General features: G+C 43.4%; 1 protein-coding gene and 1 pseudogene across 1 annotated transcript; one reads left to right on the forward strand and one right to left on the reverse strand.

Annotated features, from left to right (window-relative positions):
• Positions 1 to 19,616: 19,616 nt before the first annotated feature.
• On the reverse strand, positions 19,617 to 34,450 carry LOC110490027 (annotated as a pseudogene).
• Positions 34,451 to 47,754: 13,304 nt separating this feature from the next.
• LOC110490026 (mitogen-activated protein kinase kinase kinase 8) lies at positions 47,755 to 60,031 on the forward strand. Its single transcript, XM_021563113.2, has 8 exons — positions 47,755 to 49,022; positions 49,388 to 49,771; positions 49,995 to 50,168; positions 50,742 to 51,003; positions 51,636 to 51,742; positions 54,936 to 55,088; positions 58,579 to 58,825; positions 59,056 to 60,031. The coding sequence occupies exons 2-8, from the start codon at positions 49,418 to 49,420 to the stop codon at positions 59,184 to 59,186; spliced, it is 1,428 nt and encodes a 475-aa protein (XP_021418788.1). The 5' UTR covers positions 47,755 to 49,022; positions 49,388 to 49,417; the 3' UTR covers positions 59,187 to 60,031.
• The last annotated feature ends 12,058 nt before the right edge of the window (positions 60,032 to 72,089 follow it).

Below are 72,089 nucleotides of genomic sequence, written 5' to 3' on the forward strand. Positions count from 1 at the left end.
TTTTTTGTTTTACTGTACATTCATGTCATGAAAAGGTCTGTCATTAGAGATATTAGTTAGCGCTTTCAAATCTCACCCCGTTTCTGAACACAAACAAAATGAAAAGAAAAGCCTCCTTTAAATCCATCCACTTTCTGTCTGTTACGGTAATTTGAATTGGAAAGATGGAAATCTATCTCAAAGATCAGTGTGGTTATTAGAGAGGAACAGGAAATTCTCTGTCTACGTGCACTAATAAGGGAATAGGGTGCCATTTGGGACACAACTTCTATTACCGCAGTGTGAATAGTAGGGTTTACCCTACCGACTTGTGTGCCTCCAGTATCCAAAATATCAAAGCGTTTTTTGCAATTACTATTTCAAGTATTTCAAGGGACTCAACCATTTCCCCAATCTCCTCCACACAAGTTATTCTCTAGAACATCAAAGTCGGTAATATTCTTTAACCCAGCTTTTCTTCTCCGTTAAACAAAAGGGGAGCAGAAAGAAATCAAACCAAGGACAAGAAGACAGAGTATGCATCCAAAATGGCACCATATTCTCTATATGGGCCCTGGTCAAAAGTAGTGCACTATAGAGCTAATAGGGTACCATTATAGATGAGGCCAGCGTGCAAGAGTAGCAGATTATGTGGTGCAGTGGTGGAAAAAGTACCGAATTGTCATACTTAGATACCTTAACAGAAAATGGGTCAGCTGAAAGGAAAGGTCACCCAGTAAAATCTTACCTGATTAAAGGTCTAAAAGTATTTGGTTTTAAATATACTTAAGTATCAAAACTAAATGTAATTGCAAAAATATACTTAAGTATCAAAATTTCAATATTTGTTTCGTGAGGCAACTCGAAACAACGAATTTCAAATTCCTTATATTAAGCAAACCAGATGGCACAATTATTATTATTATTATTTTTTTTTACATTTACGGATATCCAGGGGCACACTCCAACACTCAGACATTATTTATAAAAGAAGCATGGGTTTGGTGAGTCCGCCAGATCAGACACAATGACCAGGGATGTTCTCTTGATAAATGTGTGAATTACACTATTTTCCTGTCCTGCTAAGCATTCAAAATGTAACGAGTGCTTTTGGGTGTCAGGAAAAAATGTATGGAGTAAAAAGTACATCATTTTCTTTAGGAACGTAGTGAAGTAAAAGTTGTCAATAATATAAATAGTAAAGTACAGATACCCCCCAAAACGACTTAATTAGTACTGTCAAGTATTTTTTACTTAAGTACTTTATACCACTGATGTGGTGGAACACTGAGCTAACTGATCTAACAGATCTGTCAGACGCATCACTAAAAGATGCATTTACCCTCTGGTCAAAAGTAGTGCACTATGTAGGAAATAGGAGGTCATTTGGGACTCACTAAGGTGATAATGTGACATATGATGCAGTAATCAGGTTCACAAACAAACAAACAAAAGAAGAAGAGAGAGATGGATGATGGGTAAAATAACGACATTGTGGGATTGAAGAATAGAATAGGAGGAAATAATGTCAGACTTATTCACTGACTGAAACATCACCATCAGAACTCATTTGAGCAGGGTCTATTACCCAGGACTCATTGTGGATTCCGTTCAAAGCACAGTGGCAAGAAATAGAGAGAGAGAGAGAGAGAGAGAGAGAGAGAGTATCCTACCCCAGTCATAGCCGAAGGAGAAACATCTAACGAGGCAAGGAGAAGAATGTCAATCAACTCCAGCAAACATTCTTCATCAGAATTAACCAAGGACTCCCTGGAAAACAGTGGCAATTGTTACCGAGTGGACGATCCTGGCAAAAAAAAGAAAGATCCAAACTGTAGTACTGATTTCCTCCTCTTACTCTTCTGCAGTGCTCTGTGTCTGTCTTGTGTGTCTGCTGAGTTGTGTACTGTACAGATGGGGAGGATCTGGAATTCTGGATACAGTAAAGGCGCCCACATAGTAGGTTCAATTTGCTCCTCACAGAACTCGGCTAGGCGAAGCAAACGTCTGTGCCTCGCATAATCCCTTAAAAGACCTTCACTTGAAGATTATATGTTTGTCCCTCTTTAGACGCCGTAGCAACAACATATAGTGCCTTGCGAAAGTACTCACCGACCTTGGCATTTTTTCCCTATTTTGTTGCCTTACAACCTGGAATTAAAATATTTTGGGGGGGATTTGTATCATTTGATTTACACAACACGTCTATCACTTTGAAGATGCAAAATATTTTAAATTGTGAAACAAACAAGAGATAAAACAAAAAAACATAACTTGAGCATGCATAACTATTCACCCCCTCCCCAAGTCAATACTTTGTAGAGCCACCTTTTGCAACAACTATAGCTGTAAGTCTCTTGGGGTATGTCGCTATAAGCTTGGCACATCTAGCCACTGGGATTTCTGCCCATTCTTCAAGGCAAAACAGTTCCAGCTCCTTCAAGTTGGATGGGTTCCGCCGGTGTACAGCAATCTATCTTTAAATCATACCACAGATTCTCAATTGGATTGAGGTCTGGTCTTTGACTAGGCCATTCCAAGACATTTAAATGTTCCCCTTAAACCACTCGAGTGTTGCTTTAGCAGTATGCTTAGGGTCATTGTCTTACTGGAAGGCGAACCTCCGTCCCAGTCTCAAATCTCTGGAAGACTGAAACAGGTTTCCCCTCAAGAATTTTCCTGTATTTAGCACCCTCCATCATTCCTTCAATTCTGACCAGTTTCCCAGTCCCTGCCGATGAAAAACATCCCCACAGCATGATGCTGCCACCACCATGCTTCACTGTGAGGATGGTGTTCTCGGGGTGATGGGAGGTTTTGGGTTTGCACAAGACATAGCGTTTTCCTTTGGCTAACACCAAACGTGTTTGCTTATTTTTTCTTTAAACCTCTCAGGGATCCCTTATACCCCACTCACGTTCGAATCCCATTAACGGATTGATTTGACAACATTCAGTGAAATTGCAGTGCACCAAATTCAAAAACAGAAATACTAATTCAAAAAATTCATAAAACATACAAGTGTTATACATCAAAATAAAGCTTAACTTCCTGTTAATCCAGCCGCTGTGTCAGATTTCAAAAAGGCTTTACGGCGAAAGCAGACCATGCGATTATCTGAGGACAGCACCCTACATACAAACACATGAAAATCAGATTTCAACCAGGCAGGTGCGCGACAAAAGACATAAATAGCTGTATAATTAATGCCTTACCTTTGAAGATCTTCTGTTGGCACTCCAAAATGTCCAGAAACATCACAAATGGTCATTTTGTTCGATAATGTCCTTCTTTTTGTCCCCAAAATATCAATTTATTTGGCGCATTTGATTCAGAAATACAACTCACCCAACATGCCTACAAAGTATCTAATAAATTACCTGTAAACTTGGTCCAAACATTTCAAACAACGTTCCTAATCCAACCTTAGATTATTTACGTTTTAGGGTACCTATCAAATTTAAGACGGAATTAACTGTTTCTAATACCGGATAAAAACAATGTGAAGCGTGATCCAGGCCACGCGCACCAAAAGACTTGAGTCCATCTCAGGGACACATGGAAAGAATAGGACTACTTCTTAATTTCTCAAAAGAAAAACATCAACCAATTTCTAAAGATTGTTGACATCTAGTGGAAGCCATAGGAACTGCAACCAGTTTCCTAAAAAAAGGGATTCCCATAGAAAACTAATGGAAAACACATTGACCTCAAAAACATTTTTCCCTGGATGGATTGTGCTCGGGGTTTCGCCTGCCAAATCAGTTCTGTTATACTCACAGACATTATTCAAACAGTTTTAGAAACTTCAGAGTGTTTTCTATCCAAATCAACTAGTAAGATGCATATCCTAGCTTCTGGGCCTGAGAAGCAGGCAGTTTACTTTGGGCCCGCTTTTCATCCGGACGTGAAAATACTTTTTTTCTGGCCACTCTTCCGTAAAGCCCAGCTCTGTGGAGTGTACCGGCTTAAAGTGCTCCTATGGACAGATACTCCACTCTCCACTGTGGAGCTTTGCAGCTCCTTCAGGGTTATCTTTGGTCTCTTTGTTGCCTCTCTGATTAATGCCCTCCTTGCCTGGTCCATGAGTTTTGGTGGGCGGCCCTCTCTTGGCAGGTTTGCTGTGGTCATAATTAAAATTCATAAAACATACAAATGTTATACATCAAAATAAAGCTCAACTTTCTGTTAATCCAGCCGCTGCCATATTCATTCAATTTTTTAAATAATTGATTTAATGGTGCTCTGTGGGATGTTCAAAGTTTCGGATATTCTTTTATAACCCAACCCTGATTTGTACTTCTCAACAACTTTGTCTCTGACCTGTTTGGAGAGCTCCTTGGTCTTCATGGTGCCGCTTGCTTGGTGGTGCCCCTTGCTTAGTGGTGTTGCAGACTCTGGGGCCTTTCAGAACAGGTGTGTGTATATATACTGAGATCATGTAACAGATCATGTGACACTTATATTGCACACAGGTGGACTTTATTTAACAAATTATGTGACTTTCGAAGGTAATCTGGTTGCACCAGATCTTATTTAGGGGCTTTATAGCAAAGGGGGTGAATACACATGCATGCACCACTTTTCCTTTTTTAAATTTATTTTTTAAACAAGTAATTTTTTTCATGTCACTTCACCAATTTGGACTATTTTGTGTATGTCCGTTACATGAAATCCAAATAAAAATATTTTTAAGTTACAGTTTGCAATGCAACAAAATAGGACAAACACCAAGGGGAATTAATACTTTTGCAAGGCACTGTAGCCAGTATACACTTCCTCAAAATAATCAGAATTAATCTACAAGAAATCTGTAAATAACTGACGTTTTTGCCAAGCACGTCTTAGTCGCACAATTTTACATCTAACTACGTTGTATAATATGTTCTGTGCAGTATTTCTCAAGTGAACTCGTTGAATGACAACAAACACTTAATTGAAGAATCTTGTCCATTGTTCCCACTAGGAGTAGTACCAAAGATTTGTATAACTTACCCATGATAGACCACAGCTTGTCATTTCCAATGGAAGCAAATTAATCATAGTGCGCAGAACAAGCAAGGAGGTGGGCAGGCCAAGCACGAGCTAGCAAGATCCTATTGGTGCGTTCTAGCATGTATTTGCATATGTCCGTTAGTCTGTGTAGTGCACTTGCGCAATAACTAAATTCGCCCTTGCACTCATTCTAAAGAGCGCAATGTCTTAAAACTTTGGCAAAGGGTAACGTCTACCAAACTTAGTCCACTCTGTTCGTAAAAGATTCTCGTTTTGGAAACAGAAAACTGTATTGAGGTCAATTGTTTCATAGTTGACAAAATTAGCAAAGTGTAGGCCAAAATCCATTTTTGGTCCATCTTCTCCCACTGCCGGCCACTGGGCTCCTCTCATCACCAAATTTGGTTGTGAGTGGATACGCCAACGGGATGCTGAGCATTTATACATCCGGTGAAATATCTGGCTCCTTGTTCTATCTGTGGTAGTACTGTTGATCAATGACCAACGAATGGGCGTAAATTTCAGCTACCGAACTTCGAGTTGCCTCACGAAACAAAACGTGTGTGTACGAACTTGTTATAATAACCTTTCCAATGTTATCTGCCCATCCGTTCACTCTCACACCATTCAATTCGGACGGGCTAGAACAAATAGACAGAGTGACAGACAAAACGAATGGGACAGATTTTTGAAAGAGGTCCATTTATTTCACACACAATCGTTAGTTAGGCACCCCTCTTCCAATATCCCCACCCCATCTACCTCCCTTCACTCTAATTGCATCTGAGTTAACAGTGGAGGTAGGCGAGGGGTGAAACATTCCAGAGCAGTAAGATAACTTCACTCTAGGGCTCCTTTCTCTCCAAATGAAAGGCGTGTGGAATGTTGTGCCAGAGCTCTGACAGGTAGAGAGGAAGAGGAGCAGAAAGAGTAAAGAGAACGGGGAGAGGGAAGAGAAGTGGGGTGCTGTTACACTACCACGATACAAAACACATGTGCTCCTCCTCCCCCACCTCCTTCTCAACCCACCTCATCCCCTGCTCCACTTCCTTCTCAACCCCCCCCCCCCCCTTCTCCACCATCCTCCTCCTACACCACCCCACCCTCCTACCCCTCATCCTCGCCCTCTCCTCATCCCCCCCTCAGCTCCCGGCTCCCCTGTTAGGGTCTAGGAGCTGAATAAAGGCATTAAAGAGTTTGTCTAAAGCCTGACTGCACCAAATGCCCCAAATGCCTATTTAATCAAAAGAAAATAAACCTGGCCACATTCAAATATTGGGTAAATCAACCTGCCCATATTGGCTAAGCCGCAGAATTATAACCTGCTGTCTGAGGTTTAGGTATGGAGACTCAGGCTGCTTCTGAAACGGCACCCTCTTACCTATATAGTGGACTACTTTTGACCAGAGCTCACATAAAAGTAGTGTACTAAATATGGAATAGGGTGCCATTTGGGATGCAACCATGGAGTCATGCTTCTGGCCTGGTCTGTGTCTTCAGGCCCCCGCTCCTGTTACCTAAACACACTGAGGAAGGAAGAGACACACCCAGACCCAGCACTGGGGATGAATGGCTTACCATAGATACACATATCACCTGGAAGGAAATTAACTAAAAAAAGAAAAGGTTATACTGTTTTATCAAGTTACATGTTTGAAACAACAAATTCTGATAAGTTGCGTCAGATTTAGGCAGAGTAAGAACTTCAAGAGCTTAAATTGTTAGGTGTAAGGACAGGCCCATTACTCTGTAGTAGTACAACACTAAGGCTACCTCTTTGGAAAGTTGTGCAAAGAAAGCCCTACTAAGTTATGTTGCTGAAAGCTATGTTGTTGTGTTGTCAGGTATAAGAATAAGGACGTCTCCCGACAAGGTTAATTGAATAAACATGGTATAATGGCCAACCTTCCCCAGAGTCACAAGGTCAGCCAGGTCATGGGGTCAGCATCCTCAAGGTCGCGTGACATGCAGTAACCCATGGTTACACACACACAGCCTGTTGTTTATTATGGACCACATCACTAATGCCATTTAAATTAGCCTGTCTATCACCCCCCAGCCCGAAGCAGACCGTCCCGCGTCACTGTCCTTCTTCCCATCTTGAGGGCCCCTTAAAACAGGCCATCATTGTCTGGCGCTCTAGAGAAAGACGGTCTGCGTCTGTGTTTTCACTCCTCTGGGGTGGGGTTCATTAGGCTGTCAGACAAACAGACGGACAGTAATGTGACCCAGCAACCCAGCCAGCCAATGGAGCTATGGGAGCATGGGACAGCTCAGATGGAGGGATGAGGGGAGGGGATGGGGGAAGGATGGAGAGCACAGAGCAGCTCCACCGGAGGACCAACAGAGATTACTCTTCCTAATAGGGTTCATTAAGGTAACACGATAGCTCTGTCTACGTAGAGTAGTAGAGGAAGAGGAGAGTAGGCTATGCAAAGAATCAGCATGATGTTGATGTTGTTTTCCTGGCTCAGCCCTGGGCCACGTTGCGAATTCCAGAATCCAAATACTTGGTAACAGGAGCTGCATTGTGAGCAGCTGAAGCCCTGCAGCTGATGGTTGGGATAGGATGGACTGTTTGTATGGGTCTCCAAAATCTTCTGTCTGGCCACATAAAGTCTTAGCACAACTTTTCAAAGCAGTAGCTGTGGGCTACCACAGTAGCTAGCTCCACCTGGGACATCACAGGATCACAGACCTGATTCTCCAGCACAGCCTGTCACGCTTGAAGCCCAATCAGTCTTGTCACTGGGACTGGGCTGCTGCCACAGATGCCCATTTAATGAGCCACTAACATCTTTAAGGAGTGCTGATCTACAATCAGTTTCACCTTTCAGATCATAATAAATAAGATTACACTGAGTATACTATAACATTAAGAACACCTGCTCTTTCCATGACATAGACTGACCAGGTGAATCCAGGTGAAGGCTATGATCCCTTATTGATGTCACTTGTTAAATCCACTTCAATCCGTGTAGATGAATGGGGAGGGGATAGGTCAAAGAAGGATGTTTAAGCCTTGAGACATAGATTGTGTATGTGGGCCATTCAGAGTGTAAATGGGCAAGACAAAAGTATCAGCGTGTCGCTGATCTAGAGGATATTAGACGTGGAGGTGAAGAAGAAGAACAAGGATGTATCTGGGGAAAGAGGAGAATGACTTGTGAACATCATTTAACAGTCATTTACTTTGTCTTTTCTTACTCTCGGTTCTGTCAGCCAATCAGGTCTTGTAGAGTGGACACAAAACACATTACACTGTGGGGGAGTGACCAATGATCAATTACTGTATCTACACCACTGATTGCTCACTGAGACAATGCACAGCTGACAATAGTTATGTCTCCCAGACAGAAAAGCCACCCTACTACTGACAAAGGCTGTGAAAACAGCTTTCAGACAGGGCCTCTTTCGTACCACACCCACCCTTACTGCTCTGTTCTGTCTGAGCTAAGCTGACCAAGATAAGAAGTGCATGTCTACACACACAGACGTACCCACACACAGATGTACAGTGCCCCTTAAACTTTGCGACCTTTTGCCACATTTCAGGCTTCAAACATAAAGATATAAAACTGTATTTTTTTGTGAAGAATCAACAACAAGTGGGACACAATCATGAAGTGGAACGACATTTATTGGATATTTCAAACTTTTTTAACAAATCAAAAACTGAAAAATTGGGTGTGCAAAATTATTCAGCCCCCTTAAGTTAATACTTTGTAGCGCCACCTTTTGCTGCGATTACAGCTATAAGTCGCTTGGGGTATGTCTCTATCAGTTTTGCACATCGAGAGACAGAATTTTTTTCCCATTCCTCCTTGCAAAACAGCTCGAGCTCAGTGAGGTTGGATGGAGAGCATTTGTGAACAGCAGTTTTCAGTTCTTTCCACAGATTCTCGATTGGATTCAGGTCTGGACTTTGACTTGGCCATTCTAACACCTGGATATGTTTATTTTTGAACCATTCCATTGTAGATTTTGCTTTATGTTTTGGATCATTGTCTTGTTGGAAGACAAATCTCCGTCCCAGTCTCAGGTCTTTTGCAGACTCCATCAGGTTTTCTTCCAGAATGGTCCTGTATTTGGCTCCATCCATCTTCCCATCAATTTTAACCATCTTCCCTTTCCCTGCTGAAGAAAAGCAGGCCCAAACCATGATGCTGCCACCACCATGTTTGACAGTGGGGATGGTGTGTTCAGCTGTGTTGCTTTTACGCCAAACATAACGTTTTGCATTGTTGCCAAAAAGTTCAATTTTGGTTTCATCTGACCAGAGCACCTTCACACCACATGTTTGGTGTGTCTCCCAGGTGGCTTGTGGCAAACTTAAAACGACACTTTTTATGGATATCTTTAAGAAATCGCTTTCTTCTTGCCACTCTTCCATAAAGGCCAGATTTGTGCAATATAAGACTGATTGTTGTCCTATGGACAGAGTCTCCCACCTCAGCTGTAGATCTCTGCAGTTCATCCAGAGTGATCATGGGCCTCTTGCCTGCATCTCTGATCAGTCTTCTCCTTGTATGAGCTGAAAGTTTAGAGGGACGGCCAGGTCTTGGTAGATTTGCAGTGGTCTGATACTCCTTCCATTTCAATATTATCGCTTGCACAGTGCTCCTTGGGATGTTTAAAGCTTGGGAAATATTTTTGTATCCAAATCCGGCTTTAAACTTCTTCACAACAGTATCTCGGACCTGCCTGGTGTGTTCCTTGTTCTTCATGATGCTCTCTACGCTTTTAACGGACCTCTGAGACTATCACAGTGCAGGTGCATTTATACGGAGACTTGATTACACACAGGTGGATTGTATTTATCATCATTAGTCATTTAGGTCAACATTGGATCATTCAGAGATCCTCACTGAACTTCTGGAGAGAGTTTGCTGCACTGAAAGTAAAGGGGCTGAATAATTTTGCACGCCCAATTTTTCAGTTTTTTGTTAAAAAAGTTTGAAATATCCAATAAATGTCGTTCCACTTCATGATTGTGTCCCACTTGTTGTTGATTCTTCACAAAAAAATACAGTTTTATATCTTTATGTTTGAAGCCTGAAATGTGGCAAAAGGTCGCAAAGTTCAAGGGGGCCGAATACTTTCGCAAGGCACTGTACGTACGCATACACACGCACAAACCTGCTGATGCACACACAGACAGACACACACACACACTCACAGCTCTTAATGCACACAGCCAGAAGAACTAGACATGGGACAATTTTGTCTTGAGCGGATGGTCGGGGGGCCGGAACAACATTCCATATCCTTTGTAGACTGCAAATTGACCGATAGAAGCTCAAACAGACGTTTGACTAAAACATCATTTCAAACCTTGCTTATATCATGTGTCTCTCTACTAAGTGTGGGAAAACTTGGGAATACATTTCTGAAATTAAAATCACTTGGAGCTGATTTCCTGGTGTTTTTACAGTCTTTTATGTGCAACAATGAAAATGCTACAATATATATATTTTTGTAATTTGTTTTGCTCAGAAAACTTTGTGGGTCAAATCAAATCCAGCCAGTTAGGGAATCCTGGCCTATAGCCTAGGCCTACTCTATGCTATACACGCTCAGCCATGCATTGAACAGACTTTTTTTTATTTTGAGTTATATTACTAGCCTAAATTATGACTATCCAATCTACTTATCACATTATGAATGTAGTATTCACCCACCTTGGCATTTTTCCTATTTTATTGCCTTACAACCTGGAATTAACATGGATTTTTTTTGGGGGGGGGGTTGAATTATTTAATTTACACAACACATCTACCACTTTGAAGATGCAAAATATTTTTTATTGCGAAACAAACAAGAAATAATACAAAAAAACAGAAAACTTGAGTGTGCATAACTATTCAACCCCCAAAAGTCAATACTTTGTAGAGCCACCTTTTGCAGCAATTACAGCTGCAAGTCTCTTGGGGTGTGTCTATAAGCTTGGCACATCTAGCCACTGGGATTTTTGCCCATTTTTCAAGGCAAAACTGGTCCAGCTCCTTCAAGTTGGATGGGTTCTGCTGGTGTACAGCAACCTTTAAGCCATACCGCAGATTCTCAATTGGATTGAGGTCTGGGCTTTGACTAGGCCATTCCAAGACATTTAAATGTTTCCCCTAAAACCACTCAAGTGTTGCTTTAGCAGTATGCTTAGGGTCATTGTCTTGCTGAAAGGCGAACCTCGTCCCAGTCCTCAAGAATTTCCCTGTATTTAGCGCCATCCATCATTCCTTCAATTCTGACCAGTTTCCCAGTCCCTGCCGACGAAAAACATCCCCACAGCATGATGCTGCCACCCATTCTTCACTGTGGGGATGGTATTCTCGGGGTGATGAGAGGTGTTGGGTTTGCACCAGACATAGTATTTTCCTTGATGGCCAAAAAGCTACATTTTAGTCTCATCTGACCAGATTACCTTCTTCCATATGTTTGGGGATTCTCCCACATGCCTTTTGGCGAACACCAAATGTGTTTGCTTATTTTTTTCTTTAAGCAATGGCTTTTTTCTGGCCACCCTTCCGTAAAAGCTCAGCTCTGTGAAGTGTACAGCTTAAAGTTGTCCTATGGACAGATACTCCAATTTCCACAGTTGAGTTTTGCAACTCCTTCAGGGTTATCTTTGGTCTCTTTGTTGCCTCTCTGATTAATGCCCTCCTTGTCTGGTCCGTGAGTTTTGGTGGGCAGGTTTGTTGTGGTGCCATATTAATAATGGATTTAATGGTGCTCTGTGGGATGTTCAAAGTTTCGGATATTTTTTAGAACCCAACCCTGATCTATACTTCTCCACAACTTTGTCCCTGACCTGTTTGGAGAGCTCCTTGGTCTTCATGGTGCCGCTTGTTTGGTGGTTCCCCTTGCTTAGTGGTGTTGCAGACTCTAGGGCCTTTCAAAACAGGTATATATATACTGAGATCGTGTGACAGATCATGTGACACTTAGATCCACACAGGTGGACTTTATTTAACTAATTATGTGACTTTCGAAGGTAATTGGTTGCACCAGATCTTATTTAGGGGCATCATAGCAAAGGAGGTGAATACATATGCACGTACCACTTTTCTATTTTTTTTGTTGTTGAATTTTTTTTCCATTTCACATCACCAATTTGGACTATTTTGTGTATGTACATTACATGAAATTCAAATAAAAATCCATTTAAATTACAGGTTGTAATGCAACAAAATAGGAAAAACGCCAAGGGGGATGAATACTTTTGCAAGGCACTGTAGGTTTTGCAAGGCACTGTAGGCAAATGCAATGATGCATGGAATGCCTTATTATAATGGTGAATTTTTATGGGGAGAGTTTAGCTTCCTTAAACTAGAAACTCATGTGCCGCCAATGCACTCTACCACATGGTATTGCAGAGCAGCTAGTTAACAGCCCCTTGTTATTCAAAGTACTATAACTCTCTACCCTCATTCTGCTGGTCTAAAGAGTTGAGAAAAAGGCTGTGTTTGGCTAATTGAAGTGATATGGTACAACAGAAATTAGATTAACAGGATGAATAGTTCCCAGAAAGGCTATATTTGGTGTGGTGGTAATTATGACCCCTGATTGTGGCAGTCAGATGGTAGGGCAATGGGAGGTGGAAATGGGGTATGTGTGTAGGGGAGCTAGGAGTTAGGCTCTCTCACAGCTGATATGGCTAGTTCTGGCTGCTAACGAAAGAGAGGGAGGATTTTGGGGGGTGCTGATCATCTCTTTGGCATAGAGCCATACTCCATCGGTCTCCATCTACCTTCCCTCAGCCCAGGGACAGACTGCTCCAGCCCCCCTGGATGCATCATGGATCCTGACAGTGTCCAGCGCCAACCACATAAAGGCCCACACTGGACATACAGAGCTTTGCTTTGAGACCATCCAGGGGGGACCAAACAGTTGGCCTTAAAAGGGCATCCACACGGACAGTGCAGTAGCCTACCAGTCCCAGTCCTCATCCCAAACAGTGCTGGATTTAACCAGACAGGATGTACAGTAACAACGTTGTACAAACGTTGCCATCTCATCCTTTTCAAGTGAGCAGCTGACCCCTACAGTATAAGAAGCCCATCACCCAGGCCAGCCTCCCAGCCATGGAAAAGAGACGACTGGAGGGAGGAATGGACATTGAGGATGCGTCCCAAATGGCACCCTATCCCCTTTATAGTGCATTACATTTGATCAAGATCCTTGCAAAAAGAAGTGGACTATATAGGCATTTGTGATGCAAACCAAGTTTTCTGAAAGGTGTTACCATGGGAAGGACTCACCCCTTGTCCTTCATTCCGGTGGGGTTGGAGGGTATATAGTACAATGGAACTGGGTATGTCTGTGCCTGGCGTAGGACCGCATTTCAGTTGTTTTATTAATTAAAGCCATACAGATATTATATCAATAGAGGCTTGCATCCATGGCCCATAGCCTACTGAAATGGGGGCATTCTCACTCATCCATCCTAGGTGTGCTATAATGGATATAAAGGATGTGCCAACCACCATAGTGCCAACATTCAATTGAATCACCAACCCTGTGCCAGGCACCAATTAGGCAGCAGAGCACCCTGAACCCTGACCTGAAACAATGGATATTCTGGTACAGTACAGTGACACTGAGGCTTCCCCTTACTCCACACACTGTTTACGTTATTGGGCCAGTTGCTTCCCCATTCTGCTTTCTTTGGGGGTTTCCGATATGTAAACTGTGATAGCTTGTTTTTGTCAGACCTGGCAGATTTCAGTGACTGAAAGTGGAAGCCTGACGTGCCACTGTAACTACAGTGAATGTAGGATAACTCTAGAGGAGAGAGATACACACACTGATAATCTCAAGGGACCTGAGCGTGTGTCAGGATCATTCCTGCTCCAACTACACTACTCCCACGTGAAAGGTGAAAGAGTGAGAAAAATAGAGGGGAGAGAGAGAGGCACATATAGAAAGAGGGGAAAAGGGAGAGGGAGAGAAAGAGAGGGTGTTGGGAGTGGGTCAACTCTGCTTATGTTGACGGGTAAAGGGTTGTAGTGAGATTGGGGGAACTACACTGATACACTGCCTGGGATAGTTGTCTCTAAACCTACGGAAGCTGCATGGTGTTATAACCTCTCACAATGTTGTCAGGACAATTCATGGAACTGGGAGGGGAAGTGATTGGAGATTACTTTCCCCACTTATGCACTGGTCCTAAATGGCGCCCTATTCCGACTTTTAACCAGAGACCTATGGGCCCTGGTCAAAAGTAGTGCACTATATTGGGGATAGGGTGTCATTTGGAACATACCATGTGTGTGGAGCCTGGGGAGGGACGTGCTAGTAGCATGGATCAGATGGTTTGCTAAAAGAGCATGTTAAAGTGGTCTTAGAGATAAGGCCCCCTGGAAAGACCGCACTCAACGAGCTGTATAAGGCCATAAGCAAACAAGAAATTGCTCATCCAGAAGCGTCGCTCCTAGTGGCCGGGGACTTAACTGCAGAAAAACTTAAATCCGTTTTACCTCATTTCTACCAGCATGTCATATGTGCAACCAGAGGAAAAACAACTCTAGGCCATCTTTACTCCACACACCGAGGCAAATGCAAAGCTCTCCCTCCCCTCCCTTTGTCAAATCTGACCATAATTCTATCCTCCTCATTCCTGCTTACAAGTAAAAACTAAAGCAGGAAGTACCAGTGACTCGCTCAATACGGAAATGGTCAGATGAACACGGATGCTACGCAACAAAACTGTTTTGCTAGCATAGACTGGAATGTGTTCCGCGATTCATTCAATGGCATTGAGGAGTATACCACCTCAGTCACCACAGATGACGTAATCTCAATCGCACTCCACACTGCCCTTTCCCACCTGGACAAAAGGAACACCTATGTGAGAATGCTGTACATTGACTACAGCTCAGCGTTCAACACCATAGTGTCCACAAAGCTCATCGCTAAGCTAAGGACACTGGAACACCTCCCTCTGCAACTGGATCCTGGGCTTCCTGATGAGCTGCCCCCAGGTGGTAACGGTAGGCAACAACACATCTGCCACACTGATCCTCAAAACTCAGGGGTGCGTGCTTAGTCCCCTCCTGTACTCCATGTTCACTGTTCAACAAACTATCATGGTCCAAAAACACCAAGACAGTCATGAAGAGGGCAGGACAACACCTTTTCCCCCTCAGGAGAAAATATTTGGCAGGGGTCCGCAGATCCTCAAAAGATTCTACAGCTGCACCATTGAGAGCATCCTGACCAGTTGCATCACCGCCTGGTATGGTAACTGCTCGGCATCCGACCGTAAAGGCGCTACAGAGGGTAGTGCCTACGGCCCAGTACATCACTGGGGCCAAGCTTCCTGCCATCCAGGACCTATATACTAGGCGGTGTCAAAAATTGTCAAGGACTCCAGCCACCCAAGTCATAGACTGTTCTCTCTGCTACCGTACGGCAAGTGGTACCGGAGCGCCAAGTCTAGGTTCAAAAGGCTCCTTAACAACTTCTTCCCCCAAGCCATAAGACTGCTGAACAATTAAACAAGTGGCCCCCGAACGATTTACATTGACCCCCCCCCCCCTGCTACCTGCTGTTTATTAACTATGCGTAGTCACTTTACCCCTACCTATATGTACAAATGACCTTGACTGACATTGACTCGGTACCGGCACCCCCTGTATATAGCCTCATTATTGTTTTGTGTTTTATTTTATTTTTTACTTTAGTTTAATTAGTAAATATTTTCTTAATCAACAATGCAGTTCAATAAATAGAGTTAAGGGCTTATAAGTAAGCATTTCACGCTAAGGTCCTCCTGTTGTATTCAGCGCATGTGACAAATAAAATTTGATTTGAAATATAGGTATGTAACCTAAATGGCACCCTATTCCCTATATAGTGCACTGCTTTTGAAAGGTAGTGCTGGTGCACTATATTGGGGATAGGATTACATTTGGCGGACACGACTTGGAACGCTGGAATGTTTTCTTCTAGCAAAATAGAATTACAACAAAAATGGCCTTCCTCGGTCCACTACAGTGCCTTGCGAAAGTATTCGGCCCCTTTGAACTTTGCGACCTTTTGCCACATTTCAGGCTTCAAACATAAAGATATAAAACTGTATTTTTTTGTGAAGAATCAACAACAAGTGGGACACAATCATGAAGTGGAACGACTTTTTTAACAAATCAAAAACTGAAAAATTGGGCGTGCAAAATTATTCAGCCCCCTTAAGTTAATATTTTGTAGCGCCACCTTTTCCTGCGATTACAGCTGCAAGTCGCTTGGGGTATGTCTCTATCAGTTTTGCACATCGAGAGACTGACATTCCTCCTTGCCAAACAGCTCGAGCTCAGTGAGGTTGGATGGAGAGCATTTGTGAACAGCAGTTTTCAGTTCTTTCCACAGATTCTCGATTGGATTCAGGTCTGGACTTTGACTTGGCCATTCTAACACCTGGATATGTTTATTTTTGAACCATTCCATTGTAGATTTTGCTTTATGTTTTGGATCATTGTCTTGTTGGAAGACAAATCTCCGTCCCAGTCTCGGGGTCTTTTGCAGACTCCATCAGGTTTTCTTCCAGAATGGTCCTGTATTTGGCTCCATCCATCTTCCCATCAATTTTAACCATCTTCCCTGTCCCTGCTGAAGAAAAGCAGGCCCAAACCATGATGCTGCCACCACCATGTTTGACAGTGGGGATGGTGTGTTCAGGGTTATGAGCTGTGTTGCTTTTACGCCAAACATAACGTTTTGCATTGTTGCCAAAAAGTTCAATTTTGGTTTCATCTGACCAGAGCACCTTCTTCCACATGTTTGGTGTGTCTCCCAGGTGGCTTGTGGCAAACTTTAAATGACACTTTTTATGGATATCTTTAAGAAATGGCTTTCTTCTTGCCACTCTTCCATAAAGGCCAGATTTGTGCAATATACGACTGATTGTTGTCCTATGGACAGAGTCTCCCACCTCAGCTGTAGATCTCTGCAGTTCATCCAGAGTGATCATGGGCCTCTTGCCTGCATCTCTGATCAGTCTTCTCCTTGTATGAGCTGAAAGTTTAGAGGGACGGCCAGGTCTTGGTAGATTTGCAGTGGTCTGATACTCCTTCCATTTCAATATTAGCGCTTGCACAGTGCTCCTTGGGATGTTTAAAGCTTGGGAAATATTTTTGTATCCAAATCCGTCTTTAAACTTCTTCACAACAGTATCTCGGACCTGCCTGGTGTGTTCCTTGTTCTTCATGATGCCCTCTGCGCTTTTAACGGACCTCTGAGACTATCACAGTGCAGGTGCATTTATACGGAGACTTGATTACACACAGGTGGATTGTATTTATCATCATTAGTCATTTAGGTCAACATTGGATCATTCAGAGATCCTCACTGAACTTCTGGAGAGAGTTTGCTGCCCTGAAAGTAAAGGGGCTGAATAATTTTGCACGCCCAATTTTTCAGTTTTTGATTTGTTAAAAAAGTTTGAAAAATCCAATAAATGTCGTTCCACTTCATGATTGTGTCCCACTTGTTGTTGATTCTTCACAAAAAAATACAGTTTTATATCTTTATGTTTGAAGCCTGAAATGTGGCAAAAGGTCGCAAAGTTCAAGGGGGCCGAATACTTTCGCAAGGCACTGTATTTCACGGCAGGTTTTAAAACGCTAAAGTGCAGAGGTGTAAAAGTAGAATTCCAAATCCAAGACCATTTTTATATCTTCTTTATCCTTAGTTTCTTTTTTATATAATCCCTCCCATTTTATAAACCCCTCAAGCCACCTTTGTAAATTATTTCAAGGCTCGGAAGGGGGAGAGGCTTGGAGCCAAGGAAAAGCCCCAGCAACATAAACTATGATCAGACCTTGGTTCAACTATATGAAATCAATCCAAATACGCTAGCTGGGCTTGATTGAGCTTGCCTGGCGCAATAGAACCAAAATAATAGTCGCAAAACTGAAACCCCCTCCTAGCTGTCACTTCAGGCATGCTAAAGCAAATGCTGAAAGCACTTGAAAGAGTTCAACTTTATTTGAACCCAGGTCTGACAAGGTCCACAGCGCCTTTGTCTCTAAAACCGCCAGAATTCCTCTGAGTGTTGGCTCATAAATCAGAACCTATGGTTTGCTGCCCGGAGACACTGAGGATGGGGGTCAACGCAAGCAGGTTAGCCAAACACACCCCTGGAGAGGTGCTAGACCGACTTCAGAAGGAGTACCCCTCAGCAGAGAGCGAGGGTGTGTCCCAAATGGCCCATAGGGCGCTGGTCAAAAGCAGCGCACTGTAAAGGGAATAGGGTGCCATTTGAGACAGAAACACTCGGGTGGGCTAGATACTCATCTCTGGTACGGAAGAACTAGTCAGTTACATAACATAGGTAGACATTTAGAGAAGGTATAACATTACTTTGACCCTGACCTTGCCACCTCTCTGTACAGGAAGTCTTGGTTCATATCCACAAACGGTCAAAACCTAGGATTGTATTACACATGAATACCTACAGTACCTACCTAGTGATAAATACAAGAGTAGAGTTTGTCATGTTAAATCATTGTTCCCTTGTATGAATAAATGTCTAATAGTAAACCATAGCCATATTTAGGTACAGGATAGAATCAGATCAGTTCTGTTCTACCTTATTCACTTATTTTAGAGTGTTTGGTACAGTTGCACCCTCCTGAACAAACCTCTGACACACAATGGCTCTCTTAACCAAGTCACTCAGAGGGAAGGGGTAGAGAAGAAAAATTCAAAGCCATCCTATAATGTAATGTATGTTTTTGAGGCGGCAGCAGGCGCTCCTCTCCTTCCCGTCGCTGTGCCCCCGTGGCAGAGGAGGAACTTTTCAAACTGGATCCCTTCACCCCCTGACCTCATGCTGCACAGAGTGGAATAACAGCTGTGGGGCCACCACACACTCCTGCTCCTGAACCACCTTCTCCTGGGACGCTCGCTGCTAAAGCCACTCACACACGCATATTCTGTCACTCTCTCAAACACAAACACTCGCTCACTCTCTCAAATATACCCAAACTCTTGCTCCCTCAAACATACAAGCACAAATGGAAAGACCTACAGTAGTACCTTTATGGTTTGAAGAACTGCAAAGGAGGCAGAAACTTACCGTAAGTGGAAAAGGCACTCATTGCTTCTCCCTAACGGCAAACTATTCAGTGGTAGGGTTCATTCACAGAGAGTGCTTAGGTGGCAAGAAGTTTTGATTAAAAAAATAACTTACATTATCTTGGCCTTGTGTACTCCGTTTACTGAACTTATCATTAAGGTTTGGGTTGGAAATGCCTACTTCCAAATTGGCAATAAAGGATTATGAGCAGATCTGGAAACAAAGTTAAGGCCCTGTCTCTTTCTTTCAGTCTCCACCGAGAAAACTAAAGACTTGTGTTTCAAATGGAATGTGCCTACTCTCTATCCAAATATTTGACATGTTAGCTCAACGAGTAGCCGGGAAGAGGTCCATCCATTTTACAGACTAACCACGCCGCTGGCTCCTCTCTCCTCCAGACAACTGACTTGATGAACAACGGTATGGGCTGTTTAAATATGGACTGACTAGCAAGGATGCATCGTTGTTTTTGGACAGTTGACGGTAAAAGTTGAATCTTGAAATAACAAATGTCAGACTGTTCATTATCCACCACACATTTCAAAATACTGTTTTCATTTTGGTATAAAAGTCAATTTTGTGGCACTGATTTAATAAAAAACATCTGAAAACATTGGATGTAACGTAAACAAACAAAAAGATGTATAGTCAGATGCTAGAAGTTAATATCTTCTTTAAGTACATTATTTGCAAAGGTTGGTATGGAGAGTAAATAAGTCCTTTCTTATCAAGAGCATCTGGTCACGGAAACATTTATACCCCATTTCACACACTAATGCCAATCCAAACCATACTGCGCCAGCTTCTATATTTTCGTCAGGACAGTTCCAGCTACCATAGCGGATGTCTAAACAGGCCAGCTCAGTACAGCTTGGCTCGGCTCACAAGTCCACTAATGTGGTGTCTTTAAGGGTAGGTCTTTAAGTGCGTGTTGCCCTTGGACTTATACCTCACCAGTGCCATCTAGTGGTGATGGTCTGCAAAACTGTGTGCAGAGTGCACAGTATGAGTGATCTACAAATCATTTTGCATCCCAAATGACTACTGATCGAGATAAGTGATTCTGCATCTCGCCTGGGCTCAGACTGATCCCCACAAACACAATGAATCTTCTCCTCTAGCTCTTCTTCCTCGTGGTGTTGATACTGTTGCCTGTCTTCTTCTCCTCCCTGTTCTTTAGAGACTCCAGCAGGCTCTTGATCCTCTTGCTGGCCGGTTCCCTCTTCCCCTTCTTACGATCCTTAACCTCGGCCGCCTGGGAGACGGAGTGCATGAGGAGCACAGCCAAGCCCCAGGGAGCATTGTTCCCGGTACCGGTCCCGTTACTGCCGCTGCTGTGCGGTACTTTGAACTCCCGCTGCTGCATCATCCAGGCGCTCTCCCGACTCAACGCCACGAAGTGCTCCGGCTGTCTTCTGTTAACGTGCTTACTGACGTTCAGCGCTGGCTTGAAGGGGTTCTGGATGTGAAGGGAGAGACCTCAGGTTTGTTCTGCTCTCTGCCCTGTGAGAGAGCGAGCAAAGAGAAGAGTGAGGGAGAACGTAAGAGATTAAAAGAGGGTGGGAGTGAGAAAGAGAGGGGTGACAAAACATAAAAACACACTGGCTTTATAAATGGTCCATCTATCTTAGGCATTGTTGCTGTTATGTAGGCCACCTGGACCCAGTTATAAAGGGTCTGGCTGTTACATCTCATCTCTTCATTCGCTAGCAGGCTCTGTCCCAAATGGCACCCTATTCCCTACTACTTTTAAATCAGGCTCCATAGGGCTCTGGTCAAAAGTAGTGCAGTGTGTAGGGAATAGGGTGCCATTTGGGACGCAAATAGTGTCAGCCTAGCTGTGATGAACGGGCCTGGGGGCAGCACCAACAGGGTAGACACAGGTTCAATCATCAATCATACCACAACATCACTAACCTGGTACAAGATCTGTTTCTGCCATCTTGCTAACTCTTTGGCGATCCCAGTGTCCTAGGCTAGACCATTGCTGCTTTGGAAAAGTAGTGCACTATATTGAATTGGGTTCCATTTGTGACTCTGTACTATTCTGTAACTGTCACACAGACAATAAAAACCTCGGTAAAAGATATATCTCCAGAGCCCTCCAAGGTTCCATGCAAACAACAGATGCACCTGGGTTCAAATAGCATTTGTTTTCTTTTAAACGCTTTAGCTGCGCCTGATTGACCTTGCCTGACGCAATGGAAACAATGGAATAGTCCCAAAGGTGTAAACGCCTCAAATCTAACACCCCAGGCAAGCTCAAGTGTACCCCTCAAAGTATTTGAAATAAATCAAACACTATTTGAACCCAGGGCATGCATGGCATGCAATACCTAAATACATTATCCCCTAAGCCGGGGGTTGTAAAAAGGCTGAATGGATGGAGAAACAGAGATGGAGCCTCCAGCTCCATGGGATGGAGAGATGACCATGGACCATAAAGCCATCAGTCAGGGCAGAGGGAGAGTGCCAGGAGCGAGAGAGGGAAAGGGGTAGAGAGAGGAGAGAGGGCCAGGGAGAGGGAGGGAGAAAGGGTAGGAGAGGGAAAGAGAGAGGGTAAGAGGGCAGGAGAGCGAGAGGGCCAGGGAGAGAGAGGTAGAGAGGGAGGGAGAGGGGCAGGAGAAGGAAAGAGAGAGGGAAAGGGTAAGGGTGCAGGAGAGCGAGAGGAGAGCGAGAGGGTAAGACTGCCAGGGAGAGGGAGGTAGAGAGGGAGGAGGACAGGAGAGGGCCAGCTCTGACTGCTGATAGCTACTTTGAGGAAAAATTGACTTACTATGACATGTGGTTGTCCCACCTAGCTATCTTAAGATGAATGCACTAACTAAGACGTTCTGGATAAGAGCAACCTGCTAAATGACTACAATGTAAAATGGTAGGACACAGAAGACAGGGAATAGGAGAGTGTGGGAGAGGAGGGAGACAGGAGAGACGCAGTACACAGTAAAGATGATTAATGGTGGTTTCTCTACTGGTGAAAGATTATATGCAGAGGCCATGACCACAAGTCTTCCACAGGCCTTCCTTTAATACTTCAGTCCTGACCCTGGGTTCACACACACACACACACACACACACACACACACACACACACACACACACACACACACACACACACTACACACACTACACACACACACACACCGTTAACGTCCTTACAATATTTTTACTCTCAGGGGCCATGAGGAGATGATGTACAACAGAGGCCTGCATCCTAAATGGCACCCGATTCCCTATGGGCCCTGGTCAAAAGTGAGAAAGTGAGACAACACCTAATCCTTTGTGATAACTGATGCGTCTTATCCTTCAGTGTCAAACTAAACTGTGTTGACAGTCATTGATTTATACTGAACAAAAATATAAACGCAACATGTAAAGTGTTGGTCCCATATTTCATCAGCTGAAATAAAAAATACCGGAAATGTTTTATACAAACAAAAAGCTTATTTCTCTAAAATGTTTACCTCCCTGTTAGAGAGCATTTCTCCTTTTGCCAAAATAATCCATCACTTTGACAGGTGTGGCATATCAAGAAGCTGATTAAACAGCGTGCTCATTACACAGGTGCTCCTTGTGCTGGGGACAATAGAAGGCCACTCTAAAATGTGCAGTTTTGTCACACAATGCCACAGATGTCTCAAGTGCAATTGGCATGCTGACAGCAGGAATGTCCACTAGAGCTGTTGCAAGAGAATTGAGAATCGTTTAAGAGAATTTGGCAGTGCCTCACAACTGCAGACCACGTGTAACCACGCCAGCCCAGGACCTCCACAGCTGGCTTCTTCACCGGCGGGATCATCTGGGACCAGAAGCCCGGACAGCTGGCGAAACTGTGGGTTTGCACAAACAAATAATTTCTGCACAAACTGTCAGGAACCGTCTTGGGAAAGTTCATCTTTGTGCTTGTCATCCTCACCAGGGTCTTGACCTGACTGCAGTTCATCGTCGTAACCGACTTTAGTGGGCAAATGTTCACCTTCTCCAGCGTGCCAGTGGCCATCGAAGTGTGCTCTTTATGGATGAATCTCGTTTCATCTGGACCAGGCAGATGGCAGACAGAGTGTATGACGTCGTGTGGGCGAGTGGTTTGCTGATGTTAACGTTGTGAACCCATGGTGGTGGGGTTATGTTATGGGCAGGCATAAAATACGGACAACGAACACAATTGCATTTTATCGATGGCAATTTTAATGCACAAAGATGCCATGAGATCCTGTGGCCCATTGTTGTGCCATTCATCCGCCGCCATAACCTCATAATTCACAGCCCCATGTTGCAAGGATCTGTACACAATTCCTGGACACTGAAACTATCCCAGCTCTTCCATGGCCTGCATACTCTCTTCCATGGCCTGCATACTCTCTTCCATGGCCTGCATACTCTCTTCCATGGCCTGCATACTCTCTTCCATGGCCTGCATACTCTCTTCCATGGCCTGCATACTCAGACATGTCACCCATTGAGCATGTTTGGGATGCTCTGGATCGACGTGTACGACACCGTGTTCCAGTTCCCACCAATATCCAGTAACTTCGCACAGCCCTTGAAGAGGAATGGGACAACATTCCAAGGACCACAATCAACAGCCTGATTAACTCTATGCGAGGGAGATTTGTCGCACTGCATGAGGCAAATGGTGGTCACACTAGATACTGACTGGTTTCTGATCCCCGCCCTTACAATATTTATATTTTTTAAGGCATCTGTGACTAACACCGCACGGCTAAAATGTGGAGAAAAAAAGTTCACCAAAATCTTCCAAAACGGTCAAAACCCTTCGATTTTGAGATGGGGGTGAAATCCAAAATTGTGCTATATATTAATTGGTTATGTCATAGTTCATTTGTAAATGATGAATATTGATACATTGCTAGCTCAAACACTATCTGCTAAATGTACAAGTTAATTAGTGGGTGATGGTGATTTCAGAACCAAAGGCTACATAGTCCCCCTTAATCTGATAGTGGGGTGGTAGATGCCTTGTCTCCCCCTATGGGACAGATCAGGTGCATACATAGTATACACCATAGACAAACATAATTTACACACACAAGTCAGCTCAGACCGATCCAGCTCAGAGGCTTAGCTCATGAGCTCCATCAGCATCAGACTTATATTTAGAATGGAAAATGAGTGTGTTTATGCAACAAATGTTAGTGCATCGAATCATATCGTATCGATTCGTTCTCTAATCAAAGAGAATCGCACAGAAAAATGCATCGTTCCTGTATCATATCGGAGCCCATCTATCTAGATACGTATTGAATCGTCTTGAAAGGGAAAGATGCACATCCCTACTATACAGAGAATAGGGTGCCATTTGGGACAACCTTGGCCTGCAAAGGAATTAAATGAAAAACAAACTGGGTGAACTGTAACTAAATGAACACGTACGTGTCTAAGATTGAATAAACGTGTTGATTATGTTTTCTTATCGAGTGTGATGAACTGCCGATTGTGTTCATTGGAGATGGGTAGAGGGGAGGAGCAACTATCAATCACACAGTCCTCTGACAGCTGTAGTCTTAGCTGGCACGGAGAGACATTCGTGCGATGCTGGTGTGTGTGTGTGTGTGTGTGTTTTATCCACCAAAAACCCACTTTATTACCAACAGCTTCCCCTCTTGGCACTCAGCCCTGCGACTAGGGAGAGCTAGCCAATGAAAGATCTCAAACGCCGTTAGCTAACTCTCCAATCTGGTTCTGATAGTATCTGCAGTCCTTTTTCCCCCGCCAATTATAAACTACGACCATGAAACAATGGCAATTATGGACAGGGGTGAAAGTGCTGCTGGAATCCCTTCTGAAAGGATTGGCAGTTTACAGTTTACAGCTAAAAGGGTTCCAGAGAAGGCTATTGTTTAAAGCTCTCAGCGCAGCACCCTCATCTTGTGTCCAATCAACATAGAATGACTTGGTACTAATTAAATCAGAATGGGCTGTGTGTGCCTGTTACCTTTCTGTTGTGCATGGACATGCGGCCGAATGTGAAGGTTCCGTAGAACTCAAAGAACTCCTGCAGCAGTTTCTCTGAAAGGAATCCCAAAGAGTATGATAACAAATACCACATTTATAATGATCAATAAACCTGTTTTAATGTGGAAATAAAACGTATACAAAATATTAGTATGTATGCTCTGGTTAAGGGACAGGGGCTTAGGTAGTTCTCACCCCCCCCCCCCCCCCCCCCCCCCCTCCCCCCACACACACATTTCAATCATCAGACCTCAAGAGGCCGATATAGCACCTTCTTGCTCCATGTGTGAATGAATTGTAGTGTCTGCATACCATGGTCATCAATGGCAGTGGTTCCCAACCTTTTTATAGGCCCGTACCCCTTCAAACATTCAACCTCCAGCTGGTACCCCCTCTAGCACCAGGGTCAGCGCAATCTCAAATGTTGTTTTTTGCCATCGTTGTAATCCTGCCACACACACACATACAATATATTTATTAAACATAAGAATGAGTGTGAGTTGTGGTCACGACCCGGCTCGTGGGAAGTGACAAAGAGCTCTTATAGGAACAGGGAACAAATAATAATATATTCATAATTAATACTTTTTCTCTTTATTTAGCCATCTTACATATAAAACCTTATTTGTTCATCAAAAATTGTGAATAACTCACCAAAGGTTAATGAGAAGGGTGTGCTTGAAATTATGCACATAACTCTGCCATGTTGGGTTGTGTTGGAGAGTCTCAGTCTTAAATCATTTTCCACACACAGTCTGTGCCTGTATTTAGTTTTAGTGAGGACAGAGAGTCCACTCTCACATAGGTACATGGTTGCAAAGGGCATCAGTGTCTTAACAGTGCGATTTGCCAAGGCAACTCTGAGCGCAGCCCTATTCAGAAATCTGACAGTGGCTTCTGATTAAATGACATTTTCACAGAACTGCTTGTAGCAATTTCGATGAAGTTCTCTTGTTCAGATATTGGTAAGTGTATTGGAGGCAGGGCATGACGAATCTAGTTGTTTGTGTCGTCCGTTTCGGGAAAGTAGCTCACTCAGATGCATCGCTATATCACATTTGACATTGTTCGTAAGCTGGAGTTCATTTGCACACAAAAAAATCATACAATGACGGAAAGACCTGTGTGTTGTCCTTGTTAATGCAGACAGAAAATAGCTCCAACTTCTTAATCATAGCCTCAATTTTGTCCCGCACATTGAATATAGTTGGGGAGAGTCCCTGTAATCCTAGATTCAGATCATTCAGGTGATCATTCAGATAGGCCAGTCGTGTGGGAAACTAGTCATCATGCAAGCGGTCAGACAAGTGAAAATGATGGTCAGTAAAGACGACTTTAAGCTTGTCTCAATTTTTTCTTAAACTTGCCAATACCTTGCCCCTTGATAACCAGTGCACTTCTGTATGTTGTAAAAGTGTTACATGGTCGCTGCCCATATCATTGCATAATGCAGAAAATACACAAGACTTCAGGCACCTTGCTTAACTAAGTTAACCATTTTCACTGTAGTGTCCAAAACGTCTTTAAAGATGTCTGGAATTCCCTTGGCAGCAAGAGCCTCTCGGTGGATGCTGCAGTCTACCCAAGTGGCGTCGGGAGCAACTACTTGCATGCGCGTTACCACTCCACTATGTCTCCCTGTCATGGCTTTTGCGCCATCAGTACAGATACCAACACATCTTGACCACCAAAGTCCATTTGATGTCACAAAGCTGTACAGTATTTAAAAAATATCCTCTCATGTTGTCCTGGTTTCCAGAAGAGAATGTCTTCCTTAATTGACACCGCATAAATGTAACGGACATATGCCAGGAGCTGTGCCAGGCCCGCCACGTCTGTTGACTCATCCAGCTGTCACGCATATAAACTCAATGGCTTGTAAGCGAAGCAGTAATTGTTTCAAAACATCTCCTGCCATGTCACTGATGCATTGTGAAACAGTGTTGTTTGATGAAGGCATTGTCTGTATAGTTTTGGTGGCCTTTTCTCCAAGCATTGTCCCAGCCATATCCATGGCAGCAAGAAGAATAAAGTCCTCCACAATAGTATGGGGCTTGCCTGTCCGAGCCACTCGGTACCTTACCATATAAGATGTTCTAGACTCTTCTGTTGCTTTTATACGTTTTACTACTCGAAAGTCGTCTTTATTCTCGCACAAACTCTCCTGGCTTATTTTTCAAATTGTCATGTTTTGTTTCTAAATGTTTGCACAAGAGTAAAGGTTTCCCGTGAGAGAGTAACGGTTAATGTGATTGGATGTTCATTATTTGACAAGGCTACCTGTATGTGACATTGTGTTGTTACTTCGCTGAACACAAGATGGTTTCATTTTATTTTTGGCAGTGAAACGAAGCTACTCAGGCGCGAGAAAAAAAAGTCACCCAAATGTATGGAAAATATAAATGTACTGTTTGAAAATGTGAAGAATTAAAAATATATATTATTATGATTGTTTTTTTTATGGGAATCACATTTTAATTTGGTGTACCACCGATGGCATTGTGCGTACACCAGTTTGGGAATACCTGATCTAAGGTAATTTATTCAATTAGTCCAAAATAGATTCCCAACCATGTGGAGACCAACAATTATTTTCATCAGCAGCCTACACTTTAGCCTAATGCACCAAATTGATTTGCCTATCTTAAGGACATTATCAACAAATATTTAACTTATTGTCTTTTATCAACATTATATGGGGAATAATAAGAAAACATAGCCTATTTGCGAACAAAGTAGCAATTTTCATTCGCTATAGCAATACATGCAACAAAGTCAATTCTGAGGATATGGCTTTTGCAAGCTCCAACATCTCTCTCGAAAAAGTTGACAATCCCAAAATGCGTGCATTCATTAACACATGTAAAGAACAGAGGAGCAGTCTGGTAATTAAAAAAAAAAACGGACGAATATGCTGACACACAAGACCAATCTGTTCTGAACATATTGTAGGTGCTGAGTGAAGACGTTAAAGTTGTTCTGGCTGATATATGATTTTTCAGATGGCTGTCTATCCTGTCTTTCCGTTTATAATGTAATGGTAAATTGCAGAATATATTGTTGTCTGCAAAGAGCGTCCCAGTGGGGTATTGGCACTGTTTTTTCAAGCATAATTTCAATATTGTGTATTTGACCCATTTTTATAACCTCAGGGATTGAGAGGATTGAGAAAAGTGAAGAATCACTGATCTACAAATACTATTCCCTGCCAAATAATAGGCTTTGTGCAATAAAGATTCATATGCTACACCTCCTCTCGTTTAGGCGATCCCCCCCCCCACAAAACACTCATGCACAACCAGACATTGAAAGATTAGAGACCGCTTATGTCAATTAAAGAGCATTTCCTAAGATGTACTGCCTGCAGCAAACCCAGTGGATAATGCTGGAAATACCAGACAAAGACTAAACCCACAAAAAAGGGGAGAGGGGGAACATAATGTTAATGACATGGTACACACATACACTACACACAAGGTAAATGACATTGGGAAAGTATTCAGACCCCTTCCCCTTTTCCACATTTTGTTACGTTACAGCCTTATTCTAAAATGGATTAAATAAAATAAAAAATCCTCATCAATCTACACACAATACCCCATAACGACAAAGTGAAAACAGGTTTTGAGACATTTTTGCAAATGTAAAAAAACAGAACGTAAATACCACATTTTCATAAGTATTCAGACCCTTTCCTCAGTACTTTGTTGAAGCACCTTTGGCAGTGACTACAGCCGAGTCTTCTTGGGTATGACGCTACAAGCTTATGTAACGTAACATAACGTGGTAAAAGTCATGGGGCCTGAATACTTCCCAAATGCACTGTAGCTCGGGCCTTGTAGGGGAAAGAGGGGAGCACAAGGTAAATGACATACAACATGTGTTTATGTACACAGTGACGATGTCCATAAACAAAAGAAAGATGGATGGTGTCACAAAAAACAGACAAGCAAAGAGAGAGAGAGGGAGAAGATAGAGAGATTTCAAACAAAACTGGGATGGATAGAGCAAAAAAAAGAGGAAGAGGTCAAATAAGAGAGTGAGGGCGATTACAAACTGGAAAAGGTGAGCGAGAGGTAGAGGGAGGGAACATAAAGGAGGAAGAGACAATAAACAGAGTAGAGCTGGGGGATATGGACAAAATCCATATTGTAATAAATTGCCTGAATTGATGTGATAACGATAAATAGAACGATACGTTTATAACATTAATGTGCACGTCAGTCTAAAAAAAGTATCCTTTAATCTTCCCATCGTGTCCAATTTTTACATTTTTACAGAGGAAACACAACATATATTTATGTTAGATCACCACCAAATCAACAAAAAAAAACAGCCATTTTTCCCAGACAAAGATAGTCACAAAAGCAGAATTAGAGCTATAATTAATCACTAACCTTTGATAATCTTCATCTCATATACACTCATATGACATCCTGTTACACAATGCATTTATGTTTTGTTCGATAATATGGATATTTATATCCACAAATCTCGGTTTACATTGACGCCATGTTCAGAAATGCCTCCAAAATATCAGGAGTAATTACAGAGAGCTACGCCAGATAACAGAAATACTCATCATAAACTTTGACGAAGATTCATGTTTTACATATAATTAAAGATACACTGTTTCTTAATGCAATTGCTGTGTCAGATTTTTTAAAAACGTTATGAAAAAAGCATACCATGCAATAATCTAAAACGGCGCTAAGACGTAAATATATTTCTCCGCCATGTTGGAGTCAACAGAAATACGAAATTACATCATAAATATTCCCTTACCTTTGATGATCTTTCATCAGAATGCAGTGCAAGGAGTCCTAGTTCCACAATAAATCGTTGTTTTGTTCCATAACGTCCATTACTAGTGTCCAATTAGCTGCTTTTGCTAGCACTGTTAGTTCACATTTCCAAAAGCTGGTGCTGGTCCAGGCAAACTCTGACGAAAACTTTAAAAAGTTATATTCCAGGTCGAATAAACTGGTCAAACTAAGTAGAGAATCAATCTTCAGGATGTTATTTTCATATATATGCAATAACGTTCCAACCGGTGCATTCCTTTTTGTCTACAGAGTCATGGAACGCAGGCGATATCAACAGTAATGTGCGCAACCAGGAACTGCCATTCTGACAGACCACTGACTCAATCCCCTCCCATCCGGTCATACATCACACTAGAGGCTTCATTCCACATTCTACTGACTGTTGACATCTAGTGGAAGGCGTAGGAAATGCGAACATATCCATATCTTGTTTGGATGTGAATAGGCGATGACTTGAATTCGACCAGCCCCAGAATTTCCACTTCCTGTTTGGAAATTTGCCTGCCCTATGAGTTCTGTTATACTCACAGACATAATTCAAACAGTTTTAGAAACTTCAGAGTGTTTTCTATCCAATAGTAATAATAATATGCATATATTAGCATCTAGGACAGAGTAGGATGCAGTTCACTATGGGCACGCAATTCATCCAAAGTGAAAATGCTGCCCCCTATCCCTAATTAAACTGCTACTACAACGTCCTCTCGCTGTCAACTGCGTTTATTTTCAGCAAACTTAACGTGTAAATATTTGAATGAACATAAGATTCAACAACTGAGACATAAACTGAACAAGTTCCACAGACATGTGACTAACAGAAATTGAATAATGTGTCCCTGAACAAAGGTGGGGGTCAAAATCAAAAGTAACAGTCAGTATCTGGTGTGGCCACCAGCTGCATTAAGTACTGCAGTGCAGCTCCTCCTCATGGACTGCACCAGATTTGCCAGTCCTTGCTGTGAGATGTTACCCAACTCTTCCACCAAGGCACCCGCAAGTTCCCGGACATTTCTGGGGGGAATGGCCCTAGCCCTCCCCATTCCGATCCAACAGGTCCCAGACGTACTCAATGGGATTGAGATCCGGGCTCTTCGCTGGCCATGGCAGAAAACTGACATTCCTGTTTTGCAGGAAATCACGCACAGAACTAGCAGTATGGCTGGTGGCAATGTCATGCTGGAGGGCCATGTCAGGATTAGCCTGCAGGAAGGGTACCTCAATGCTGTGTAACGCACAGCATTGAGATTGCCTGCAATGACAACAAGCTCAGTCCGATGATGCTGCGACATACCGCCCCAGACCATGACAGACCCTCCACCTCCAAATTGATCCCGCTCCAGAGTACAGGCCTCAGTGTAACGCTCATTCCTTCGACGATAAATGCGAATCCGCCCATCACCCCTGGTGAGAAAAACCGAGACTCTTCAGTGAAGAGCACTTTTTGCCAGTCCTGTCTGGTCCAGACGGTGGGTTTGTGCCCATAGGCGACGTTGTTGCCGGTGATGTCTGGTGAGGACCTGCCTTACAACAGGCCTACAAGCCCCCAGTACAGCCTCTCTCAGCCTATTGCGGACAGTCTGAGCACTCATGGAGGGATTGTGCATTCCTGGTGTAACTCGGGCAGTTGTTGTTGCCATTCTGTACCTGTCCCGAAGGTGTGATGTTCGGATATACCGATCCTGTGCCGGTGTTGTTATACGTGGTCTGCCACTGCAAGGACGATCAGCTGTCCGTCCTGTCTCCCTGTAGAGCTGTCTTGGGCGTCTCACAGTATGGACATTGCAATTTATTGCCCTGGCCAAATCTGCAGTCCATGCCTCCTTCACGCAGATGAGCAGGGCATCTGGGCATCTTTCTTTTGGTGTTTTTCAGAGTCAGTAGAAAGGCCTCTTTAGTGTCCTAAGTTTTCATAACTGTGACCTTAATTGCCTACCGTCTGTAAGCTGTTAGTGTCTTAACGACCGTTCCACAGGTGCATGTTCATTAATTGTTTATGGTTCATTGAACAAGCATGGGAAACAGTGTTTAAAGCCTTTACAATGAAGATCTGTGACGTTATTTGGATTTTTACGAAATATCTTTGAAAGACAGGGTCCTGAAAAAGGGCCGTTTCTTTTTTTGCCTAGTTTAGTTTTATGGTTGTAGCCATCAATTGTGCCATTACGAATCGCCCATATTATCAAACTTATTTCATTTCAAACTTATCGCAGGCAATTCAAACACATTTCTGTAGTATAGATTACTTATCAAAAATGAACAATATCAGCAAAATTCTTGCGATAAGTGATCGCTCTGGATCATTTTCAACTTATCGTCCCAGCTCTAATAGAGGGAGCCAATACAGTTCATCATGGAGAAAAGAGAGCGAGAGAGAGAGAGAAAAAGTGAGAGTCCTGATCAGAATCCTTGACCATGTCAGCCGAGGGTAGTAGAAGAGATTGGTTGTGTGTGTGTGTGTGTGTGCACAAGGTTAAATAGTGCTGGGAGGGTCAAAGCCCTCTGCCAGAGTGATAGGGCCTTTATTGTGATGAAGGCCCTATGATGCCTGGGATAGTGTCTCTGTCTGTGCTAAGATGGAGGGGGGATAGATTGCTTTTGGAATGCAATTATTTGAGAGCCAAGGTGACAAAGGAAGCAGGAGTACGAGCGGTGGGAAGAGAAGCATGACTGGACTACACCAACACAGATATTTGTGTTGCCAATTAGGATCAGCAATCCGATCTATTCAATAAATAATAATTGAATAACCCAATTGCCACTCGCTCAGTGGTCCATTGCTACCGGCTGAACATCAATTTCCAAATTTCTGAATAAAACTAGGATGTGTAGCAATGCAAGACGACTGACTACCTGCCAGCTCTTTGAGATGATACTTATAGTATAGATTTTTGTTAAAATAAGTTGCTGCTCAGTGCTCCATTTTTCGCTACCTGCTTTGAGGCAGTCCATGGTGGGCAGTATGGGCTTGCTTGTGGGTGTGGGTGTGTGCGTCTGTGTCTACCTGCTAGTTCCTTGAGGTGGTCCAGGGTGAGAAGTATAGGAACAGTCCTCCTTTGCAGGAAGAACAGGACCATGACAGTGAGAGAGAAATTGGTGATCCAGGCATGGAGCTGGTGATACTGTGGGCCCAGGCCCAGCACTGAACACTAAGCAACGCACCCGCCGATCCAGCCGCCCATACAGGTACAGAAACTCAGAGCTCTTCATCGCCACCCTGTGGACACATACAGAATGACAGTCAAGACACTGCAGTACGCATTCACTGTAGCTGAAACACTTGATACTATCTGGGATTTTTAAATTGATCTTTCTGACACATTCATTTCTATCACCATTCCTAAGCATTTAATATGATTATGATACACAAATAATGGTAGTCAAGACAACATATAGGATATTAAAGCAGAATACCCTCATTATCTGAGAGACTTGATTCTGTCTGGGACTTTTGAATTGAACAACATTTATAACATGCTAGGAGCAGAGAAAATGAAAAAGTCAGTGGCACACACTATCCACCAGGGGGCAACATTCAGCTGGACATCGTAATTCTCACTTCCAAAATATCCCTCTGTTTTGCAAGGATGACAAACTGTGTATAAGCATACTCTTCAATGTTTTTAACATAAACACACAGTCAGTGTGTCTCCACTCTACCCTAGTCGATTTCATTACAAACTGAGGCGTGGATGTGTTTGTTTCTAATCAATAGCAGGTGTGTGTATCTGGCTGCTTCACGCTCAGGCTAACTTTAGAGACCACAGAAACCCTTAGGGCCAAGGAAAGAAGAAGTGAAACACATGACCCATCGATCTTCTGCGCACTCTCCCTCTCTCTCCTGCTCTCTCTGCTTCTACGCAACTCGAGTTTCAGTTTGCTTTGTGCAACACCAGTAGGTTTTGAAAGGCAACAGAGTTTCTATGAAGCATTAGAGCAAAATGACAAACAGCAACTGACATTTAAACGGTGACTATTAGTTATGTGGACAGGTGAACTTTAAACAACTTCAACAATTCAAAATCCTAACAAATTGGTCAGTTATATAGAAGTAGAACTAGGCAGGCAGAAGTATGTTTGTAGGCTTTAATGATCTGCTTTAATGATTCACAATTGTTTAACAGGAACAGGTCAAGCTTTATAGAAGGCTTTCTGATTTAATCATACTGATGATGTATTTGAGATGGATTACACCAATAAAGGAGTTTGCTCAGTGACTCTTCAATGTGTGTGTGTGTGTGTGTGTGTGTGTATGTGTGTGTGTGTGTGTGTGTGTGTGTGTCTGCGTGCTACCATGCATGCATGCATGCGTGTCTGTCAGCATGTGTGTATCTGTGGAAACAAGTCCATATGTGTGTCATTGTCTTACCTATTGTTGGCTGTGAGGTCACATTGGAACCCTAATGGTTGGGTGAAGCGGACCAGGGGACAGCGAGCGTTGAGGATATTCTGCCTCCCGACACAGCCAGTTCCCAAACTGGTCTACACACTCCCCAATCACAGACAGGATACTCTGGGTCGCCGCCCGCTCAGACGCAGACCTCTTTGTCTGGTACCTGCTTTTGGCCGGGCAGATGGGACAAGACCATTTATTGAACAGCATTTTTAATTACAGAAACATAGGCTCTAAATGCATAGGATCACAGTGAGTGTGCGAGTGAAGATGGCGGGCCAAGGCTGAAAAAGATATGTCGACGGCGTATAGACGCAAACAGTTGCACGTGCCCGTACACGAAAGTGCATAACCCTGCATCTTTCAATCTCCTAGGCCTTTGAGTACATTTTTGGAAGTCAGAGTGACACTCAACATTCACATAGAAAAGATACAACTTTGACAAGCTCTGCAAGCGCTCTTCATACACGAGGGTCTTACATTTCTACTGAACAGCCTTGTCTACAGAAGAGGAAGTGGTGATTTGTAGCACTGCGTGCATCTCTCACCTCTTTTTTTTATCAGCCTGTTGTTTACCCAGCGAGCGAGCGAGCGAGAGAGAGAGAGAGAGAGAGAGAGAGAGAGAGAGAGAGACTGATAAGGACCTCAGGCTCAATGGGCTTTCCCACACTACGTCAAGGTAAACACATTTTCTATAGGGAGTCCCCCCCCCACCCGTCTCCCTCTCTGAACAAATGTTCTACAGCACAACAACAGAGTGACAGTAGGGGTCTGGTTTAACAAGTTGCTTGATCTCCTCTCGTACAGGAGTTCTTGTAAAGATGTAAACAAAAGGACATGTAATTAAAAGGAGAGTGTATGCAGCAGAAACACGAGACCAATCTCTCAACAGCTGTTTTATGATATGAAAACAACCCTAGGTCAAAATTGGTAATTAAAGGAAGAGACCCCTTGGAGTGAGTTTCCTGAAAGCTTTGTAGTACTAGGCATATATTGTCCATATGATCAGTGCTATGAAGCTCTTGGGAAACACCCCTAAAGTGATTCTATCTTAACCCTTCACACTTGTGGAAATTGTCAAATATGGGTTGGGACAAATTGAAATGTTTCTAACAGGAGAACTATAAAAACATATGCATGACCATGGTAGCAATTGAAAGAGAACACTTAGGAAATGATCAGACCAAAGGTGACAACAGTTCATCCAAACATTACACTGTTATGTTATGTGCATTTGTCAATAACGAAATCTGAAAATACTCTGGATTTATTCAGTAATATAATACGAATATTCATGGTAATTTTGGGGTAGGTGTAACGTAAGAAAAAAATATTACAAGGGTTTGAATGAGAGGTCTAACTGGTGTCTCCAAGTGGCCACACGCCTCTCCAAACTGTGCACAGTTCCTAAGTCATTTCCATGCACGTTTATGACTCAAGGAAAGGGCCTTCAACAATAAGGTGCTTTGCATGTGAGGAACTGAAGCAAGCACACTTGTCGTTTTTTTGTTTGGGAACACATCCCTGCCACACCATCACAAAATTACTGTTGTTGTTTATGCAATCCAAAAACTCTCCATTATAAAATGGAAATCTGGATCAGATGAGCATCATTTGAAAGCTTGCTGTATTACCAGCTACGTTATAAAAAAAAACAATTTTACAGTGTTAGGCTTTCACAAGGCTCCTCAGACAGATGCGTGTCATCCTTGTAACTGCACATCAAACATAGCGATCATAATTGTTGATATTGTTAAATGACAGTTTTCAAATGCACATTTGGACTGATGGGCCTGTGGTTTGCTTTTACAGCATCAAAGCGGTATTTATTATAATCTTCAACGTCTCATCCTCACTCAAGACAACAAAAATATTTCCAAAAGTGGCACATTTTTGTTGTGCATGGTACACACGTTTCGAACGGGTGTCAGTTGAATCCCATACAGCGCTATAAAGGGACGTTATATATACAGTATGTTACAGTATAGCCAGTAAGTTCCAATTTAGGCGCTTATCAGTGACCAAGAATTGTAGGAGATTAACTTATCTCTCTCCACTGTCAAGAGGGGGGCCGCTAAAATGTTCTGCTTCACTTACGGCCCCCAAAAGACTAGGGCTGGCTCTGACTGTGGCCCCTCATGATGAGTTCAGATTTTCTGTGGCCACCACCCCCATCAATGTTGCCCACCCCTTGTAAAAAAGGGTTCAAATGTCCTTGTCCTTTAGATTCCTACCTGGACTTATTTCAATAACAAAACTGTTTTTGTTTTCCGTTGCAAGACCTTTTGCTACGTTGTGCCCTACTGAACATGACCCTGATGTGGTTCCTCCATCCCCATCCTCACCTTAAGATTCCTTCCATTGATGTAATCCAGGTCGTGAAACATGCCTAGTTCACAGCCCAGCTTCCGGAAGCCGTTCATGGAGGAGGGCAGAATGTTGCATTCTGGGAAATATGCAGCAGCTATGTCGTTCAGCAGCGAGCAGACCAGGAAGCGCAGACATTCTCTTCTGTTAGCTGGTATGTCTCTGTAAGGGAGGTGATTTGTTGGTCTGAGATAAAGAGAAGACAGACACAGCGTTCTCATTGGAATGAACAATATTTGTGCTTAAAGCAAGGGATCTCTTGAAATCTCTATAATTTATATTCAACTTTGTCTTGGTATAAATGTTTGTTACCTAAATTAGCACTAAAGCTGACATTGTACCTATGTGTGTTCCCAGGGACATCATATACAGTGCCTTGCGAAATTATTCGGCCCCCTTGAACTTTGCGACCTTTTGCCACATTTCAGGCTTCAAACATAAAGATATAAAACTGTATTTTTTTTGTGAAGAATCAACAACAATTGGGACACAATCATGAAGTGGAAGGACATTTATTGGATATTTCAAACTTTTTTAACAAATCAAAAACTGAAAAATTGGGCGTGCAAAATTATTCAGCCCCCTTAAGTTAATACTTTGTAGCGCCACCTTTTGCTGTGATTACAGCTGTAAGTCGCTTGGGGTATGTCTCTATCAGTTTTGCACATCGAGAGACTGAATTTTTTTCCCATTCCTCCTTGCAAAACAGCTCGAGCTCAGTGAGGTTGAATGGAGAGCATTTGTGAACAGCAGTTTTCAGTTCTTTCCACAGATTCTCGATTGGATTCAGGTCTGGACTTTGACTTGGCCATTCTAACACCTGGATATGTTTATTTTTGAACCATTCCATTGTAGATTTTGCTTTATGTTTTGGATCATTGTCTTGTTGGAAGACAAATCTCCGTCCCAGTCTCAGGTCTTTTGCAGACTCCATCAGGTTTTCTTCCAGAATGGTCCTGTATTTGGCTCCATCCATCTTCCCATAAATTTTAACCATCTTCCCTGTCCCTGCTGAAGAAAAGCAGGCCAAAACCATGATGCTGCCACCACCATGTTTGACAGTGGGGATGGTGTGTTCAGCTGTGTTGCTTTTACGCCAAACATAACGTTTTGCATTGTTGCCAAAAAGTTCAATTTTGGTTTCATCTGACCAGAGCACCTTCTTCCACATGTTTGGTGTGTCTCCCAGGTGGCTTGTAGCAAACTTTAAACAACACTTTTTATGGATATCTTTAAGAAATGTCTTTCTTCTTGCCACTCTTCCATAAAGGCCAGATTTGTGCAATATACAACTGATTGTTGTCCTATGGACAGAGTCTCCCACCTCAGCTGTAGATCTCTGCAGTTCATCCAGAGTGATCATGGGCCTCTTGGCTGCATCTCTGATCAGTCTTCTCCTTGTATGAGCTGAAAGTTTAGAGGGACGGCCAGGTCTTGGTAGATTTGCAGTGGTCTGATACTCCTTCCATTTCAATATTATCGCTTGCACAGTGCTCCTTGGGATGTTTAAAGCTTGGGAAATCTTTTTGTATCCAAATCCGGCTTTAAACTTCTTCACAGCAGTATCTCGGACCTGCCTGGTGTGTTCCTTGTTCTTCATGATGCTCTCTGCGCTTTTAACGGACCTCTGAGACATTCACAGTGCAGGTGCATTTATACGGAGACTTGATTACACACAGGTGGATTGTATTTATCATCATTAGTCATTTAGGTCAACATTGGATCATTCAGAGATCCTCACTGAACTTCTGGAGAGAGTTTGCTGCACTGAAAGTAAAGGGGCTGAATAATTTTGCACGCCCAATTTTTCAGTTTTTGATTTGTTAAAAAAGTTTGAAATATCCAATAAATGTCGTTCCACTTCATGATTGTGTCCCACTTGTTGTTGATTCTTCACAAAAAAATACAGTTTTATATCTTCATGTTTGAAGCCTGAAATGTGGCAAAAGGTCGCAATGTTCAAGGGGGCCGAATACTTTCGCAAGGCACTGTATGTTGCTATGTTAATCTGCATTCTAGCAATCTTAATTTAGTCAGTTAGACAACTTCAGACAGCCTAGTATTTTAGAAACGAGTCCATGTCGACTTACACTGTCCTCTTTGGACAGTCTCTGTATGAGGTCGTTGATGGGGATGGTTGTCTGTGGTTGGCACTGACTGGCAGACTGGCTGGGGATGATGGTCATTTCATGTAGTGAAGTGAGGCTCTCCTTGCTGGTAAACTCCACCAGTTATCTTTGACAACCTCCTTTCAATATACATTAAAGATAGAGCTTTTTTTAAAATGTTAGTTAGATTTTATTTTTTGTTTCAGACACAGATTAAAAAATAATACAATAAATAATATTGAGGACAATTGACATTACAGATTGTTGTTCTTACATAATCGTATACATTTTTGCACATTTAGCAGAATGTGTTCATAAATATATAAAATATACTTTGCAAGCGTTCTTAAAATTATGTACACATTATATGGTTGATTAGTCCAGCTGTATACAGTATATTTGATGTAGCCCCTTCCTTCCATTTTCAGAAAAGCTGTTTTTTGGCAACTGCTAGGGCCAGGGTTACACTTGTTTTTGTGACTGTTCAGTCCAAAAACCTCCCGATTTTTTTCACAATCCCATACCATATGTAGACAAGTCCCCTCTACAGACGGACATCTCCAGCAGCAGGCGTCTGTGGGCTTCAGACCGACCCTGTGAAGCTTACTAGGAGTCGAATGGTAAAGGTGTATCGTTTTCGATTGCGTTAGCTTTAGAGACATCTGCCGAAAACCTCATTCCATTCTGCCTTGGTGATATCGCAGTCCAGGTCTATTTCCCATATTCTCTTCACGGCCTGGAGTCAGATGATATTACTCCAAGGTTCACTCTATACACTCCAGGAGTTTTATTTGATAGATGGTGGGAAAACGATTGGAACCATTTCCCTGTTTGACCGCTAGGTTTTATGGGTATTATGACACCTGCAATTCAGGCTGTATGGAGCCTGAATTGCTTAGAAATAGTTCCATTGGTGGTAACTGTGGCACTGGCCCCCGGAATACAGGGTTTTGATCCATCATATAAAGTGGGGGCTAAATCCATCGGACTCCAGGGCTTTAAAAAGGAAACCCCACTCCACCCTATCAAATGCATTCTCAGCATCCAGGGACAGAGCTATGGCAGGGGTTTGGCAGGTCCTTATAGCCCATTTTATATACTTTTATTTGTTTGCTATCAGCGCCGTACCGGTGTTGGAAAAAGCCAACCTGATCAGGGTAAACCGGGTTGCTTATAAAGCGTTCTAGTCTTTTTTGTTAAGACTTTAGACAATATCATTAGGTCACAGTTTAGTATTGAGAGGGGGTGGTAATTCCCACATTGTGTAGGAGAAAAGATAGACCTCCTTATAAATTACTCCCTTAACAATACAATATTTTCAATTAATTTAATTATGTTCAGTTATTTTTGGATATGCTATTTCCCATCATACTGTAGTTACATACAGACAGCATTGCTTTTGTTTCCATACATTCGTGTTGATTTGTAGATTCATATCTTAGCACAACTGAAATAGTTACATAGCTTATATAAAATGTGTTGATATTTCCATGTCTGGATAAATACTTCAGTAACTTTTTGTTGTTGGTTTTAGCAGGGCAGCTGATTAGGACAGATCTCTCTGCCTGCTCTATCCTCTCTTCTTGTAATGTGTAAAAATATTTGTCTCCCTCCTTTGGTTCTAAAATAATAAAAAAAACAGACCGACACTTCCGTCTTTGACATTGAAATTTAGGCCTAATCCATCTAGCTAACTACACAGATGCCATGCTAGTATGGTGTTTTCGCGAGCTACTTGTGTTAATGAATTAGTTATAGGAGAGACAAGACCAAGATGAGACTCTGGACAAGGCGGATACGGTATATTTGAGGCCTTTTAATCTAGCATAGTGATATCTGGCAAACGTGCAGCACGGCTCTCATCGTCCACTCTTAGGGAGGTTTCGGAAAAAGAGGGCGTAACACATATTTGGGCAGTACATTTATACATTGGAATGACGTAGGTAGATTCTAGTAGTCCTGGCTCCTGGTTGGTTGTTCGTAGGTGATAGACAGTCCTCTCCAGCCTGTTGTCTGTATCTCATTGGTTCTTGACAGAGTTCATTGTCTTTGTAGCCCATCCCAAAGGGTTTGGAGCAGTGTATATTCATGGGTTATCAGTGTGTTTAACAACAGTCCGTGAATGCGTCATTACATGTTTTAATATGTTATTACAACACCCCCTCTTCACGTCTACTAGACGTGACAAAACTAAATGTAAGAAAAATAGAATAGGACATTTTAGGAAATTTGTAGTCCCCCTCTTCACGTCTCCAAAGAGACGTGAAAATTACTCATATGTGCATGTTTCAAACTCCACCAGAGGATCCTCCTGTTGTAGGAGGGGGAACATCAGTGCAGGGTCATTATTTGGTGCAATAGCAGAAGTAATGACTCGAGAAAGCAGGGAGCGGGCACATGGGATGCAACAACAGCCACAGAGGGTTAATATTGCAACAAACACAGAGATAGAGACCAGAATAGAAGAGACCAGGACCTTATATTTACCAAATGCATCCATCCAGGAGTCCCACGTGCTGGTATCAACCCCAGAGTGGGATTTCATTTTACCATTCAGGGTACGTAGTCCTTCTAACGCAACAGTGAGACTGCCATCAGAGGCTGTGTTATTGGGGATAAATGTGCAACATTGCTCCCCAAACATAAAACATATCCCACCCTTCTCAGCCAGCAACATGTCAACGGCAATGCGATTTTGAAAAGCCATAAGGGAGGTAGCCGCCAGTTGACCATGTACGGCCTCAAAACCTTGTTGAGTCCAGTTCCCTAATTTTTTGGACATTGAAATGTATATAGTTAATGCGGTCAACATTTTTATTCACAGTGCACCACCAGCAGAGAGATGATTGAAAACCTGCGGCGACCTGGTCCACCAGCTTGTACTCATCAGGGACCCCCCTAGGAACACCTATAGCATCAATATATGTGGGATCCCCAACAGTCAGGGCTGCTTCCCACTTGGTTCTGGTAGGCAGAAACTGTGGGTCCACAGCCTGTATCCGGGTCACCAAATCACCCACACCTATAGGGTAAACAGAGATAGGCAGTAGAAGTGTTACAAGCGCACAAGTACCCGTAGCCTTATTGGGAGGTCTGTCAAAAAGCCGAGGTCCCCCACACCACCACCAGATGTCAGCCCTGATCACTGGCTTAAAAACACCAACTACTACGATAGTATTTGTACACCAACCAACAGGGAGCAAACATAACTGTAGTATACCCCCTGTCATGTTAATACAGGAGAATTCGGCCCTGGCAACATCAGAGGAAAATACTGGTGCCCTGTCCGTAGCGGAGACAACAGGGTAAACTGCATCCCACAAGAAACAATTACCAGTCGGATTGTCTTGGTCCATAAGGGGCATTAAACGTCCGATCTCGACAGTAGCCGGGACAATGCGGAGCAATGGTCGGGCACCCATGCAAACTACACAACTAGTGGGGGTTGTATTGGCTGCTTGTTCGGTCAATAATAGCCAATTGTTAGACAAACCTGAGATACCTGTAGCAACCCGAATGTTCTCATCCGGGGTAGGGGTGGTGACCACTAAAACAGCAGAACCCCACCCATCCCTGTGCTGGGGCAGGGTATGTGGCTTTGCCATATCGTCACGCACCGTCACAGAAGTAGGCTGTGGTTCTGGCGTAACACAGATATATAGTGTGAAATGGACTTCAGCCCTGTCGGTATCTACATATGGGGCCAACGTAAAAACCTGACACCCCATAGTGGTCCCAGGTCGTACAATCAGCTTTAGTTGAAAACCAGTGCGTGAAAATGTAAGCCGTTTGCGCCAGGCAAGAACAACCCGTCCCTTGGAATAGCTGGACCAGTCATGCCCCGTTTCTGCCACCAAGTTTTTCCAAGACCACTCACCATATCCCCCTTTGGTTATATACCAGTTAAAACTGGAATAGGTCCAGGCAGGTAGCCCCAAACTATTTTGCGCATGACCCAAAAGGCCCCAAGGCAGGTAAACGGTGGTGGTGGCATTGAAAGGCAAACACAAGGTGGTGCTCTTCAACTCCTGGGGGGTGCACTTAGTGACTCCCACCTCACGCCTAGAAACAGTATGGTCTTGTGGTAGATAAGAGGGAAAAGAGAGAGAGTTAGTTTCACCTGGCAGAGTAGAATTCAGTGTGTGAGTCTGTAGTGGGTGCATCTGTAGTGGGTGCATCTGTTGGTTTATAAGCCATGTGAGTGTACATACAGTGACTCCTCCCATGAGAAGAAAAATAACAAACAGTGGTCCGGAGATCCCCAACCGTTCCCAAGGAGTACGGTGTGACTTAGTCAGTGAATATGGGGTTGAACCTCCCATTTTCCCTGACTAAGGAGGTGCAAGATTTGGGGCCGAATGTAGACCACTTAGGTCGGTTCTGACTTCCGTCAGTGTGCGGGAAGGGGTTGGAGCTGGTGTACAATGTGTGAGGTGGTGCCAAGGTGCGCCCAATTTACCTTTGACCTGGACTGAGTGTGAAGTAACCTCCTTCACTTCGTACGGACCAGTCCACCTGGGTTCCAGCCACTTTCTCTTGTGGACCTTCACCCTTACCCAGTCTCCAAGTTTTACCTTCAGTGGTGGCGTGTCCCCCGGCAGCTCCCCCTCCGGTACCTTGTGAACCTGGGTAGAGAGTGCTGCAGAGAGAACCGTCAGTTTTTTCACATAATTAGACATTACAATTTATTGCACATCAAGGGCGGGCATATGACCTCCCTCCCTTGGTGGGCCAGGCATGACTCTACCAGTCATTATCTCATGAGGAGAGAGATGGGTGCCTGATCCTGGTGAGGCTCTCATGGCCATCAACGCCAGGGGCAGGGCTTCGACCCATTTCAACTTCGACCCGGCACATACGTTTGACTTGCGCGTTCCATGAGATCTTGGGATTGTGGCCTATAACTGACTTCGCATCCTCCCCCGCCGCTGGAATTGCCTCTACCCATTTGGAAAACCTATCCACCATCACTAATAGGTATTGTTTCCCATTAACCACCTTATCCGCCCCCATGTCTGTGTATTCTATGCTAATAACCTGAAATCATGCATTAGGTAATGGGTATGAGTCCATTGGTGTTCGATATGGTTTCTTTGGGTTGTGTCTGTCACAAACATTGCATTCGTCATAAAATAAATAAGTCAGTCATATTTTTTATGTGAGGGCCTTTTGGAGGGTCTTTAGTTTGCCTTTGTGTGTGTGGGGCCATGTGCTTCTCATAAAAGTTCTGGGTCCATCAGTGTGGACTGCTTCATGGGCATGGGCTGAGTCTCTATAGATATTCACAGTCTTTCCTTTTCCTCTGATGAGGGCCTGCGTCAATCCGATGATTTCAGCTAATTGGGCCGATGTTGGTTGAGGGATGATGGCTGTGAGCTGTTTTTTCAATAGCTTTTGCTACTGCAGCAACGTATCTGGAGCATGTTGACTGTCCTACCTCAATGTGGTCAAGTTTAGAAGAGTAGTGCATCAAGACCCGTCTCTCCCCCTCTTGTTTCTGGAATAGGACGGATGAGGTGAATCCTTCCCTTCCAGAAACATCCAAATGGAACTTGTTCTTGTAGTCAGGTGCAGTCAGAGCTGCTGCCGCTGATAGATCTGTTTTCAGGAGTGCTATGGCTGTTGATGCTTCAGCCGTCCAGGCCAGGGGTGCATGGAGGTTCCTTGATCGTAGGATGACCGGTGCTGCCACCCCCTCTGGGCCTCACACAATGGTACAACACCTGATAGGAGGGGTCAGGTGCATCCTGTCTTCGTCCCAGTCTGCAGTGTAGAGGCAGTCATCGGTTTCTGTTGCATTGAGTGTGCAATGGATCTCAGCTTGGGGAGTCTTTAATGGGTGCAGTGTAGATTTGAGCTTTCAGTTGGTTGAACTTAAACTGGATGTGAGGGGTGGCAGGCCCTGTGGGTAGGCATTTTGGCCAGTACACTTCTGGGGTTTCAGACAGTGTGGGCATCTTTTATGGCCAGGGCATGGTGTTCCCTGCCATACCTTGAAACTGTGGTTGGTTGTAATCTTGCTGTTGCTGCTGCATGTGGCTGGGCCCTGGGTGGTTGTATTGTAGAGGAGGGGGTCCTCTTCCTCCTCCTCCTCCTCATCCTGTGTTCGTGGCTTTGGGTAGTAGTATTTTCATTGCAGTTAGTGTATCCATGTAGAGGCTCCTCCATGTAGGCTGGGCATCTGTCCCATCAAGGCGGTCTTCCCAGGCTGGTACTCAACGAAGCATGGATCAACTGCTGGGCGTAGGGGAAGTTGGTAGGCCCCTTCCTGCTCCTTTCAGTGCTTGTGTCAAGCCTATGATTTCAGCTAATTGTCTGTGTTTGGAGTATAGGAGAACTGAATAAGATCGTGGCCTTCTCTCTTTAGGAGGCCCGGTTGAGATCCACCTTCCCTTCCTTGGGGGTAGTTCAGCAGGGACCCACCTGGGCCTTGTAGTGCTGTGGGGCTTGAGCAAATCGGGCCTTTCTTCACAGACAAGGTGGCCTTCTTGAATCCCCACAGTCATGTTCCCTTTTAGCTGTCCTCCCTTCACCATGAAGACCGGGGCCTGTATGGCTGCTGGTGTGGTGTGGGTTTTTAAATGGGTTGTGTGGGAGGTATGCGAATGGATTTTGTGAATAGGGAGGTGGCACTTCAGTCTTCTCTTCCTGTGGCGGGTATAGAGGGAGCGGGGCCGATGGGGTGGTCACGGTGGGTGGTGGTGTGTTGTGGTTGTTGTTTGTGCCTTCTCTGACGTCATCTGAGGCCCCAGCAAGCACCCCCATCATATCAGGTTTCTTTTGTGGGCATGTCCTTTTTTTCACCTCTATTGCCCATGTCCCTATTCTCAGCTCCGCCTCCGCTCTCTCTCTCTCCTTCGTTCCTTTTTTCTTGAAAAAAATGGCTGCTATTCTTTTCTGCCTCACTCTCTCTCCCGTGCCTGACTGCCTCCTCTAATTCTCTTTCCATAGTGCTGAGTTGTTCCCTGGATGGGGCAACTCCACCAATGTAACCTGCCTGGGTCCATCTTAGCCTAATTTCCCCCCATATCTTCTTTATTGATTTATATTCCTGTTTTCCTCCTGCCCTTTCCTGTATTCTCTGATCTAAATATTCATTGAATTTGAGTTTGGGAACGGTAATTGAGGCCATATTGACGATTCACTATGTCTGGGTCCGATAAAAAATTATGTAAAACAATTAAAAACAACTAAATGTTGCACATTGCACTATGGCCCTCCGCAACTATGTGCACTTAGCCCGTCACTTGGTCAAAACCAGCGATGTATCCCTGGTGCCCACACAGACTTATCTCTCGTGTCTCACCCTCGTGCACACAGAGTTTTGTAGAATTGCTGTACTATAATATCGCAAAGGGATATTCGCGAGATAATCATGCGTCTAGGGTATTTTACTGGAGTAATTTTACAGGTTCACACATTTCTACTGCCTGGCGAAATGTTAGTGTCCCAAACGCCTACTTTTGGGTCAATGTCAAAGCATTCAAATGCCTTCTATAATATTTGTCAAATTAATTCTAGGCAACCCCAACAGCACAAAGAGAACAGAAATCAATTCGTTACACGGCACGGCGGCCGCACAGCCCCGCCCAAACTTTTGACTCGGCGGTCAAATTTAGAGCCGGTGGTCAGTATCACTCTGTCTCATGGAACGGTGAATCAGTGACATTAATCTGGAGAGATCAGGTTTAATTCCTTCACTCCTAGTCCAATTTTTTAGCTTATTAACTGATGCTCCTAGTGGGATGTCAACTCCACTAGTCCCAGTCTTTGTTATGTGTCTCGATCAATTAACAAAACATTTCATCATCTCATTCATATTTCATTTCACTGAGTTATCGAATCCCTCACCGTAACACCTAAACGATTGCCAAATCGAAAATTGCCAGACTATCTGGACCCGATTAAAACAGTGCATCACATTCCATCAAATTCTGTTATCAAATCCTTCACCGTAACACCTAGTTGATTTACATATCAACTATTGCCAGACTATATGGATTAGATTTTAAACAATATATCACATTCTGTCCTCCAATTCCTCACCGTAACACCTAGCTGATTTACATATCAACTATTGCCAGACTATTTGAATCAGATTTGAACAATATATCACATTCTGTCCTCCAATTCCTCACCACGACACCCAGTAATTTTATTACTGTTGCAGGACTATTTGAATCAGATTTGAACAATATATTTACACAGATATCATTATGCAAATGCCTTTGGTTATTGGATAATTTTTTCATAAATTTAACGGCAATTCATACTCACGCACTCAGTACTTCTGACCATAATTTGGATATTGATTATACTATAATATGCAGAATTCGATTAAACCGGTTCTGCGTACCTTTATAATGTCGAGCTCTTTGGTCAGTTTCCTGAGGCGAGTTGAATCCCCGATGGCTCCTGTAGACAGGTCGCCCGTCCTTCTAGAATCTGTTGTCAACTTGTCTTTTCTCTCATCAAATCTATGGACCGAATTCATGGATTTCAACCATCCTCTGCTACCAATTTGTTAATGAATTAGTTATAGGAGAGACAAGACCAAGATGAGACTCTGGACAAGGCGGATACGGTATATTTGAGGCCTTTTAATCTAGCATAGTGATATCTGGCAAACGTGCAGCACGGCTCTCATCGTCCACTCTTAGGGAGGTTTCGGAAAAAGAGGGCGTAACACATATTTGGGCAGTACATTTATACATTGGAATGACGTAGGTAGATTCTAGTAGTCCTGGCTCCTGGTTGGTTGTTCGTAGGTGATAGACAGTCCTCTCCAGCCTGTTGTCTGTATCTCATTGGTTCTTGACAGAGTTCATTGTCTTTGTAGCCCATCCCAAAGGGTTTGGAGCAGTGTATATTCATGGGTTATCAGTGTGTTTAACAACAGTCCGTGAATGCGTCATTACATGTTTTAATATGTTATTACAACACTTGCCACAACTTTGTGGCCCCTATGCCTTTAATGTTGAGCATGATCAGCTAAACTACATAAATTAACAAGTGGCAGGGAGCTTGAACTGCAGTAGTCTTGGGGCAACTGCCAGCTAGCTAGCTAACGTTACCTACAATGAATGACTAGCTCATGTTACTTACAGGATGCGTCTAATCGTTGGATGAAAAACCTACCGATTTCATGTTTCTTTTTGAGTACATTGGTCTTCCTGGCAGCAGTACTAGTTCCGATCTTTCTTTGAAAGCATGAATCTAGTTATTGGAAGCGTTTTGAGAGGCTACCGCTTCCTCTCTTACATAACCTACACGCCAAAGGAGTACGCCATTGATGCCCTGAGTGGCATTAAAGCGCATATGCGTGTTCCCCCTGTTCAGAGACGGCTCAAACAGAACTAAGAAGGCTCAGTCAGCTGTAATATTAATATTGGGTTTTTACTCATGTGCAATACCAAACTGATCAATTTAATTGTTTGTATTGAAATGACTTTGTTTGCTCTCTGTAATGCAACCACCTGCGTTTAGTTTCATTACACTTCTATCACTTAAGTAATTTCTCTACACTTCTATCACTTAAGTAATTTCTCACATAACTGTTATTGAACTTCAACAACACGAGACATTGCGAAACACAGTATTGTTATTGACGCACATAGAGCGCAAGGGTTGAAAAATCGGAGAAGGGTTAAATTACGTTCCTGTATGTGGGAATTAATGCACAATAATGTTGGATGCCAGCAACTGATTAACCCCGCCGGGGCGCAAACGGTAGATAGCTAGCCATACACAAGTACGTTAGACAGTGTCCATCGTCCCGCTTGTTGGGCACTGGTTTCCCCCAGTTCTGTTAACGACGGTAAAGGAAGCTTTTTAGTTGTCGGGAGCGAAGGACACTGGGTGCTAGCTTAACCAGCTGGACTGGAGTATGATGAAAGACTGCCCACATGCAGCAGGAACGCCCCGAATTGCTGGCTGCAGTTTCACACCATTGGAATATACCGAACTATTCTATTGAATCTGATGAACCGCAAGTCTTTCTCTGAGCTTCCTTCACCTGAATACGTTCGCCTATGGAAAACAAATATTACGGGGAAATTAAGGAGAATGAAAAAGAAAAACGGAACTACAAAGGAACCCTATGACTATAACACTCACAGCATTCGCATAGTTTTTCATTAATACAGTACTACACCTGCACACGGAGACTGATATGGACTTCCTCTGTTGACAACTTCCTCACTGGTGAGGGTCCGTAGGCTTCAATGAGCAATAGAGTCGACTGCATACAGACGCAAGAATGGAGTGAGCACAGTCAGACCTGATCCTAAGTTATTACAAAGACTCAGGTAAATCATATTGATATTACGCTTTTATAAACTAATCCTGATTCGCCTTATTTGCTTGCAACCTTATTTTTCCAAAACGTGTCAATTAATTTAGTTGCACCTCTTCACTTGGTTACAATGAGAACACATCATGTGATTTAGCAGAAGTGGAAATTTAGCCTGTTATGTTTTCATCACTTTATTAAGGCTTCTGAAGTCCCTAACATGAGGGTGCAATTTCACCAGAGGCTTCCCAGCTAATTGTGAAATTACCTTTATCTGCAAGGAAAACGGGTTCATCTATAGATTAGATTCCCCAACAAGCTGTACCAGGATCAGAATATCAAAGGATCTTTCCATCATGGAATCTCAACTTTCCATTTCAGAAACCATTTTGGAGCAGTGAATCCAACAAGATGGATTACAAATATGACAATGCTGGAATAGAACTCCTGCTGGCTCACATGAACATAGAGGACATCATCGACGTGGTGGAACATCTCTACCACACCACGGAAGAGGAAAAAGAGGCCGGGGCGTCGTTTGCGGAGGGTCTCTCTCAGGAGGAGATGGACGAGAACGAGGAGACAGTAGATGATTTGTGGGGCGAAGTGACAGGAGGGTCCCAGGGGACACAGCAGAGGAACAGTGGTGGCAGGGTAAGGTACGGGACGGTGGCGGACTTGCTCTCTTTTGTCAACCAGATCTCTAACATGCAGCCAGAAGTATTGCAGCACTTGCCGGAGGAGATGGGTGTGTTACTGAACAAGGTGAGACTTCAGGACATTGGTTAGTCTTTTGAGCAGACTATGTTGATGGATTCTGCTCACAAAGGGACTCCTAGTGTTAGAAATGACACTGCATGTGTGTCTCTGTCTGTGTTTGTCTGATCATGGGTAGAGTTAAGAAGAGTATACTTCTTTGTACAAGGTTTTAACTGCCTTTACTGGGTCAGAAGCACCTCTCACACTGTATTTCACTACTTCTGTGCAGAAACACATGGGGCTGAAGAAGGGTCACTATCGCATCGATTCAGATGTGTTACTGTTTCCATGGAAGTGGACCTATAAGACTCCTGGCTCCGGCGGCCATGTTCCAAAGGGCTCTTTTGGGAAAGTCCACTTGGCCCAGGATGCCATAACCAGGAAGAGAATGGCATGCAAACGGGTGAGTCAATGAGCCCCGTGCTGGAATGTCTGGCATGTTTTTGCAGAATACATTTCTCCAAGCAACCAGTTCGTTAGGACAAAAACCCATGTCAAAGCATCATGTCGCATGTCAAGTCAGTTTGCATACAGACACTTTGAAACTTGCAACAACACTATGCAAGAAGATCATTGTTTTCACTGTGACACAAAAAAGCCAGCATTGCATATGGATGGAAACTGAAAGTATTTGGCTGCCTACCCCACAGGAAACTGAGCAGAAACCCCCCACAGTAACAGCTCTGGTTTTAGACAATAACAAATGCAGTGGGAAAGAATCAAACGGCATTATAGAATATCACCATTAACACATGTTTTCCCCGCTAAAGTTCTCATTTGATATCTATGTTTTCATTTTGAGTTTAATGATTAGGCCTGCTGGTATTCACCTGGGGTGAGGATAGCATTGATATTATGTCAGCCCACAAATAGTTACACATGATGAGAGTGGCTTCCTGGTCTGGTTATTCAATAGTCATTGGAAAGTTGACGTACTAAAGACTTTGTGCCTTAATGGTTATATCCATGCTCCTAGATCCCCATGGAACACTTCAAACCAGCCGATGTGGAGATCCAGGCACGGTTCCGTCACGAGAACATTGCAGAGCTCTATGGTGCTCTCCTCTGGGACCAAAACATCCACCTGTTCATGGAAGCCGGCGAGGGAGGGTCGGTTCTGGAGAAACTGGACAGCTGTGGGCCCATGAGGGAGTTTGAGATAATCTGGGTCACCAAGCAAGTCCTCCGGGGCTTGGAGTACCTACACTCTCACAATGTCATCCACCACGACATCAAACGTGAGTAAGAGCTCAAAACAAAATGTTGAAAAACACACATTAGTAGACAGAGACTAGCGTAAGAGTACGCGTAAGAGGGAGAAGAAGAGTAATAGGCATACAGCCTCTACTTTTACCAGGGTTTAGAAACCTAGGGTTTCTCAAATTCTAGCCCCAAATACAGCAGAAATGGAACCCAGGTATGTCTACACATGCACGCACGCTAGTGTGTTTGGGGCCTGTGACTGTCATCAGCCACTTTACATGTTCACACTTTACATCACCTACTTTACAAACGTAACCAGGAAAGGGCTTTAGAGTAGACCGCAGTTTAAAGAAACGGCTTCATAGGAAACTCAGCCGCTGACACCTTAAGAAACCACGGAGCTCCCTCTAATGTACCTCTCATTTCCTTTGAATGTATTTACAGTTCTCATCACATAGAATAAGTATTGACCTTTGAAGGTAGTGCTGTATCTAATCTTTCGGGATTGACTAATAACAGTAGCTAGTTAGTCCACACTATATTTGGTTCTGGGTTCTGAGACTATACTGTATCTTGCAACAAAGATTTTTTAGCTATGTATGAGATGGCTGAACTAAGCAGCTTTTATGGTGAATCTCACTCTCCCTCCCTCCCCCTCTCTCTTCAGCCAGCAACATCGTCCTGATGTCAGACAAAGCGGTTCTGGTAGATTTTGGCCTGACGGTACAGATGACAGAGAAGGTATACACCCCTAGGGATCTACGAGGCACAGAGGTGAGTGATTCTGCTGTTTTTTTCACCCTCAGGCCTATGACATGACAACAAAATACACCCTCGGGTCTATGCCATGACCTAGAGGTTTGGGGTCAATTCGTTTTCAATTCAGTCAATCAACATTTTTTAAATTGGAATTTCGATTTCTGAATTGAAATGGAATTGACCCGAACCATGATGACCTATGACATGACAAACAACAAGAGCAATGAATTGGAAGACCCATCCTACTCCAGTTACTCCATGAGAAGTTAAATAAGTGTGTTTAACTAGAAGATAAAAATGCTGTTTCTAGTTTTGGGATTGAGATCACGCAATGCCTCAGCACAGTCTGATAATGATTTATTCAGAAGACAAGTCAGTGCTCCTCTCACAGTGTCTCAGTCAAAAAAATGTGCAATGAAATCATCACATTCTTCCTCTGACGAGGAATATGAGAGATCGGACCAATGCACAGCGTGGTAAGTGTCCATAATATATTTTAATGAAATATAACTGAACACAGAAAACAAGAGAAAATAAATGAAAACCGAAACTGCTCTGTATGGTGAAACACAGAAAATAACTACCCACAAATCATAGTGGAAAAACAGGCTGCCTAAGTATGGTTCTCAATCAGAGACAACGATTGACAGCTGCCTCTGATTGGGAATCATACCAGGCCAAACACATAGAAATACAAACATAGAACAAAACATAGAATGCCCACCCCAACTCACGCCATGACCAACCTAAAATAGAGACATAAAAAAAGGAACTAAGGTCAGGACGTGACAGTACCCCCCCCCCCCCCCCCCGAAAGGTGCGGACTCCGGCCGCAAAACCTAAACCCATAGGGGAGGGTCTGGGTGGGCATCTGTCTGCCGTGGCGGCTCTGGCCCCACTTAGGTCACTCCACCCTAGTCTGGCCCCACTTAGGTGGTGCCTTTGGAGCGGCAACCCTCGCCGCCGACCCCGGACTGGGGACCCTTTCAGCGGGCCCCGAATAGACGGGAGACTCTGGCAGCGCCGGAGTGAAGGGCGACTATGGCAGCGCCGGAGTGAAGGGCGACCCCGGCAGCTCCGGACAGGCGGGAGAACCTGGAGGGAGGAGACGGAGAGACAGCCTGGTGCGTGGGGCTGCCACAGGACCCACCAGGCTGGGGAGACCTACAGGAGGCCAGGTGCATGTAGGAGGCACCGGATGGACCGGGCTGTGGGGGAGCACTGGAGCTCTGGTGCGCAGCCTTGGCACCACTCCTCCAGGCTGGATGACCACTTTAGCTCGGACCCTCCAGAGTGCAGGTACAAGTTTAACCGGGCTGTGGGTGAACACTGGAGATCTGGTGCATACCACTCGCACCTCTCCCTTAGGCTCGATGCCCACATTCGCCCAGCGGGCCCCGGAGACACAGCACGCAGCGCTGGCGCAGGATACCCTGGGTCGAAACGGCGTACCGGAGACCAAACACCCTGGGCCGGCACAAAACTCCCTGGCTGGATGCCCACTCTCGCATGGCATTTGCGGGGGGCTGGCCTATAGCGCACCGGGCTATGAGCGCGTACTGGCGACACCGTGCGCTTGACCTCATAACACGGTGCCTGACCAGTACTGCGCTTCTTCCGGTAAGGTAAGCACGGGGATTTGGCTCAGGTCTCCTACCTGACTCTGCCACACTCCCCGTGTTTTGGGGCTGCCTCTCGTGCCTGTTGCGCTGCCTTACCTCATACCGCCGCCACTCAGCTTTCGCTGCCTCCAGTCCTTCCTTGGGGCGGCGATATTCCCCAGCCTGTGCCCAGGGTCCCTTGCCGTCCAGTATCTCCTCCCAAGTCCAGGAGTCCAGAACCCTCTGCTCCTGGTTACCACGCTGCTTGGTCCTTTTTTGGTGGGTAGTTCTGTAACGGTTTTCTTCTTCCTCTGACGAGGAGTATGAGAGATCAGACCAATGCGCAGCGTGGTAAGTGTCCATAATATATTTTACTGAAATATAATTGAACACAGAAAACAAGAGAAAATAAATGAAAACCGAAACTGCTCTGTATGGTGAAACACAGACACAGAAAATAACTACCCACAAATCATAGTGGAAAAACAGGCTGCCTAAGTATGGTTCTCAATCAGAGACAACGATTGACAGCTGCCTCTGATTGGGAACCATACCAGGCCAAACGCATGGAAATACAAACATAGAACAAAACAGAATGCCCACCCCAACTCACGCCCTGACCAACCTAAAATAGAGACATAAAAAAAGGAACTAAGGTCAGGACGTGACAGAGATCTTGTACGGTGGACTATTGGTTTTTGTGTGTAATGTATAGGCTACAGAGTTTTACATAGGCTACAAAAGTCTGCATAGGCTACAAAATGTACAGTGTTTAAGGTTGAATGCCTTTGAACAGTAGCACTTTCAGATTCAAATGTAGTTAGGAACAGGAGGATCAGGAGGATCAGGAGGATCAGGAGGAACAGGAGGATCAGGAGGATCAGGAGGAACAGGAGGAACAGGAGGATCAGGAGGATCAGGAGGATCAGGAGGAACAGGAGGATCAGGAGGATCAGGAGGATCAGGAGGATCAGGAGGAACAGGAGGATCAGGAGGATCAGGAGGAACAGGAGGAACAGGAGGATCAGGAGGAACAGGAGGATCAGGAGGAACAGGAGGATCAGGAGGATCAGGAGAGGGAGGGTCTTAAGAAAGTTCATAGTGATTGCCTCATCTATATTTTCCCAATTCACTCCACTACCCTCTGTGGTAACCTATACCCTTGGTGACAGAGTGGGAAAGTCCCAGAGCAGAGAGCTAGACACCCAGCACAGCATTAATAACAGGGAGGGAAAGGGCTACCAAACAGACAGCTAGCCAAAGGAGTGGAGCTGCTGAGGCTGCTGGAAATTCCAGTTGACAGACCATACCACAAGTACCATATTAGCTATACAGTACAGAGCCTAACATAAGGCCAGCTGCTCTTAGGGTTCCTGTATTATTACATAGTCATAGAGACACTGTGCATTATCAGAGAAAACTCTTCTCTTTGCTTTTTTCATGTTGTGATTGTTATTATTATCACTGGCTTCATGACGACATAACAAAAAATGACATTTGATAAAGAAAAATATTGTGTACTTTCCAAACACTTATTTTCTTCTTCTACAATTGGGATTATGCCGTTGACCCTGTGAGTAACAGTTGTCTTGTGTTTTCTTCCCCAGATGTATATGAGCCCGGAGGTGGTTCTTTGTCGAGGACACAACACCAAGACAGATATCTACAGCCTGGGCACCACCATCATCCATATGCAGACTGGCAGCCCACCCTGGGTCAGGAGATACCCACGCACCGCCTACCCATCCTACCTCTACATAGTAAGTACCACCCTACCTATCTCCCTCCCTACCCATCCTACCTCTACATAGTAAGTACCACCCTACCTATCTCCCTCCCTACCCATCCTACCTCTACATAGTAAGTACCACCCTACCTATCTCCCTCCCTACTCATCCTACCTCTACATAGTAAGTACCACCCTACCTACAGTGCCTTGCGAAAGTAGTCGGCCCCCTTGAACTTTGCGACCTTTTGCCACATTTCAGGCTTCAAACATAAAGGACAACAATCAGTTGTATATTGCACAAATCTGGCCTTTATGGAAGAGTGGCAAGAAGAAAGCCATTTCTTAAAGATATCCATAAAAAATGTTGTTTAAAGTTTGCCACAAGCCACCTGGGAGACACACCAAACATGTGGAAGAAGGTGCTCTGGTCAGATGAAACCAAAATTGAACTTTTTGGCAACAATGCAAAACTTTATGTTTGGCGTAAAAGCAACACAGCTGAACACACCATCCCCACTGTCAAACATGGTGGTGGCAGCATCATGGTTTGGACCTGCTTTTCTTCAGCAGGGACAGGGAAGATGGTTAAAATTGATGGGAAGATGGATGGAGCCAAATACAGGACCATTCTGGAAGAAAACCTGATGGAGTCTGCAAAAGACCTGAGACTGGGACGGAGATTTGTCTTCCAACAAGACAATGATCCAAAACATAAAGCAAAATCTACAATGGAATGGTTCAAAAATAAACATATCCAGGTGTTAGAATGGCCAAGTCAAAGTCCAGACCTGAATCCAATCGAGAATCTGTGGAAAGAACTGAAAACTGCTGTTCACAAATGCTCTCCATCCAACCTCACTGAGCTCGAGCTGTTTTGCAAGGAGGAATGGGAAAATATGTCAGTCTCTCGATGTGCAAAACTGATAGAGACATACCCCAAGCGACTTACAGCTGTAATCGCAGCAAAAGGTGGCGCTACAACGTATTAACTTAAGGGGGCTGAATAATTTTGCACGCCCAATTTTTCAGTTTTTGATTTGTTAAAAAAGTTTGAAATATCCAATAAATGTCGTTCCACTTCATGATTGTCTCCCACTTGTTGTTGATTCTTCACAAAAAAATACAGTTTTATATCTTTATGTTTGAAGCCTGAAATGTGGCCAAAGGTCGCAAAGTTCAAGGGGGCCGAATAATTTCGCAAGGCACTGTATCTCCCTCCCTACCCATCCTACCTCTACATAGTAAGTACCACCCTACCTATCTCCCTCCCTACCCATCCTACCTCTACATAGTAAGTACCACCCTACATATTTCCCTCCCTACTCATCCTACCTCTACATAGTAAGTACCACCCTACCTATCTCCCTCCCTACTCATCCTACCTCTACATAGTAAGTACCACCCTACCTATCTCCCTCCCTACCCATCCTACCTCTACATAGTAAGTACCACCCTACATATCTCCCTCCCTACTCATCCTACCTCTACATAGTAAGTACCACCCTACCTAAGTACCACCCTACCTATCTCCCTCCCTACTCATCCTACCTCTACATAGTAAGTACCACCCTACCTATCTCCCTCCCTACCCATCCTACCTCTACATAGTAAGCACCACCCTACCTATCTCCCTCCCTACTCATCCTACCTCTACATAGTAAGTACCACCCTACCTAAGTACCACCCTACCTATCTCCCTCCCTACTCATCCTACCTCTACATAGTAAGTACCACCCTACCTAAGTACCACCCTACCTAAGTACCACCCTACCTAAGTACCACCCTACCTAAGTACCACCCTACCTATCTCCCTCCCTACTCATCCTACCTCTACATAGTAAGTACCACCCTACCTATCTCCCTCCCCACTCATCCTACCTCTACATAGTAAGTACCACCCTACCTATCTCCCTCCCTACTCATCCTACCTCTACATAGTAAGTACCACCCTACCTATCTCCCTCCCTACCCATCCTACCTCTACATAGTAAGTACCACCCTACCTATCTCCCTCCCTACTCATCCTACCTCTAGATAGTAAGTACCACCCTACCTATCTCCCTCCCTACTCATCCTACCTCTACATAGTAAGTACCACCCTACCTATCTCCCTCCCTACCCATCCTACCTCTACATAGTAAGTACCACCCTACCTATCTCCCTCCCTACCCATCCTACCTCTCATCCTACCTCTACATAGTAAGTACCACCCTACATATCTCCCTCCCTACTCATCCTACCTCTACATAGTAAGTACCACCCTACCTATCTCCCTCCCTACTCATCCTACTTCTACATAGTAAGTACCACCCTACCTATCTCCCTCCCTACCCATCCTACCTCTACATAGTAAGTACCACCCTACCTATCTCCCTCCCTACCCATCCTACCTCTACATAGTAAGCATATCCTGACAGTTCACAAATGACTTCTGTACACTTCCAATAGATGCATGGAAATTGACAGAACACATATGGAGCTGTGAAGCCGAAGCTGTTTTTGCATGGGACATAATCAGTGACAACTCCACCAAGTATTAACGAAAAGTGGATGGATGAAGTGTATAGACGAGTGAATGGTGAACTTACAGGCCTTCCTCTTGCTTCACTGACGGGGCCGAAGGAGGGTAAACCCCTCGCTTGTTTGTGGCCAGTTATTCCTTGAAACAGACAAATGCAGTTTGACATTCACTGAAGATCAAACAAACTGTTTATGATAGAGGTAGGTCAGAGGCAAAGTGGACTATACCTAGTAGAATGTCATTAACACCTGTTTTACTGCACCCACCCAAAAGTCACATTTTTTCCATGACCCTGTACAGATTTCCACGGCATAGACCTAGATTCTTGCAACAGGATTTTTTTTCTCAAATGTCACGAGAGGCAGGTCCCTTAACGTGACTTTGTCTTCATCCTAAATGGCACCCTATTCCCTATTATAGTGCACTACCTTTGACCAAAGTATTATGGGCCCTGGTCAAAGTAGTGCACTATGTTGGGAATAAGTTGCCATTTGGGAGTCAGCCTCTGTCTATGACACGTTAGTAGTTTACTCCCTCGGTCTCAGTACAGCAGTTCCGTTTTTACTTTTAACAGTGTTTTTCCATGATCATGTTCCTGATTTGAATATGTCCTGTTTCTCTTTTTGAAGCGTTAGTCATCTCTGCTTTAAGGAAGGACTTACTTCCTCATTCTTCAAGGATGCCCTTTCTTGTACACCAAACTTATTTTACAAGATATTACACTCAATAGATGGAGCCATCAGATAGCATAGAGGTGCAGATTCAATGCAGGATAACTATTAGTTTCACCCTACCAGAAAATGTATTTAACAAGATTGGAAGAAAGCGTCGAGGAGTAGATTCGATCAGTTGTTTTTCTTCAAATACTTTAGCTGTGCTTGATTGAACTTGCCTGGCGCAATGGAATAGTCCCAAAAGTGCAAACGCCCATCCATCTAAACTCACCTTACCTGGAGGTATTACTTCAGACCTCTGACCATATCCTCCTCTCTCCCCTCAGATCCACAAGCAGGCCCCTCCCCTGGAGGACATAGCGGAGGACTGCAGTGATGTCATGCGGTCCTTCCTAGAGACAGCCCTGGAGAGGAACCCTGCCAAGCGCAGCTCTGCAGCCAAGCTCCTGAGGGACGAGGCCATCAACCCTCCCAGAGAGGAACAGCCACGCTGCTGGAGCCTGGACTCAGCCCTGGTGGAGGCCTCCCACCCTCTACTGAGGCAGCATAGCCAGCAGCCTGACACCACACAGGGTAGGGACTTCTATATTTTACTGTTCTCTATCATTGTTGTTCCCTAAAATAAACTGTTTTATATACTGTTCCTCACAGGGTAGGGACTTTTAGGGATATGCTAATAAACTGTACATCTGATATGTTTTAAAGTGCATGTTTCTCTGATATTCAAATGACAGAGTACACACTAAAAAATTTGCATATGAGGGCACCTATTAATACAACAACTATTCTCTTTCTCTTCACAGAATCCTCATTGTACTCTGAGCCTGAGGACTCTGCCCACCTGAGGCGAAAGGGATCCCTGTACATCGACTTGGGGGCAATGGCTGGATACTATAATCTAGTGAGAGGTCCCCCTGCCACAGAGTATGGCTAACCCTGAGCCTAACCTCTGAAGGAAATTTGTATTTCCTTCAGAGGTAAAGATATCAGAGACAACTGTTACCTTTCACCTTAGCCTGGTACTGATGAACTGGTCAGAGACTCTCAAGAAGTTGAGTTCGGGACGCATGAAGACTCAATGGTGAAGGTGTGACTGATGCTTTTGGAAAGAGATACCAGAAGGACAGAAAATTGGATAGAGACAGTAAATAGCCTGCACTTCAATGGCGCTGGACTCGTGTAATGAAATTGACCAATGTCTGAAGAGTGGTTTCTGTAGCTGCCTTAATTTGCCATCTCTCAACAATGCAGCGGCTCATTGGATGTAAGAGACGTGTTACTCAGTAACACTGTGTTTCACTGGCTAACAGTGGAATCAGTGACATCTTGTGGGATGTTCTGTAGATACATGCTATACTGTATAAGCATCTTATACAAGTTTGTTTCTTAAAGAAATGCATCTGAATGGGTCTTGTGATTGAGGCGTCATTCTATTATTTTGTATCAATATGAAAACTATGATTTCTGACCGTGTATGTGTGCTTTGTACAAATTGTACAATTATATTGTTTTAAACGTGAAGTTCTTAAAATGAACTTATTTGTGTTTGTTCCTAAGGAATATGAGAAGTGATTTTGAGAATTGCTATGCAAGTTACACCATGTACATGACTGATTCATTTGTTACTTTATTTGTGTGATCATTGTTCTTTACCTGTTGGGTATGCAGTTTTCTTTCATAGTGAATAAAAATATAAATGCCACTTGCAACAATTTCAAAGATTTTACTGAGTTTACAATAAGGAAATAAGTCAATTGAAATAAATTCATTCGACCCTAATCTATGATTTCACATGACTGGGAATACGGATATGCATCTGTTGGTCAGAAAACCAAGCCGTGTCTGGTGTGACCACCATTTTCCTCATAAAGCGCGACACATCTCCTTCGCATAGAGTTGATCAGACTGTCGATTGTGGCCCTTGGAATGTTGTCCTACCCCTTCAATGGCTGTGCGAAGTTGCTGGATGTTGGTGGGAACTGGAATACGCTGTTGTACACGTCGATCCAAAGCATCCCAAACATGCTGAATGGGTGACATATCTGGTGAATATGCAGGCCATGGAAGGAGTTGGACATTTTGAGCAGAATTGTGTACAGATCCTTGCGACATGGGGCCGTGCGTTATCATGCTGAAACATGAGGTGATTGCTGCAGATGAATGGCACGACAATGAGACTCAGGATCTCGTCACGGTATCTCTGCATTCAAGTTGCCAACAATTCACAACGCCGTACACGTGGTCTGCGGTTGTGAGGCCGGTTGGACGTACTGCCAAATTCTCTAAATTAATGTTGGAGGCGGCTTATAATAGAAAAATTAACATCAAATTATTGGGCAAAAGCTCTGGTGGACATTCCTGCAGTCAGCATGCCAACTGCACGCTCCCTCAAAACTTGAGACATCTGTGGAATTGTGTTGTGTCACAAAACTGCACATTTTAGAGTGGCCTTTTATTGTCCCCAGCACAAGGTACACCTGTGTAATGATCATGCTGATTAATTAGCTTCTTGATATGACACACCTGTCCGATTGGATAGATTATCTTGGCAAAGGAGAAATGTTTGCTAACAGTAATGTAAACAAATTTGTGCACAAAATTTGAGAGAAATAAACTTATTGTGCCAACGAAAAATTACGGAATCTTTCATTTCAGCTCATGAAACCAATATCTTAAATGCTGCGTTCAAATTTTTGTCCAGTGTAAGTATATCCAATGAGATGACCAGTGCTGTTTTGTACACACATTAATTTCAATATAGCATTTTGTTAATTTTCTTCAGACTTTGTCTCATACACTACTTACAGTGCCTTGCGAAAGTATTCGGCCCCCTTGAACTTTGCGACCTTTTGCCACATTTCAGGCTTCAAACATAAAGATATAAAACTGTATTTTTTTGTGAAGAATCAACAACAAGTGGGACACATTCATGAAGTGGAACGACATTTATTGGATATTTCAAACTTTTTTAACAAATCAAAAACTGAAAAATTGGGCGTGCAAAATTATTCAGCCCCCTTAAGTTAATACTTTGTAGCGCCACCTTTTGCTGCGATTACAGCTGTAAGTCGCTTGGGGTATGTCTCTATCAGTTTTGCACATCGAGAGAAAGTAAAGGGGCTGAATAATTTTGCACGCCCAATTTTTCATTTTTTGATTTGTTAAAAAAGTTTGAAATATCCAATAAATGTCGTTCCACTTCATGATTGTGTCCCACTTGTTGTTGATTCTTCACAAAAAAATACAGTTTTATATCTTTATGTTTGAAGCCTGAAATGTGGCAAAAGGTCGCAAAGTTCAAGGGGGCCGAATACTTTCACAAGGCACTGTATTTCTGTCATGTTAGTTGAATAAAATGTCATATCATTAACCTGAATGAAATGAAAAGCCAACACGTGTTTTAATCACATTTATATGACTATGACATTATGTATTCTTGACCATATGAAGAGATAGATAAAACAGTTGATGTATCTCTTTCTATGAGTGAGTATAGGGGGAGTGGGAGGAGGGGGGAAGTTTTCATTTGTACCTCTTTTTCTCTGTGATCATGTTTTGGATGAATAATAATCTGTCCAAAAATCATCACAGAGCAGTCAGTCAGCTCATACACACGAACTCATGTAGATACTGTACTAGTTCGTACTCTTGAAAATGTTTTAAAAAATTGCAAATTGCTATGATAAAGTTTGCATACTATTTAAATTACAACTCTGCCTTCAACCACTACATAGGGGGGCATCCATTCAGCATGTTCAAATGCTTCTGTTACATAACGACAGTATCTGTCTCTGTCATCATAGGTAGTTTTGTGTGTGAACACTTCTTAGATAGCATCAGAGCTCCATTTGCTTATGATCAGGAAGCATGTTGCTTCCATAGCGTAGTCTCATTGGTATCATAGTAACAGTGGGTGGGCAGGACTGGGGATAGGTTGGGGGTGGTTGACAACCAGGTATTCCCTGACCTCAGTTATTACTAACACTGATAACCATGTATGGCTGAGATCCAGAATATACATAGGGCCTGCAGCAGAATCATCAGAAGAGGAGGAGAGGAGAAGAGAGGAGAGGGGTAGGCTCATTAATTTATTTACAAATAGATTTCAGGACCGAGGGTATTCAGAACCAGATATTCCCTGACCTCAGCTATGACTAACACTATGACATTTGATGACCAAATATGTCTGTAAGAATAGATGCAGATAACACTTAGCTGCATACCTGCTGTAGCATCATCAGTTTATTTACTAATAGATCTCAGGCAAGTCCCTTTGAATTTCACCCTCTCCCACATATAGGTTACATTCCAAATGGCATGCTCTTCTCTATATAGTGCACTACTTGTAACCATAGCATTATAGGCCCTGGTCAAAAGTAGTGCACTAAAGGATAGGTTGCCATTTGGGATGTGAGTGTGAAAGGGAAGTGCATGCCTGGATCAGATAAAATAACAAATAGCTCACACCAAGCCCACATAGGGTTTCACTTGAGGTGGAATTAATGTTCTAGAGAGAGTGATACACTATATATACAAAAGTATGTGGACCCCTTCAAATTAGTGGATTCGGCTATTTCAGCCACACCGTTGCTGATGGGTATAAAATTGAGCACACCGCCATGCAGTCTCTATAGACAAACATTGGCAGTGGAATGGCCCATACTGAAGAGCTCAGAGACTTTCAATGTGGCACCGTCATAGGATGCAACCTTTCCAACATGTCAGTTCATCACATTTCTGTCCAGCTTGAGCTGCCCCGGTCAACAGTGTTGTATTTGTTATTGTGAAATGGAAACATCTAGGAGCAACAACGGCTCAGACCCAAATTGCTAGGCCACACAAGCTCACAGAACAGACTGCCGAGTGCTGAAGCGCATAGCGTGCAAAAATCGTATGTCCTCGGTTGCAACACTCACTACCGAGTTTCAAACTGCCTCTGGAAGCAATGTCAGCACAAGAACTGTTTGTCGGGAACTTCAAGAAATGGGTTTGTCAAGCCTAAGATCACCATGTGCAATGCCAAGCATCGGCTGGAGTGGTGTAAAGCTCACCGCCATTGGACTCTGGAGCAGTGGAAACACATTTTCCTGGACTGATGAATCATGCTTCACCATTTTCAGCAGAATTGTCCAGTAACGTATTCACCTAAAAATGTGTTTCGGCAAAACCTTAGTTAGCTAAAATCAAATCACATTTTATTTGTCACACACAAGTGTTTAGCAGATGTTATTGCTGGTGTAGCAAAATGCTTCTGTTTTTAGCTCCAACAGTGCAATAATATCTAACAAGTCATATCTAATAATACACACAATCTAAAGCAGTTTCCCAGATGCAAGGATGAATTAGAGACAATGAGGAATTGTTCCAAACTCCTCCTGACTATCTCTATCTCAGTTACACCCACCATATCTTGTCTATGTAATGCAGTCTAACTCATTTGTCAGCTCAAGCAATCTCTAGTGACCACATGCCCAGATTAACTGCAGGGAACTAAAGTGGAGACCATAAAACACAGCATGAGCTGGACAGAAATATCTTTCTGTTTGTTAAGTAAATAATAGTTTACTATTAATATCAAACAAATCAGATACGTATGTAATTGTTCTATCACAACCTGTACTGACCTCGCCTTCTGGATGATAGTGGGGTGAACAGTCAGTGGCTTGGGGGGGTTGTTATCCTTGATGATCTTTTTGGCCTTCCTGTGACATCGGGTGCTGTCGGTGTCCTGGAGGGCAGGTAGCTTGCACCCGTGTATGCGTTGGTCAGAACGCACCACCCTCTGGAGAGCCTTGCGGTTGCGGGCGGTGCAGTTGCCGTACCAGACGGTGATACAGCCGGACAGGATGCTCTCAATTGTGCATCTGTAAAGGTTTGTGAGTGTTTTAGGTGCCAAGCCAAGCTACCTAACACATGAATTGTGCAAAACATATATTAGCTAGCTAAACCCTAGCCAGTCAGTCAGTTTCACTCTATCGCATAAAACGTGACAATGCTAACTAGGCATCATTTAGCTAATAAAATGTTAAAGTTTATTAGGAAGTTTAATTAACATGTTAGACACTCATCGGACAACTTTGGTAGATACTGTAGCAAGCTAGATAGGTTGGTTTCTATTTTCCAACAGATTTCTAATTCCCCAGATTGGTCATCAGCGGTCAGCAGACAGATCGAAGATAGTGTATATTATTATGCTAATGTTGGGAAGGGCGCTCTCCTGGGCTACGGCAGTTTGGGAGCAACAATCTGCCATATGTGGTCATCTGGAGGAATTCATGGCAGAAGTGAGAAAGGTATTTGAGTCTTCGGTTTCCGTGAAAAAGGGCCAGTAAACTACTTGATTTACGTCAAATCTCCCGTAGTCTTGGTTGATTTTCACACGTTGGCTGCCGAGAGTGCCTGGAATCCGGAGTCTCTTTTCTGCACGGATTATCTGAGGAGGTAAAGGATGAGGTACTGTAGCTGCTCGGGAATTGACGATAGATCTCGACTCCCTTGGCACCATTAAAATTGATAGATGCTTAAGGGAACGCAAGAGTGAGAGGTCTGGTCTCATGCACACTCGTCCACCCGCTATGGCGCATTCACCTCCAAGGGAGGGGGAAGTTTCCGAAGGCAGCTCTTCTGAGAGGATTTGAAGCCACCCAAGCCCTCTCGAATCTATGACGGGTGAGTTGGATACTCCTGAGCCTATGCAGTTGGGAAGAGATAGGTTATCAGTTGGGGAATGCTCACAAAGCATGAATAGTAACTGTTGTCTGTACTGTGGCGGGGCAGGACATTTTATAGATAAGATACCTGCTCTAGTAGGAAACCCTTGTCTCTAGTGGATACCAGTACTATTTTGAGACAGGCTGGGAGTTCCATAATTCCCATCACCCTCACACCTTTTTGCTCTTGTGCTGTGGGGAGATGTTATGAGAAATTCGTTATCAATGTTCATAAACTTCAATCAATCTACTCAGTCTGCAACCCAGAGTTTGTAAGATTCTGGTTGAATGAAACAGACAAGAGTCCCAGTTTACAATAGTCAAAATGTTTATTCACGGGTACTCTGAAGTCCATTATACAAAGACATCCATTTTATATCTTGCTCCTTACTTACTTCCACACAAACAGTAGGTATCCTACGCACGTACATACACACAAACAGTAGGTGAGTTGTGTCCTTCTCCATAGTTCTCACCACTGTGTATCACTACCCAGCCGACAGTTCCATTCCCCCGAGATTATGGAAACCTTGAGAAGTACCCCATGTCCTATCATAGGTTTCTCAGAGTTCTAGCCAGGTCGGGTCAAACACAGTTTAATTGTTCCCGGTATTTTCTTAGGCACACACACATTTCTCTCCCTCACAGGTCTCTTCTGAGCCTAGTTGGACTTACGTTTAATACTTTAATTATTCCTTATACATGCTACATAAACTATAATCCATAACCCTTAATGACTAAATAATACACACTGATATATCAAACACTATATGGAAACATAAATGTTATACAAGAATAAACCAAACCAATACCTGTATTTACATTCGATACTCCTCAATGACTGTTCTAGGCCTATATCCAATTATAACTCTTCCTGTTAGGATTTTCATCATAATCTTCATGAAAGGAACCATCTGTCTAAATATTGAAGATAGTCTCATCTAACATTGGCTCCTCGTGGTTAAAATAAACAGAGCCATCTCCTAGGCCTGGAGATCTGTATTCGTCCTCGCACTGGTCGGAGCTCGGAATCGGTCTGTATCTCACCATCTGTTGCATCACTGACCTCCCCAGAGTCCTGGAAATGAGACATCGCATACACGGAATCAAACAACTGCCACATAATACCAACAGTAATACAGGTGAAGGTTGCCCACATCACAGTGATTATGACATTTTTCCATTTCCCAAACATACTGTCAAACCAATTTGTAAGAGAATTATCCACCCCAGAGTTCTCTGCTAATTCGTGAGCTAATGTGGTTAAACCAGCCAGGGCCTTGGTCACTGATCCGTCTGGAGCTGTGTTATCGGGGATAAAAGTACAACATTCAGATCAGAATATCACACACACCTCTCCCTTCTCTGCCAGTAGCATATCCAATGCTCTTCTATTCTGCCATACCATCAAACTAGTTTCAGCTGTTTGTTCTGCTAACCCTTTTATCGCATCTGTAGTATAGTTGATGAAAGGCTGTTGGTTATAGTATATATAATTTATCCAATCTACATTTTTATTGAGAGTTGACCACCAGAAGATGCTTGATTCCAATTCAGCTAATATCTGATTCCTAGCTTTGAACTCATCAGGCACTCCCCTTTGAACCCTAATGCTATCAATGTAGGTCCCTCATTGTCTCATTGGTTGTAACATTCTCTGTCCTATTGCATGTTCTTACTTCCCCTACGTCCCGTCCGTGTGTGTTGTATCGAGCCATACAATAATAGTTTCCTCCTGCAAATGTGAAAGGGGGTTAGTCTGGATGTAATGGGGATACAGATAATGCAGTTCAGTGCAACTGTCATTGTCTGGCTTCCCTGCCTTCATGAACAGCTTTACCATACAGGCCATTCCCCTGGGTGAATTAATTCCATCAAGTGGAATGGGGATGGTTGTCAACTGAGGTGTGGCGCAGGCATAACATTCTTCTTTAGCTACTGATCTAGCTGTATACTGAATCCATTCCAACCATAAATTGGAATCCCCAAACCCAGTCTCCACCTCAATCACTTCCAGGATCTTTCATCTGAACTATCCGCACCGGTCCTTGGCTCTGGATGACTACACTGGTAATATCTGTTTTGTCAGGGGAACTGCTTGGACTCTGACTGGCCATAGAACTATCACTGGCTCTAACCTCTTTTATCCGGAATGGTACCGTAGTGTCAAACATGGTCAAAACCAACATACCATAACCCGAGATCCTCTTTCTTTACGTTTTTAATGGTAATTTGTACCTTTATGCAATACTTCCCTTGCTCCGGATTACAGTCAAAAACCCTCACCTTTACTATACTCCATCTGTTTCCATATTGGGTGTGTGGATTTACATAGCGTTCTCTCTCTGTGTGAGCTATGACCTGATTCCATGAATTACACTGCACAGATATCTTCCATAAAGGCCCATAGTTCTAGGCTGCCAAGGGGTCAGAGACCACATTTGGTCTATAGAACTCAACTGAGACATCCTTCCTTTGCTCTACTCTCACTTCCCTTTTTTCCCAGATTAAGTGACCTTTTGTACTTTGGTATTACAAAATCCTCATCTTCTACACTATGGATCAAGTTACCACCTTCTGCCTTCTCGGGTGGGTCATGGTGTATTAGGAATATGGCTCCCACAATCAGACAGCTCAGACCGACCAGCACCCATGTAAAGCCCCACCCCTTCCCGGAGAACATATCATCAGCTAGAGGCCAACCCATACTTTCACTTCTATGAACGCACACAGGGAGGATAGCGCGGGTTAGGGAATCTTCATTAGAGAGGTAACCTCTGAACCTTGGTATTCGGTTCTTCTCCTAACTCTGATTGTTCGACAGTGTCAGGGTGTCTTACCCTCCCTCAATGTGTGATATGAACCCAGCTAGCTCTTTCAGCTATTCTCACTGTGAAGGCTGTCACTAGGAGCACTTGGTATGGCCCCTCCCACTGTGGCTGCTTCCAGTCCTTTTTCTTTAGTGATTGGACCCAGACCCAGTCTCCTGGCCAAATCTTGTGTGTAACCTCCTGTAGTTCTCCTGTTGGGCATACAATATTTGACATACAGGTTTGGTTAATGAACAACCTCATGTGTTCAACCATTCTATTCTCTACTTCTATATCTGCTTGTTCCAATCGTCCTAATTCTGGCGTCCTGTAGGGTCTACCAAATACGTATTCTTATAGTCATTAACACAATAGGTAAGCACTGTATCCAATTTTTTCCTGTACTCGTGTGTTTTTCTAAGCTTGCTTTCTGTCTACCCTGGTGATTATTCTGTGCACAAATAACACATCTGGAACACTTTCTTTTAAAGTAATTTGTGATCCCGTATGCTACAAAGTGCTTTCTTATTATTTCCATCCCCACAGTTGATACATGGCTCTGCCCAAAAACTTTTTTTTTCAACTTCTTCTCTTTCGGCTTCACACTTATGAAATGTCCAAGACTTAAAAGTAACATGTCATTCGCCAAATGTATAACCTACCTCAGTCAATCCATAAGAATAAAAAAAAAACATTTTGGTGGGCACAACTCTATCGCAATTACCTATCTGCATTAGATTTAGGTAACTGTCTCTTCTGTGATTCAGTTATTTAAATACGACTCCTATCCTCAATACGTTATTCCAGCAGACCATTTAGGCAACAGACAACGTATTACATCAAAATCGCCTGGAAAAACATATCAATAGTTGAATTACAATCAAACCCAGATTTTAGTCTATTGGTGCATAGGCTGGGAAATGAACCCGGGTCCCCCGCGTGGTCAGCAAGAATTATACCACAAATCAGGTACGTACTACCGAGACAATTCCCCAAAAATAGCCCTAATTTAAAGGTCCAAGTATTTCTCTGGAGATGATTCTCCTTACTCTCTCTCTCGTTGTCTCTGCCTCTATTTCTCTCTGCATGTCCCCTTTTCTTTTTTTCCTTTCCTCTTTTGACTTTTTTCACTCTCTCCCTCCTACTCAGAATTTAGGAATAATTACTATTGTAATTGTTACTATTCACATCTTAGACTCTATACTCAGTTCTCCCTCTCTGCCTATCCCCCAGCCACAGGATTCCTAAGGAACAGTGGTGGCTGAAGCTTTTCCCCCCCGATGAAGATCCTGGCTATGTACAAGACCCTATGTATAAGACGTTGGACACATCATAGGTGTCATAGATTAGATGTCACAGGGGTTAGAGGTCAGGGGTCACTGGGTCCACTGTGTGTTTGACTCTCCCATTTAGAAGGGGCTGTCTTTAAAAGAGTACCAACTAGCAACACCAACCAAGAACAGCTTAAGATTCCTCTGTTGGCCAGTCATGAGCTGCACTTTGTTTAGTTTTCTGTCTGTCATTTGTTGCCATTGTAAAGGTACTTCCTTATTCAAATATTTGTAAACTGGCATATACAGTAGGAATAGGACTGTCTGTCACAGTTGAGAGCTCTCCAGCCGGACTCCAATGTTTATGTCTCTTTGGCTGGGAAAACACTGATCTGCCTACTCCACACGCATCATGACAACCCATTTAAATAGTCCTAGAAGGGCTATAACCCCTCAGACCACGGCTATTTGTATGTGACAAACCACCATCGTTGTCAGCCACCCTTCGTGTTAAATTGCACTTTCTGCTCTGAAAGCCTTTTATCCCAAGACTAACCACCTTCAAATTAAATGATACAGTACTGTAGCTCTGCCAGTGTGAAGTTGAACATATTTCTGTACATATGAAATTGAATGCAATACAATCCGGATGTTGCAAGACCCAGTAACAGCATTTGTCTGTGTTTCACATCGCAAATGTTTTGTTTTAACTCCATGTTAATTTACTTGAAACATGGATATATTATACAAATACCATTTTCGGCACTACTTAAAGTAGGAGTCAAATGTAATGCCCTATATAAAATGTGTAAGCCCGATATTCCCCACACATTTGTTGCAGTATCACATAATTGTGTTTTCACTCAAACTGAAAAATCATCATATAAAATTATGCAGACTCAATAACTTAATAAAATATTCTAAATAGAATGTGATGATTTCAAGTGGTTTTCTTTATACCGTCTTGAAGATTAAAGGGGCAATCTGGCATTTGAAAAACAACAGTGGGTAACCCGGTACTAGTTTTGGTAAACCACTCTCAAATTCATAAAACGAGCTATGGACGCAAGGACTGATCCATGAGGAAAAAAAAATAGTTTTAACCAAGGTTAGAAGCAAAAAAGTGTTAGCTTACAATTGCAGTAGTAAAACAAGGTTATATTTAGAGTTATAAATGGGGCAAAGTACTATCTGTATTTACTCTACAATAGCACCTGCAGTGTAGCCGAGGCCTACATTTTCTGACAATCTCCATACAATCTATGCCAGAGGAGGCTGGTGTGGGGAGGACGGCGTATAATAATGGCTGGACTGGACTCAAGGTTTGATGTGTTTCAAACAATTCCATTGATTCCGTTCCAGCCATTACTATGAGCCTGTTTTCCCCATTTTAAAAAGTGCCACCAGCCACCATTGATCTGTACCTATTCTGTTCAGGACAACTTCAAATCATGGGCTCTTATCAGGGGCGGACTGGGACAAGAATTCAGCCCTGGCATTTTATCCACACCACTTTTGCGCCGCCAACTCAACTTTTTGTTTGCCTCCATGTCGTGCTGTCTATCTGTCTCAGCATCTTCTCCGCTGTCCCTCTGTGCTTCTTCTTGTTCGGTCTGTCTGCTTAAGCTGTTATAAAAGCCAAGCTAACGACTTTGGCTTTTTTTGCAAATGAGTGCTGTAATATGTCTTCCCCTGAATCAACACCTACCCTAAGTGTTAACTACTATTACAGGGCTCCAGACTAACCTTGTCCCCTATTGTCACTGGTCCCACTAACTTCTACAGTTGGTGGCAAGCGAGTAATCATCTTATAAAGACATTTACAGTGCTTTATTAAGAAGTATAATAGCTAGACTGAGGTATTCAAACTATTGTTTTATCTAACACGTCCAAGCTGGAATGCATGATTAAAGATATTTTTAGGTGATTGTCAAGAACTATGGGTTTAGAAGAAGACTATAGTAGCTATAGTTAACTGTCAAAATAGGATAATTCACTTTAATGTTTGACTAAATAATGGTTTCAGCCACCCAAAAAAATAGGACATTTTGGGTGAGGTGACAATGTAGAATGTGCTCTTTCTACCTCTACCCTTTTCGTTTTTTTTTTACCATTCATGATCTTGGCTGTCAGGTCTCTTTGCTGATGCCACGTTTGACTTTGAATGTGAGCTTGAGTGACCTCAGCTCAGCCGATCAAAAAATTGTCTGTTGCACACTGATCAGACAAAGTCTCATTATAGATTAGTATATAACAGACATTTTACAAAAATCCACACCCCAAAATCTTAACAGGCCAATGGGCCACCAGCCATGTCACGTTTTTCATTGTTTTATTATTATATTATACAGTGCTGTCAAAGTATTCAGCCCCCTTGACTTTTCCAACATTTTGTCTTATCCTAAAATGCATTAAAGATCTACACATAATGAAAAAGCAAAAACAGCAAACTCAGAGACAGGATTGTGTTGAGACCCATATCTTGAGACGGGTACCAAAAAATGTCTGCAGCATAGAAGGTCCCCAAGAACACAGTGGCCTCCATCATTCTTAATTAACAAAGTTTGGAACCACCAAGACTATTCCTAGAGCTGGCCACCTTGACAAACTGAGCAATGGGGAGAAGGGCCTTGGTCAGGGAGGTGACCAAGAACCCAATGGTCACTCTTGACAGAGCTCCAGAGTTCCTCTGTGGATATGGGAGAACCTTCCAGAAGGACAACCATCTCTGCAGCACTCCACCAATCAGGCCTTTAGGTTAGTGGCCAGACAGAATCCACTCATCAGTAAATGGAATATGACAGCCCTTTTGGAGATTCTCTGGTCTAACCAAGACTAACATCTTTGGCCTGAATGTCAATTGTTTACAGTAAAGCATGGTGGTGGCAGCATCATGCTGTGGGGATGTTTTTCAGCGGCAGGGACTGCGAGACTAGTCAGGATCGATGCAAAGATGAACGGAGCAAAGTACAGAGAAATCTTTGATAAAAACCTGCTTCAGAGTGCACAGGACCTCACACTGGTCCTATAAAAGTATCAATTTCAA

Source organism: Oncorhynchus mykiss, chromosome 15 (genome assembly GCF_013265735.2).
Source record: "Oncorhynchus mykiss isolate Arlee chromosome 15, USDA_OmykA_1.1, whole genome shotgun sequence".
Taxonomy (NCBI): Eukaryota; Metazoa; Chordata; class Actinopteri; order Salmoniformes; family Salmonidae; genus Oncorhynchus; species Oncorhynchus mykiss.

What these genes read in the sequence shown, in the direction of transcription:
- LOC110490026 (XM_021563113.2), top strand. Translation starts at nt 49,418, where the DNA reads ATGGATTACAAATATGACAATGCTGGAATAGAACTCCTGCTGGCTCAC. An exon ending in CATCCACCACGACATCAAAC is followed by an intron (nt 51,004 to 51,635) that starts GTGAGTAAGAGC and finishes CTCTCTCTTCAG; the next exon opens with CCAGCAACATCGTCCTGATG. An exon ending in ACCCATCCTACCTCTACATA is followed by an intron (nt 55,089 to 58,578) that starts GTAAGTACCACC and finishes CTCTCCCCTCAG; the next exon opens with ATCCACAAGCAGGCCCCTCC.